This window comes from Hevea brasiliensis, chromosome 18 (assembly GCF_030052815.1).
Source record: "Hevea brasiliensis isolate MT/VB/25A 57/8 chromosome 18, ASM3005281v1, whole genome shotgun sequence".
Taxonomy (NCBI): Eukaryota; Viridiplantae; Streptophyta; class Magnoliopsida; order Malpighiales; family Euphorbiaceae; genus Hevea; species Hevea brasiliensis.
In genome coordinates this window covers 14,336,758-14,408,846 of record NC_079510.1, presented here as the reverse complement: position 1 = coordinate 14,408,846, position 72,089 = coordinate 14,336,758, and the positions used below count along the sequence as shown (strand labels likewise).

Below are 72,089 nucleotides of genomic sequence, written 5' to 3'. Positions count from 1 at the left end.
GACCATTAATACCTATTTTCATTATCACATGGTCAAAGTCCCATTTCTCCACCCCAAACCCTAACTCAACATTTCAAACCATGCATTAAGATTGCATTTCATCAATCCACTTACAAGATGCACATTAAGGGCAACCATAATAACCTTTTAACTTCATTAAACTCATCACAAACAAACCTTAACCATGGCTACTGAAAATTTAGGTTACATACAAATGGTACTCTATCAATTTCCTTATCATTTGCACTCATTCATAAGTATTAAACATGAATTTAAAGTGAAATTTAAGTTTAAGTCACTAACCTCTTAGGGAGTTGATCCAAAGCTTATAAGAACTCTTTCTTTTTAATTCTTTTTGCTCCCAAAAGCTTCACCAAGATGAAAGAGCAAGTTTTTGTGTTGACAATTAGGGTTTTTTGTGGAAGAAAACTAGGGAAAATCAAGCTTGAAAAAGCTTGTTCATGGTGGTTATGGGAGTATGGGTGACGGCAAGAAGGAAATGAAGAAGAGAGGTTCTAATTTCATTTCATTTTCCAGCCCATTTTAACTCTTTTAAATAAAGTTATGCCATGTGTCAACTTTGGATTGGGTGGGAGAACTTTAATGACATCATTATGATGTCATAGTCCATTTTCCTTCATTTTCTCTTCATTTGTTGTCTATTTAATTGCAATTAAATTTTTAACAACATTTATTCATATTTTATGTTATATAAATTATTTATTTAACTGGACAAGTTGGCTAAAAATCATCTCTGAAGACGAAATGACCAAAATCCCTCCGTTTGGCTTAACTGATAAAAATTGTCTGTACCGATTGAAAATTTTTTCTAAGTATTTTCTTGGCATTCTAATGCCATAAGAACCTCTATGACCCTTCTCTGGAGTCCCAAAAATTATTTTATAATTTTTGCCCCTAGTCTAGGGCTCTTAGTTGCGAGAACCGCAACTTCTCACTAGGTTACCCATCGCTAAGGCACTGGCTCATTTAACTTGGTGGTATTTTATTTCTAAAATTTTTTCTAAATTTTTTTTATTAATATTTGAGTTAATTTTGGTTCCTCACTTTAGTTTAAATACTTTTTCGGGCGTTCTAACTGTCCGAACTGACATTGGTCACCGGAACAGTAGACTGTACGGACTAGCTAAAGTGAGGAGGTTATAGATAGTGCAAAGGTTGGATAGATTGGCATGCTAAGAAGGGACGAGATTAGTAGTATTGCCCATGGCTTCTATGCCCGGATACCATTGGCAGGCATCGAGTGTCTGATATAGTTTTCCCTTATTCATGATTGCTTTGAATAATCATTGGTAGGCACCAAGTGTCCGATATAATTATTCCCATGGCTTTTATGTCCAATTATATTGTACACCTGGTAGGCACTAAAATGTCTGATGATATGACAGCCTGAGACACTAAGTGTCAATTGTCAGTAAAACTCGTGTATCTAGTCCAAACAATCCTGTTAAAGGTTATTTTGAGCACCGAAATAAATTAAGAAAGTTGAATATCGAAATAACGAAAATGAAAGATCCTATGAAAATGAATATTTTCAAAGATCGTGAAAATCTGAAAACATGAGAAAACGAGAGAGAAATATTGTGAAAGGTATCCAAAATTGTTACGTAGTTAAATAAATAAAATGACTATAAATTTTGATGTTATAAATTTTATATGCTTTTAAATGATTTATGAATATTTAAATGTATATTTTCCTTATTTCATAGAAGTATGAAAATTATTTTTGTTTGGATATGGTACTTTTATTATGTTAGTGCACCACTAAGCAAAAATGCTTAGTGCGAGGATTTCTCTTCGCGCAGGTTCAGGTGATAGGACCCAAGACTTTGGACAGAGATTTTAGACTAATCTACAGTAGTGGTCATTGTCACCTTCGCACATTATTCTAGTAGAGATCGTTGGCCCACAGTAGTACATTATCATGTGTATTGTAATTAAATTTTGAGATATATGATAAATGTATACATTTTGTAATGAATGTAACGAAGGAAATTTATGTATAGAAATGGATGTGAATAGATAAGGAAATATGAGTTGTGATTTTGAAATTGTTATAAATTTAAGACTTTCCAATATGGATAAATTTTAACAGGACAATTCTTTAATAGGTAAAATATTAATAATATGGGAAAACTCTTGTAGTTTTCATTTAAAATTTCCTTGATTAAATTATAACGGAATCCAATTGATCATCAATTGAATAAGATAAGATTAGGTGCTTTGGTACAGAATGTGGCATTCTTTTGTTCGGCTACATTGTAGATCGGGTAAAGGGGTGTTACATGCTATTGCTTCACCATAGCATTAGCTAATGAGCTTGATGCTATTGCTGCACCAGTTGTGCTTACATCTCCATTAATCTGTTTTCAGACCGTATCTGATTCTCTATCAGCTTTGGACCTTTCATACTTCATCGATCTTAACATTGATTTTACTAGCTCTCCTCTTAAGCCTATTGTATTGGCTGTTAGCGCAGCTAATAAGAGACTAGGACTTCTATTCTCCCTAGAGATTGGTGACCTTTATGAGGACCAACATGGTATGATCTTATCTTCTCTCACCACCTTGGCTGCTTTTGAGCCATTTGGCCAATTTGGTGACTTCTAAGCCCAACTCTCTGATTTGTTTCCTCAACACCTAGAAAGGAAGAAGGCATCTGAATTTTTGACTAAGGAAATTCAAGGCTTTATGTCTCAGAAGGCCATCCTTTCTTCATTGGTAAATCAGGTCAACTTGCACGTGTACTTGGCTTAGGAGAAGAAGGATGAGATCATAACATTAGATCAACGGCTGATTAAGCTAGAGGCTGAGATTGTCCAGGTAAAGGCTAGGAGGGCCTTATTGCTAGATTAGGTCCACGAAATGCAAGTTAACTATACTTAGAGCGTTAAGAAGGTAGATGTTGAAGGCAAGCTTCTAAACATGACACTTCCTCAGATGGAGCTCCAAATTTAGAGCCACCAAAGTTGCTTTGAGTTCTTATCTTCTTACTGTAATCGTTGGTCATCTATTAGAGCACCTGTCCTTACATTAATTTGGATTTGATTTGTGATTGTACTTTTTATGGTATGTAGTATGATATATTTTCATGACAGTTCTTTGACAGCTTTGATGAACATTTGAGCCATAGATTGACTCTTTTATTTATATTAGTAGCCGACAAGCCCACCTTTTACATAGTTGTTTGTTGTCTATTCTAATGCTTGTAGGAATCGTTAAGAAAGTCGTGGGGTTGGCTAGGTGGGGCTACAGATTTAGCCTCAGCTTTCTTCCTTTGATTACTACTACATGTACTTCTTCAGATACTTGCCATTGATTGCTTTTTTGTATGGCTCCCCTGTAAGGCTAGCCAGCCAATAAGCATTCCTCTAAGTCTAATGCACCTAGGAATATCCTTCACAGTTTGGTGACCACTTGCCGAACCTTCTATCCTTGGCACCAACAAGTAGTACTGTCTTCCAAACTAGATCTCCTTTTTAAAAACTCTGTCTTCGGATCTTTTTATTGTAAATCCTTACTACTTTCCTTTTTCGAGTGACCATATGGTTGAAGGCTTGCATCCGAACTTCATCTAAATCTTCCAACTCCATAGCTATTGTCTCTGTGTATTTACCTGGGGTCAAGTCATTTTGTCTTGAAAACCAAAGTGAAGGAACCACCATTTCCATTAGAAAGACGGCATCATTCCCATAGGTTAAGCAAAAGGGCTCAGCTTCATTGCATCTCTCTTGGAGGCAGAACAGTATTAGGTGCCACTCCTTTGCATTCTTATCGATCATCTTTTTCAGGATACCTATCAATTTCTAAACTAACACACACAAATAGTTCAAATAGGATTTATCGTTTACAAATAATTTTCAAGCATAAGTATTCTCAATCTATGTGGCTACTAAATTTAATTAAGTGATATTTATCAAGTGATTAAAATTAATTAATTATTGACAATTTAATTTATAAATAACCTTAAATTTCTATTTAAATAATTAATTTATTAATTTAGCAAATTATCCTAAAGATAATTAAACTAATAAAATTATACACGTGTGTATTTTATTCTCATAAACATATAAGGTCCAAATAATTACAACCTAAAATAATTTATTTTTAGCATGCCAATTTATTTTATAATTTACCAAATATTTAATTCAATTTATTTATATGCCAAATTTATTTTTTTTTACGAACAAAATTAGTTTTAATTTACTAAATATTTATTTAATTCAATTTTTACACAAAAGTAAGTTAAAAATGCAAACAAAATTAATTTTTATTATTTATCCTATAAAATCCTATTATTACTACATATTTCATATAAAATTGTTACTTTGAAAATTTAGGGACACTTACCTTAAAATAATTACAATTGTTATTGGGGTAAGCGATCTTTGAAGAAGAGTCTTCTTTTGTAGCATGGTATGTTTATCCTTGTTTTGCTCCCATTAAACTCTATATAAGCTCCACACAATTATTATTCCTTTTTGGTACGTACCTTAGGGCTATTTACCAATTTTATTTATAATATGAAATAAATTAATAATAATTTATATTAAATCTAACATGTATATCCTAATTAATTTAGACTTCTATTTGGCTAAAACTACTTAATGGCTAAGGGTCTTTTAATCCAATTTTAATACTTCATAATAGTATATCACATCATATACAATATTAAAATTAGATAAAAATACAATTTAAATTTTGAAAAAAAAAAAAATATATATATATATATATATATATATATATATATATATATATATATATATATAAAATAACACGAAATTTCCATATTGGGACAGATTTACAATATTTTGAGATTTAAATTTTTAATGTTATTAAAACATGTAATTACACAAAAATTCTAGAAGCATGCTAATTCATCATAGAAAATTACAAAACTAATAATTGATTAAAGAACCTTATCCGATAATTTATAAAAATCGGGTTCACTACTATATTACATTAGAGACGGATTGGCACTTTTTTTTTTTAAATCGATGAATGTCACAAACTACAAAAGGTATTGATATGAAACCAATAGGAAAAGTTAGCTAAGATTCTGAAATTATTTTTAGAATCAACAAATGCAGAAAAATATTAAAAATCGAGGAAGATATAGGCCCTAAGAGCCGACTATTTTGCTGATTGGATTCTACAGACACCTAACTTTGAATTGCCATAACTAACTCAAAAACAGAAGTTTTTTTTTTCATGATTCTTGAGCCTAAAATTATTAGAATTTCATGAAAAATACAAATATAGTTTTTAACAATTTTTTTTTAAAAAAATAAAAAAGCACAAAAATTAATAAAAAGTGAACTCAGAAAAAAAAAAAGTGCATAAAGTTGTTGATTTTCCTCAAATTCACCATATAAACATGTATGTTATGAGCATATGAGATAAATTAGAAGCATATAATTATGAAAATATAACATAAGATATTTTTTTTTAAATATTTATCACTAAATAATACTCACATTTAATCAAATCTTAAATACTTTCTTTAAGTAAGAATAAAGGAAGGAAAGAAAAGAGAGGAAGGAAGAGGAGGCGATGAGAGAGAGAGTCTCTACTTTTTTGTGGCCAGGTGAGTCCCCTCTTTTTTTTTTTTTTCCTCCTCTTTCTATAAGGTATTTATAGGGTTTAGGTCAAAAATTATCTAGGAAATTTATGTAATCTTAAAACAATAAAGTTTAAGCAGTCTTAAAGAGAAAAACTTTATATTTATTTTAATTTTCCTTTAATTTTGAAAATAAAATAACAAAAAAGAATGGCGGGCTTTTGTTTATTAAGTCGAAATTCCTCACTAGGCCTCCTTGGACCCATGAGCCCAATCAGGCTTAGTTAGTGTTTTTTTTTTTCTAAATAAATTCTCAAAATTAAATTTAAACAAAAAAATTTATTTAAATTTAATTAATCATTTATTGCTCTTCAAAATTATTTTCTCCAAGGAACATGTCATACATATAATTATCCATTTCTAATACATCTAAATATATCTCATAGTCATATAATTTTTTCATCATCGGGTTTCTCATGGTCTCAATGTACAGACGCACAAGGTCACACAAATAGGGGTCTATAATAATTATGCTAAAACAGTGGTAATGTCAACATATTAGGATCTTAAAATACCAAATGTATATATGCTTAAAAAACCAAAAAACCCTAAATAAAGTGCAATTTCCTCCATTAATGGGACCACCATTTCGGAGTACGATACCCATGGCAAAGAAGAAGACAAGAAAATGCATTTAAATTATGGAGTAAACAACCCATTGTCTATAATTATAATAAAGAAACACACATAATAAAAAGTCAAAAAGTTGTTGCAAGAAGCCCTTCCATTGAATTTTGTATCTCTTTTAATAACTCTTGATAGTATGATAGACGAGAGTGCTGCTTGATTGGCAAATCCCAAGTGAAATCGATCTCTAATTTCTTCACAAATTTGAGTTTTCCTTAGTTAGATAGAGGAGAGAATTAGGAGAAATGGGACAAAGATATGCTGCATTGTAATGGTTTTTTTCTTTTTTTTTTTTTTTAGTTGGCTAGAGTTTTAATATTTTAATTTTTTTTCTCTCTCCTACATGCCAATAATGTCTCTTCCAATTAGACTATTTTTCCCCTTCAACTTACCACTACACTTCGCAAATGTATCATACACACTAACGGACCATTAAAAAAATGGTATAATGTGAACCACATTTTAAAAGCTTAAGGGCTTAATATGTAGAACAAAATGTGTAAGGGATTAATATTAATATGAAGTAAAGTTTAGGGGGCTTAAATATGCATTTTGTCTTTTTTTTTTTTTTCAAAAGGCTTATTTTGATCCTTAAAGTATGTGTCAATAGTCATATAAGTCTTTAAAGTATTTTAAGGTCTAAACAAGCCCTGTAAATTTTAAAAAGGATCAAATGAGTCATTTAAATTTTAAAAATAGATTAAATAAGCCCTTTTATTGTTTTAGGGACAAATAAGTTCTTTAATTTTTAAAATTAGATAAAAAAAAGAGAATGAAATATAATTTCCCTCTAATATAAATCTAGCTAAGTTTGTGCATGAAAATCTTCTAGTGTATTGGGTCCTCATTAGCAATTGTATATATATGATTTGTAACATCCCAGTGGATATCTACTGCATCTTAGAGTAGATGGATAAGTTGTTCTCTGCCAAATGATTCAAAAAACTTTTCTATGGATTTATCATTTTCGTCACAGTTTCTGTAGAGAAGTTTTTTAAATTATTCGATAAATGACAACTTATCAATATACTCTAGGATGCGACAAATATTCAGCGAAATGTTACAAATCAAATATGCAGGATTTTTAATAAGGACCCCATGCACTATAAGATCTTTGTACATGACCTTGGACAGATTTATATTACAGGCAAATTATAGTTCAGTATTTTTTTATTCATTTTTAAGTTAAAGGGTTTATTTTTTCCCAGGGCCTTATTTGATATATTTTTAAAAATATTGAAAGATTTATTTTATTTTTGTTAAGTTGAAGAGCTCAATTAGATCCCAAAACATTGTAAGAACTTATATGACTATTTAAAATAACTTTAAAGGCCTAAATAGGCCCTTTGTCTTTTTCTTTTTTTTTTTAGGAGAGAGAGAATTTTGGGAAAAGGTCTTTAAGAAAGAAAAAAAATAAAAATAAAAATAAAAATTTCTTTCCTATTAAAATGACACAGCACCTAGATCCACATAGTAGCACCTATACCCAAATCAACATTTAGACCAGCTCTTACTACCTCAACACTCCACTCATGTAAACTGCCTCTTTCATCCCAACTAGCTGATAAACTCATTTCTCCTTACTGGCAGTACCCTCCCTCTCTCCATACTTAGACCTACTTCACAGCGCCCTCAATTCCTTGAAGATCCAATCTCATCTCCCATGAAGCCAGAGTGAAAAATCCTACTATACATGCAATCAACACCCAAAACTATTGGAACATCGCCTTACTCCTTGACAACATCACTATCCTTCCCTGTCTAGCTTTGACTAACTTGAAACCAACCCATTTGAAACAGGACTTACTTCAGCTGGATTCAATCTCGTCATTGACGCACTAAGGCCTTGCAACCAATCAGCCCCGCTTCAAGCACTTGGAATAGACACATTTGTCTCAAAACAATACTAACGAAGACCGCATTTCATTTTGGTTCACCTCCATCGAAACCAATAGCAACTCTTCTTCATAGAACTTTCACTCACCCGATGATATCCACATTTCAGTTGATTCCTTACTTCAATAGGTTAAAATCATGTTTGAACCATGATGTTACTTCCTAATGCCATTCTTCGATTTTTATTGCTAGTTATGCTCAAATGTGCAAAACTGGGGTAAGCTCTATTGCTAGAGTCATGGAAATGCAACAATATGATTTAAATGCACTTTTTAGGTCTCTTATTTTTTTTTTTTTTATGAATCTGTCTATTTGTTGTGTAGCATTTTGTTCTTTGAATTTCTTTTCTAAATAAATGAAAAATCTATCCCTTTTTCTACATGAATGAACTTTGGCTATTCATGTAACACTCTGAATTTTTAAATAATTATTTTATGTCTAAATTATAATATTTGAATGCACTAAATATTATGGAAATTAATTTGAATTTTTTGGGTTTTGAAATTGGGTTTTTATTTTAAAAGACAATTAATTTTATCGATTTTTAAAAATTAATTTAAAGACCACATGGCAAGTTTAAAAATATATTTGAACTCTACAAATTTTTTTGAGTTTTTTTGTAATTTTTTAGGAATTTTTAAGCCTTGTTTTAGGTCCCAGGCAGAGTAAAAATCAAAATTTGGGTAACCTGAATCGAACCGGCCAAATCAAACTGAACTAGATTGGATCAGTCAAATTGGACAGGTCTCCTTCATTTTTCTCTTCCTCCCTCCCATGCGATTCTTGTAACGTCCCGAGAATTTCGAACTCTGAATAGTATTATTTTCAGTCTGTGAATAGTATTATTCAAAGCCAGCTCAAGGACTAAAAATGAGATGAAAATTTAGTGGCCAGCTACTCCCTGGTACTTCCAGTATGACAGGCAGCCAGTTTAGTGCCCAATAGGGCTGTGGTCAGGGAGGATGCAATTTTGGAGGCAGATCTGGTGGAAAGAGTTAGTTTTAGGGTTCTGCATCTCATGGCAAAAGTCAAGCTCAAGTTTTCACTTTGACACACCAGGATGCTCAGGCTTCGAATACAGTGGTGGCAGGTATTCTTCCAGTCTATTTTTTTGAGTCTTGTGTTTTAATAGACCTAATTGCTACGCACTCGTTTGTTTCCCCTATGTTTGATCTGAGATTGGGTAGAAATTCTACTACTTTAGAGTGTCCCCTATCTGTGGCTATCCCTCTTAGTAATAATATCAAGGTGGCTATGGTTTTTCCAAACAGTCCAATAGTAGTTGACTAAAAGATCCTCCTGGCAAATTTAGTTCCTTTACTGATGATGGATTTTGATGTGATCTTAGGCATGAATTGGTTGTCAACTCATTATGCCACCTTGAATTGCAGAAATAAAAAGGCGTAGTTTCATATTGTAGGGTAGAAGAATTCAATTTTGATGGCAACAGAAGTATGGCTCTGTACAACCTAGTGTCAACCATTAGTGCCAAAAGGATGTTGAAGCGTGAATGTCAGGGTTATTTGGCACTAGTGAGGGATACATCTATTGAAGGTACTGATGTGGAAGATGTACCTGTTGTTAGGGAATTTATAAATGTATTTCCCGAGGAGCTTCCTAGATTACCACTAGATAGGGAGACAGAGTTCTGTATAGATATTGTGCCGAGGAGAAACCCCATTTCTATGCCACCCTACCGGATCGCACCGATAGAGCTAAAGGAACTGAAGGAGCAGCAACAAGAGCTTTTAGACAAGGGATTCATCTGGCCAAGTACTTCACCCTGGGGTGCTCCCGTTTTATTTGTAAGGAAGAAAGATGAATCATTAAGGCTATGTATTGATTATAGGCAGGTAAATAAAGTGATAATTAAGAACAAATATTCACTCCCTTGGATTGATGACTTATTTGATCAGCTGTAAGGGAAAGATACTTTTCAAAAATAGACCTACGATTGGGCTATTACCAACTGAGGATCAAAAGTGATGATGTGCCAAAAATAGCATTCAGAATGAGGTATGGTTATTATGAATTCCTACTAATGTCTTTTGGACTCACTAATGCACCAATGGCCTTTATGGATTTGATGAATAGGGTGTTTAGGCCATTCCTGGATCACTTTGTTATTGTTTTCATAGATGATATTCTGGTGTACTCGCCAATCGAGGAAGAACATACTTGGCACTTAAGGATGGTGTTGCAGACCTTGAGGGAGCATCAGTTGTATGCTAAGTTTTCAAAATGTGAGTTTTGGCTAGAGAGTATTTCATTCTTGGGACATGTGGTCTCTAGTGAAGGTACTCAGGTGAATTCTAAGAAAATTGAAGTAGTAACTAATTGGCTTAGGCCTACCACAGTCACCGAGATGTGGAGTTTTCTAGGCCTAGCGGGTTATTACAGGCGTTTTGTGCAGAATTTCTCTAGAATAGTAGCCCCTCTGATGTGATTGACATGAAAGAATGTCCCGTTATTCTAGTCCGATGAATGTGAGGAAAGCTTCCAAAAGCTTAAATACTATTTAACCACAGCTCCTGTGTTGACCTTGCCTTTGAGTGGAAAAGGATATACAGTGTACTGTGATGCTTCTAGAGTAGGGTTGGGGTGTGTCTTGATGCAGCATGGTAAAGTGGTGGCTTATGCTTCGAGATAGTTAAAGAAACACTTGCAGAACTACCCCACTCTTGACTTGGAAATGGCAATTGTAGTCTTCACACTAAAATCTGGAGGCATTATTTGTATGGTGAAGTGGGCGAGATATATATCAACTATAAAGGCTTAAAGTATATCTTTCAACAGAGGGATTTAAATTTAAGGCAGAGGAGATGAATGGAGCTTTTGAAAGACTATGATTGCACCATCCAGTATCATCCAGGTAAAGTGAATGTGGTGGTAGATGCTTTGAGCAGAAAGCTTTCTGACAGCCTGGCACATATATCAGCAGAGAGGAAACCGTTGATTTGGGAGTTGCATGAGTTGATGGATCAGGGTTTGATCTTGGATATAACAGATTCAGGTGCACTTTTAGCACATTGTAGAGTAAGACCAGATTTACAGTGTAGGATTAGGGTTTCTAAGCATAGAGATCCATAATTAATGCGGATTGTGGAAAGAGTACAGTAGGGAGAAGACTATGAATTTGGGTTTAATGGAAATGGTACCCTTATGCAAGGCTCCAGGGTATATGTGCTTGATGTAGACAACTTAAGAAATGAGATTATGTAGAAGGCACACTATACACCCTATAGTGTTCACCCAGGATCTACAACGATGTACCATGATGTGAAAGATAGGTACTGGTGGAATGATATAAAGAGAGACATAGCAAATTTTATGTCCAAGTGTTTAACTTGTCAAAAAGTAAAGTTTAAGTATCAGAGGCCATCAGGAAAGTTGTAGGAGATTTCCATCGCTAAGTGGAAGTGGGAAATGATCACCATGGACTTTATAACAGGATTGCCTCATACTACTCGTGGGTGTGACTCTGCAAAGGTGATTGTGGATCGTCTAACCAAGTCAACTCACTTTTTGTCTGTACGAACCACCTATTCTGTTGCTTAGTTTGCAAGGTTGTGCATCTATGAGATAATCAAATTGCATGGGGTTCCTGCTTCCATAATATCTTATAGGGGACCCTAGTTTACTTTTTAGTTCTAGAGGAAACTTCAGGAAGTACTTGACACTCAACTGAATTATAGTACAACTTTTCACCCACTGATAGATGGATAGTCTGAAAGAATAATTCAAACATTGGAGGATATGCTTCACATGTGTGTCCTAGATTTTAGAGGTCAAAGGGATTATCAACTGCCATTAGTGGAGTTTGCCTATAATAACAACTAACATTCTAGTATTGGGATGGTGCCCTATGAAGCATTATATAGCGGGAACTGTAGATATCTTCTGTATTGACAAAAGTTGGAGAGGCAAGAGTACCTGACTTAAACTGGGTGTAATATACTTCAGAGATGATTCCCTTGATTAGGGAACATTTAAAGACAGCTTTCAATAGGCAGAAGAGTTATACAGATCCTAGGCAGAAGGATGTGAAATTTGCAGTGGATGACTACGTATTCTTAAAGGACTCTCCTATAAAAGGGGTTATGAGATTTGAGAAGAAAGGTAAGTTAACGCCCCGTTACATAGGACCCTTTGAGATCATGGACAGAGTGTGAACAGTTGCCTACTGGTTAGAGTTGCCGCCAAATCTTTCTCACGTCCACCCAGTGTTCCATATTTTCATGCTTAGGAAGCATGTTCCTAATCCTTCTCATGTGCTGCAACCAGATACAATGGAGTTAAATGAGGATCTGACCTTCGAGGCATAGCCATTAGCTATAGTGGACTATCAGATGAGACAGCTTCAGTCAAAGCAAATCTCTATGGTTAACGTTCCGTGGAGGAGTGCATTTGGGAGTCAGAGCAGGATATATGCAGTAAGTATCCATATTTGTTTAATATGTAGTTTTGTATTATTATTCTGCCTTATGTAAAATTTGAGGACGAATTTTTTATAAGGGGGAAAGAATGTAACACCCCGAATTTTTAAATAATTATTTTATGTGTAAATTATAATATTTTAATGCATTAAATATTATGAAAATTAATTTGAATTTTCTGGGTTTTCAAAATTAGGTTTTTATTTTTCGAGACAATTAATTTTATTAATTTTTAAAAATTAATTTAAAGATCACATGGCAAGTTTAAAAATATATTTAGACTTCACAAATTTTTTTGAGTTTTCTACAATTTTTTCAAAATTTTTGGGCCTCATTTTGGGTCCCAAGGTATAGTAAAAATCAAATTTCGGGTACCCTGAATCAAATTAGCCGAATGGAATCAGACTGGATTGGACCGATTGAATCAGACCAATTCCTTCCTTTTTCTCTTCCTCCCTCCCTCGTGATTCTGCCCCTTACATTCTCTCTTCTTTTTCTCTCTCTCCTCCCTCCTCCACTACCTACCAGTCGTCCCTTGTGCACCTCCAGCATGCCACCCTCATCGGCGCTGCCCCCCAGTTGACTGAAAAAATGCCCAAAGCTTCCCTCCTTTCCTCGCTTGATGCTTCAACTTTCCAGCCTAATTTCGATCAATCCAGCCACCAATCAGATTGGGTCTAGTTTCCTTTGTGTCATACTCTTCGAGAGCTTTTCATAGATACCTATTTCACCGATTTTTATCAAGCAGTTTGTGTGAATCAAACCCGAAAAGTTTTAGTCCATTTCGACTTTTAGGCTAGCTTTCTCCCAAACCGTGAACCCCATGGAGATTCCGAGACCATCAATACACTCTACTCGACGAGAGCTTTGCAAGGACACTAATTTCAAATTTTTTTAACATCGAAATTTTGATGGCTCCCACAAACTTAGCAGTGATTTTTTGAGTCCTTAATGAGTCTATTTAATTAAATAAAAATTATATTCTAACTCCTAGTGTTGTGGGCTTTCCATAGATGTTCTCATTTTGCGAAAATTCTACTGGTGATCAGTATTGCATTTTCGGGCCGAATAGGTAGGCTATCGGACCACTTTGGAAGTGGGTCAATATTACAGTGCTTCCAACCATTTTCAGACACCCCGAACGCATTCCAAGTGTCAAAATTGGCATAGGTAAACCCAAAATCCGAATTGCCCTTTTTACCTAATGTCGGGTTTAAAATAAAAATTCATAAAATATTCGTGGGTAGCCAGAAAATTATAATTCCTTTTGCAATAGTATTACACATTATTAAGGACTGCGAGACATGTTTATAGAATTTTTGAAGTTGGTTTAGATGATTTTTGCAAAATGTTACTTTTAAGCCTTATAGCTGAAGTGTGTAGTTACTTGAGAATTATCTGATTTGACAAGCCAAGGAGGGGTCGTATGATGTTGTTGTGATGTGGGCTTAAGGCCTTTGGATTTAGAAGTGTTGTTTGAGTTACTTTGTAAGTTGGGTAGGTTCTAGGTAAAGGGAAAACTTTGCTGAATTTTTGACTTAAAATAGGATGTTCTTGACTCTTTAAATTCTTGTTTTGAGTTAATACTAATAAAATTCATGCATATAATTATTTAGGTGATCAGAGTCAACTTTCCTCCCTTGCCCAGCCGCCACAGTGATTTCTGGTTGATCTGTGAGTAGATATTGATTTTATTTATAATTTCAATATTATTATATATATTCAAGGTATGCCCATGCATTCACTTATAAATATATATATATATATATAGTTAATTACTAGGCACGCCTTGTATTTTCTTGATAAAATTGTTGTGCATGTTGCCTTGAGATAATTTGGAGCTGTGTGCGTGTGTCAGCATATGTGTATTGTGGATATGGATATGGGTAGGACGGGTAGTCACGGCTCGAGCTTAACTCACTGGGACCAAATCCTTATATATGGATAAGTCGGGATAAGTACGACTTTGAGTTGATCTTGCTGACCCCTGCACTTGGAGTATTAAGCAAAAGTCCAGCTTGAGTTGACCTAGCTGGTAGGTATTGGAATTAAGAAAGCTGTATAGGAAATCAGCTCCCATATGTATATATGTTGATGAGACACACAGATATGTGCTTGCTCTAAATTATCTTTTATGTGAATATTAGTTGAAATGTTTAATACTATGTAACTATGTTGCATTTCATATCCAGGTAATGCTTTAGTTCTAGATAATTATAGAAATTTTATTTAAAATTAATATCTTACTCTATGAGTCGAATGCTTGCCCCTGTTCAACTATTTTTTTCTCAAGTGACAGATGGTCTTTTTGTGAATAACTTGTTTTATTTCTCGCAGGTTTACTAGCAGCAGTTCATTTGTATTTTATTTTCCTTGATTCATATTCTAGAACTCCACATATACCAATAATGCATTAACCTTTTTTTGGGATTGTAATAACTTAATTATTTGGGTGTTGTAAACTTATTATGTGAATGTGCTTGGATGCATGAGATGAGTATTTCCTTGAATGAGAGAGCTGCGCTCCCATTGGATTATTTATCAGATTGAGGATCATGAGGGTAAGTTGAGCTCCCCAAATTATGTTATTTTGTTATTACGGGTCGGGTGAGTTAATACACTTTGTTGGATAGTTCAATTTATGGTCGAACTCTATCCGTTTATTTTCTTAAAATTGGACTATGCTTATTGGCTTTATGGTTGAGCTAAAAATAATTAGGCTTACTACCGGCTTTGGGAGCCTTATGCTGACCCAAGTGCTATTACCAGTCCGGCCCAGAATTTGGGTCGTGACAATTCTGGTTGTAGGTATATTGCGATGAGATTCAATGGTATTCATTTTGATGTTTTGGGATTCTGTTTCACTATAAATATGTTGTAGTAGTTGTATTGTTATGAATGTTTGAGCCTATATGTTCTCTTTGAAGATTTGAAGTTCATATTTTTCAGATGACAATAATCAAATTTATAATTTCTTGCTTTGCCCAGAAATTGCATTTTGGCTATTTCGCTTGTCTAGTTTAAAATGGCATGATGGTAGTGGTTTACATCCATTCGTTCGTTATTGAAAATTATCACTTATGCTGCCATATAATTTTGTATTATTAGAGAGTTTGACAGGTATTTGGGATATATATGACTTGATATTGTGATCATTAATTGGCAATCTTCATATTGTTATTGAAACAAGTGCTTGTGTTGTCAAAATGTAAGTAATTTTTCTTACATTGTTGTGTTCATCATGCTTTGTTTGTGATAAGGAGGCCATAATAACAACAAAATGAACATTTCTTTTGTCTGAAATAATAGGTTACGGTTTATCTTAAATTAGGCTGCTAATTTCCTATAGATTAAAATTGAAATCCCTATTAATTTAATTTTCTACCAAATTTAATTTAATTTGGGTTTAACTTAATTGATAGTTATTAATGATGAGACTCTAAGCAATTATATGGGACTACCCATTAATCAATTAGACTCTTTAGGCAATAATTGATGGTTTATTTTAAATTAGACTACTAATTTGAGATAGATTAAATTAAAATCCTTATTAGTTCAGTAATAAAATTTTAGATTCTTGTTGATTTATGCAGATTCAAAATAAATTTTGATATTCCAAATAAAATCCTTGTAGATTTACTTTTTTGGCCTTTGCTTTATGTGTTTTCCAAATTAAATTAGTACGAGTGTAGATTAATCATGAGTTATTGCTAATGACGATACTCTAAGGGGTTAAGGGAGCTTCCGATTAATCAATTGGACTCTCTAGAAAATAATTGATGGGCTATCTTAAATTAGGCTACTAATTTGAGACAGATAAATTTGAAATCCCTATTAATTTAGTTTGATAAAAAAAAAGTATTTATATCCTATTAGGGCCAATTATTTATTCTGTAAGTCAATAATTGATAAATAACTATGAATTAAGTTGATCCAGTAATTAAACTATAAATTTACTTATGTTTTACTCTATTGAATTGCTTATAAATTGAGACCTAGGATTAACATAATGAAACCTAAATTGGGTACTCTATTTGATATTAATGTGGGGAGAAGAAGATAAATGGAATATCTGCAGGTCATTGGGCCTCATTGAAATTAGAAAACGTCCAATTTACATAGGAGACTATGCCGAATTTTGGGCAAATTTTTGGCGAGTGAAATATATGTATTTTCAATTAAATTAATTGATTACATTTTAAAAAGCAAATTGAACTAATATAAAGTTGGGACTGTTAATTTTACAGATGATGGGATCTTAACGTGTTATGAGGGCTACCCATTAATAGGTTAAACTTTTTGGTATTAATCAACGGATAGATTTTGACAATTATCTCTGATCTTATCTAATTGTAACATTATAATCATTCAATTTAAAAATGTAACATAAAACCCTATCAACTTTTAAATTTTACACAGTAAAATTCCTCTAACCTCTAATTACCAGTTTTTCAGTTAGACGCTGACCTAGACAGTTCCAGCATGGAGCTTAGTCAGTATTTCTCTTTCATTTCTCAAGTCATATGTAAATTGAATCATTTTTCTCTCTATAAACAGAATAATTTTTCATGCGTAAAGAGAATAATTTTACACTTTCCATAAGAAATGAGGGAGAAATATTAACTAAGTGCCATGCAGGAGCTATACACATCAGTTTCTAAATAAAAAAATTAGTAATTGAAAGTCAGAGGGATTTTACTGTGCAAAATTTGAAAGTTCACGGGGTTTTATGTTACATTTTAAAATTGAAAGATTAGTATTACAACTATATAAGTTCAGGGATAGTGCTCTAAGAATGAGGGCTACCTATTAATAAGTTAAACATTTTAGGTATTAATTAACACTTTCTTTTGAATCAAGCTACTAATTGACAAGGAAATAAACCTAAATTCTTAATAATTCATGACTGTTTTTTCTTATATATTAATTGCATTAGTTGAATGTTTGTTATATATATTCATAACTACATTTTGCATTCCACTATAATTATCAAATTTAAAATAAAGAAGGTACCCTTCACACATAGGTCTTTCTTTTAAAATTTTAAAAAATTTATCATGGTTTTCTTCCATCAAGTTCACCCATTATTAAATTTGAAAGCCCTTTTTTTTAATATCCTAACCCATCCTTTGGTTATTTTCAGCAACTTTAAAACAAAATAGAAAATGAAATTGAAATGAAAAAAAGCTATTATAATATTTTACAAAATAAGAAAAAAAAACTTTAAATAAGCTATTATAATATTTATTATCACATATTTATTGTAAATATTTTTAGCAATAGGAAGTTATTTTATATAAATTTGTCCCTAATGCTTTTAGTAATGAAAAGCCATTTTATATAAATTAACAGTTAATAATTTTTAATGATAACTTATCAATTGCTAAATCTATAAATAATTTCAATTGCTAATATTACTATAATTAATATAAATTAAAATTTTTAAATTATTTTAATAATCATTCTACTTATACCAAAAATCATATTATAATTACATATTCTTAATTTTATAAGTATTATTAATTCATTAAAAATTATTTAGTTTATTCTGATAAAATTAATCAATAACCTTAAATACCGAATCTCACTTCCACTAATTTTTTTAATTAATCTAGATATTTATAAACTTATAATATTAAATTATAAAATTACTATTAAAAAATAAATATTTAATTAACATAATTATAAAATTATTATTAAAATTAACATAACTATAAAATTATTATTAAAATTGACTATTTAAATAAATAATTTTTTTTATATTAATAGATATGAAATTCCAACTATTTAATGACAAATATTTTATTTATTATAAATTTATAGCTATTTTTTAAATATTAGTAATAGATAAACTTTTATATTTAAACATTCTATTTTTATGTATTATGATTCAAGTTTAATTAATTTTGACATATAATATGATTTTTTTTCTTTTTTCATTATATTTTTATGTGTCTTTTTTTTTCCAATGGGCAAAAATTATTTATAAGTCTTTAAATTTTTTAAGTTTTTGTATGTCACAAATATCATTCTTATGAAAATAGTTACACATGAATGTCATTGCTAAAATTTTGTTATTATTGCAAATATCAAATGACATCATTGCAAATTCAATAATATATATACAGGCTGCAAATAGATTGCTAATATCAAATGACATCATTGTTAATACACTTACGCATAAATATCTTTTTTATTTTTAATTTATTATTAAATCTTAGTTAGATTATTGATTTTGATCATAAAGTTATAAGAAAACTAATTATATTTTTGCATATATTTATGTGAGAAGGTAGACTTCTCTCAAAATTAATTTCAAGTTTTCATGTTTTAAAATTTTAAAATAATAAAAACAAGAGGAAGATAAAAAAGGAAAATAAAAAAAAAATACCACTTGAGAGTATTATTTATATAATTATTATGAGATAATTAAAAATACATGATTAAATTTATGTTTATATTTTAATCCATATTGTGTTACAATATATATAATATAATCTATAATTTTAAAAAAAATTAAAATACTTATTAAATATAATAAAATAATATATTAAATAGGTTTCAAAATTATTTGCATTAAATAATATAATAATATAAAATTTCAATATATGCAATAAAAATAAAATTTTATAATGATTATGCACTAAATTATAAAATATATTTTGAAAATTATTATTTTTTTAAATTTTATACATAAATTTTTTTCATATTAATCTAACTATATAATGAAATTTCATTATCAACATTATTTTACATTATGAAAAAATATAGGCAAATCAAACTTATTTAAAAAAAAATGTAAAATAACATAATTTAAACGATTTTAATTCAATAAACTAATTTGCATTTATTATTAATTTATTTTAATTTTCAAACATCTTTGCCTATTTATATTTTTAAAACTTATTATTATATTTTTTTATTATATTACATTTAAGTTTATAATTAAATTAATATTATATGTTAATAAAATAATGCATATAAAAATATGATCCATTAAAAAATAATAATATTAAAATTAATATTTTAATTCAAATAATTAAATATAATATTTATAATAATATTATATACATATAATTAATAAAAATTATATATAAAAAATTAAATTACGAGTATGTATAACAATTACAATAACGTGTAATGCTTGAGCAAAACAATAATAAATTACAAATAAACAAAAAAAAAGCAGAGCCAAAATTCATTTTTATGTTGCTTCAGTTACTTTTGTATTTGATTTATTCTAAGTGAGACATTTATGTATTTTTACATTTTTGTATTTTCTTTACTTCAAATCAAATAAAATGAACCAATATCATAATTTAAACTTTATCTTAAAATTGTTGACAATAATTTATTGTTAACAATAATTTATTGTTAACAATAATTTATTGTTAACATATTATTAAATCTCTCTTGTTTATTTAGGGATGATTATAAGTGTGCAACACCATTCAGCACATATAAGAACCCTAAACTTTGCATCTCTCAATTAGAAGTGGTAAATATTTTTTTTTAAATTTTAAAATAAAAAGCTTTCTTTAATTTTTTTTTCTTAAAATTAAAATGGTAATTTCTCAATTTCAATTTCAATTAGAATTACCTACAAAAATTTTTTGCAACATTGTGCATCATCTTACATTTGGCACACGCTTTGTGCCTAAGTTTCAAGGCATTCAGCACACTAGCGGGCCTTAAGCTTTTAATAATTAAATATTACGGGCCTGTTTGGTTTAACTGTTGAATACAACTGATAGTTGGTAGCTGATAGTTGTTACTGTTAGCTGATAGCTGATAACTGATAGCTGTTACTATTAGCTAATAGCTGTTTTATGTTAAGTATTTGGTAAAATTATATTTAGCTGTTGCTGTTTATATGTGAAATGACTAATAAGGGTATATATCATATAATTTATTTTATTATTTAAATAAACATAAAATTATAAATTTATTACATTATATTATTTATTTTATTATTAAATTAAATATATAATTATTAAATTAATATATTATATTATTTAAATAAAAATATAATTATTAATCTATTATATTATATCATTTATTTTATTATTGAAATAAGAAAATAATTATTTTTTAAGATAATTAAATAATTTTAAAAATATAGATAAAATAATAAAATAATTATTATTGTTAATAGAAAAATTTATAATTAATTTTAAGTTTTTAGATATAAATAAATATTTTATATTTTATGTTATTAATAAAAAATATTTTAACAAAGTTGAAATACATTAATTAAAATATTAAAATTACAAATAAAAAAATAAAAATATTAATAATTTTAATTTTCAAGTTAAATAAAAAAAGATAAAACAGTCAAAATAAAAAATAAAACCGAATGAGCTATCAATTGATGAGAAACAGCTCTAAAAATAGAGCTGATACAAACTGCAGCTGATGGGTATCATATCAGTTGCCCATCAGCTATCAACTCTATTTTTTTAAGCTTATCAAACACTATAAATTATTTATTTAGGTATCTATCAACTATCAACTATCAGCTATCAGCTGTACTCAACAGGTAAATCAAACACTCCCCTACATCTCGTTGCTAAGCCGAAACCATCCCTAGTTATTATGACTAGCTGAAGCTCTACTTATCCGCTATTTAATAGCCCTTTCCTTGCATGTCCATTAATTGTATGTAATTTTTTTTTTAATTCATAATGGCTTTAATATCAATTATAACAGTTAAATTCAATTAACTCAAATAATTTTTAAATCTCAAATCACCGGATCCAAAATAATTAACATAAATTATTTTAATAATTGAGATAAAAATTATTATAAACCCTTTACTATCGGCACTTTTAAAACATTAAAACAGTAAAAACATTGTTATAACACATGCCTCTCTCTCATATTTCCTCTCACATGTTTTTCTTTTAAAATCTATCTTTTATAAATGCTAAATCAACTTTTCCCATAAATATGTAAAGTCGACAAAGCAACTGTATTATTCAAAATTTTTTCATTTATTATTTTTCAATGTGGCTGTCTGGCAGACAACTTTTGTTATCTATCCAAACCATGATCCACTTGCTCAATCGATCTGCATGCATTCCTTTTTTTTTTTTTTTTACGTATTTTTTGTATAATTATTATTTAATTTCTCAAAACTTTTTTTATTATTACATTAAATTATAAAAACAATTTTTAAAAATTCTCAAAAACTCAAAATTATTTAATTTACAAAAAATTTCAGATTTCTCTGGTATTACAAAAAGATTGTGAAATTTATAAATACATTCTATTAATTAAAAAAAATTGTAAGAAAACATTATTTTTTTAAAAAAAAAATGATCTGGAAAAAACATTTTCCAAAGAAAGAAAATTTTCAAAGGAAAAATTTTATAAATAAAAAAAATTATTTTCAATAAAAGCTTTTCTTATTTGTACCAAAAAATTTAAAAAAATAAAAAACTTTAACTATTTTTTTTTAAATATACATAATCGTAACATTTTTAATACCAAATTTTTTCTTTGGTAATTTATTGAAAAAATTTGTTCATCAAAAGAAATATTTTTCTAGAAAATAAATTTTTCCTAAAAATATTTTTCCTTGAAAACTTTTATAAAGAAATATTTCGTTTCAAAAAACCTTTGATAAATGCATTCTTGAAAAAAACTTAAGACTTATTTATTAGCTTTTTAATATTTAAGTAAAAGGTAATTTAATTAACGATGTAGCGTATTTTACATATTTAATTAAAAAAAAATACAAGTTTTAATTAAAAAACTTATTTATTAATAAATTTTTTATTATTAACTTTAATTAAAATTTAAATTCAAAATTTTATAAGTACGAAAACATTGATATTTATTAATGAATTTAAAATATAAAATCTGTTTCATTCAAATTAAAATGTAAAAAATATAATTATCATATTTTATTAGTTATTTATTTTTTCTGAATATTTTATTATTTACTTATTTAGTATAGGGCATAGTCCATTTATATTCTGGTTAGGAGATAATCAAAATAAGGTTTTATAAAGTGGAATCTATTTAGAGGTTTTATATAAAATCTTTTAAGCCAACAGTTGGAAAATAAAAAGTTTTTTTAACTTATTAAAAAAAATTTAAAACTTTTAAGGTATTTATAATTGTTATCAAAACTTTAAATTATATATATTATAACAAAATTTTAATTAATTGTCATAATTATAACTAAAATGAAGAAAATTAATGATAAATTATAATATAGGTCTTAAAGTTTTATTTATTAATAAAATAGTCAATTAATTTAAACTTTTATATTAAAATATTTTTGTTTATTATATTAAATACATTTACAATATAAAATAGGGTTGGCTGTAAAAAAAAAAAATTGTCAATTTTTATAATTAAATTCTAAAGTTTGCATAATTACTTATTAAAACTCTCACATTTATTGATGTTTCAAATTACCCCAATTGTCAATAAACTATTAATACATTTGAACAAATAAGAAATTAAAAGTTAAATTCTGTTATACTTTTTATCTCTTATCAACACTTCAACTCTATTCTGCAAATCATAAATTAATATATCATTTTAATCACATTATTCACTAAATTATTTCTATTTTTTAGTGATTTTATTATTAATTTTCTCCAAGTCTGTAACTTTCTCCTTTAGAGTTTTTCTTTGCTGAAACAAATGTGTCAGTAGCTTCTTCTTTGAGCTATTATAAGGTAGATTAAACAATTGGAAAAAAAAGGTTATTCTCTATATACATACTAGGTTTATCGATAGTCAGGTCAATTTGAAGCATTAATCAAATATGAGAATTTAATTAATAGTTATGCAAACTTTAGAGTTTAACTGTGAAAATTGACAAATTTATTTTTTTTTTTACAATTAACCCTATAAAATATATTTTATATTTATTTTTGTTGGATCTAAGGGTCTTAATCTATATTTTGATGATAATAAATAATTAATATTCTACTAATCTATCTTGAAAATATTTGTATTAAGATTGTAGGTCCCAAGTTCTAAATTGAGAAATTGTTTCAAATCAAGATTGAAAGAGAACAAGAAATTGAAGTAAAGATCAATGAGATATTAAAATATAAAATTTTTTTTCTTTTATTTTGTGAATCTCAATTAGTTGGTTATGAAGACTCAAGTTTAGTTTTTCTTTTCTAAATTTTCTTAGTGTCTCTATTTTTTACTATTTTTTGACCAATAAGGAGTAAAATAAAATTTTTACTTTTGAGAAATGCAAATATGTTTTTGAAAGTGTTTTCATTGAAAAGTTTATTAAATTAGCTTTCTAATGGTTTAAACGGATCGAAAATCCAAGTTCAAATTAAAAAGTTATGGATTTTTGAAACGTATTTGCCATTTTATCCAAAGAGCACTTCGACAGTCGAAGTTCAATTTTTAAAAGTAAGTTTTTGGCGCTCCAACTTTTCACAGCCGAAGTAAGGGACTTCAGCAGTTGAATCTGAATTTTTACAACTTAATAAAACAAGGATTTTGGTGGTTGAATTGCTATATTTACATTTAATGCACCACTAACGGTCATTTTCTTACCGAAATTATAAATAGAGATCATTTATAACTAAATGAAAGTTACAATAGCCATTTATTTAATAATTTATTGAGTTTTAAAGATTTTCTCTCTAGAACTCGAGCTACTATAATTAATTATTGAGAGCTTTGTGTTAAGTTGTAATTCTTTGATCAGAAAGTTTATTCAAGTTGTTGTGAGTATTTATTGTTACTTGAGCGTGATAGAGCATTAAATTGCTATTGTATGTAAAGGGATTTGTAAAAGAGTAAGGGTTCACTTTTGTGATATGTGTAAGGAATTTATTCTTCACCCTAAAAAAGAATTATAGTAGAGTTAACTCTTAACGAGAGCCTTGAGGAGAGGACATAGGCTTGAGATAACCTGTGTTCCATCTTCTTTTTCATTTCCTTATGCATTTCTCTCAAAATTTTCCTTGTAGCCTTTAAATTTTTTAATTAACACCTAATTTGTTCCCCCTCTTGAGTTGCTACAAGGGACAATAATTTTTTATTAAAATTTTATATTAGTAAATTTTTATTTTCTAATTATTAATTATGTAAAGTAATTATATAAATTTTTGTATGCATCAATTTATTCTCAAATATATTAACTTTTTTAAACTAATAAGTAATTTTAAAAAATAATTTTTATTTTTATTTATAAAATTATGATTGATTATATGATCTATACTTATTAAAAAAATTTTACAATATAATGTTTTATAATTATTTTATTATTATGTAATTTTGAATTATTTATTATATTAAAATATATTTTAATCAATAAAAATAATTTTTAATATAAAATTTTAATTAAAAATAAACATAAATATATTTATAATATAATATATTTTACAAAATAAATAAACAATATTTAAATATAAAATTTAAATTGATAAACTATTTTATTAATAAAATAAAATTTCAGTAAATTTACCGTCTAAGTTTCTCAAATTCAGCTATAATACAGCTTTGGCTATGGCTAAAACTCCTTCCCCCGCAGTCGCAAGTTCAATTGAACTGCTACGTTTTTGTGCTTCTCTTTACTGCTACAGAAAGAACACACTCACACACTCTGCAAAACGTTGGGAAGAATAATGAACGGAGATGAAGAATGGGACGAAGATTTCTTAGACCAACTACGCCAAGTTGAAGAAATTGCTCTTTCTTCTTCATGTTCTTCTGCTTTCAAGCCAAATCCTGACCCATTAATCCCTTCTCAATCAACTTACATCCCACCATTTCAACATCATCAGGATAGTTTCATTACTCACTCTCCTCCACGAGAGCTTTCTCAAAGACCGATTGATTTCGACAATCGTTTCTCCAATGGCTTTGCCTCAGTCTTTCCTCCCATTTCTCTTCCCCAAGACAGCGCCAAAGATCGAGAGATTGATCGATTAAAGGTTCGGGTTTTTCAGATTGTCAATGGAATTTTAGATTTTGATTTCGATTTTAGGGGTTTCATTCATTTCTTGATTTTGGGTTTTGTTGGATTGGTTAGAAAAATTCATGAGAGAGATGATTGCAAACAAAATATAAATGAGATGTTTTCTATTTTTTAGTATTTTGAGAAATGTTGCTTTGTATTGAGCATGAGATGGGATAATATTGAATATGCAAGTGTAAGCCTTGTGGCACTTTGGCTAAATTGCAAAACATTTACTTTCTCAATGGGTCTATAGAGTAAGGGTTGTTTCTTATTCTTTTTATGAATTGTATGTGATTTGGGGATAATACAGTTCTGATTGAAATGTAATTAATTGCAAATTGCAGAGAGAGTTGGGTCATGTGTCAAAGAAGCTGCTGGACCTGGTATGTGCGATTTATATATGTATTTCTGGTGTTGCACCTATTTGTTCTTGATTACAAAGATGTGCTTTTATTTTTTCCTGGTAGTTCAAGTGAGAATTTCAACAAATTTATTGTACCGCTAATGCAGGCTAACTCAACAAACTTATTGTTCTTTAAGCATCAGTTGGCTTATTTATTGACAACAGAATTGCAGAAGTGATTAGAAAGATTTTAAATATCTAACTTGTGCTTGGAAGCTTTGCTTTGGGTATACTTTAATATTTGTTTCAAACAAAGGATGGTGTGGCTGTGTATCCTGCTTAATGCACTCTGTTGTATCATACCTTCTGTTTGCTCTGAATTTCTTCTTGAAGGGTAGATTCCATGTGCGTAATCTTGCATCAATCATCAATTCTTTGGTTATTTCACTATTTCCTCTTGGTTTTGAATGTGAATACTAAACTCACTTTTGTTGCTTGTTTTCAGAGATACTATGTATTTACTTATGATCCTGTATTACCATTAGTTCCTTTGTTTATCTTAAGGAGTCATTTTAAAAGGGGTTTTATGTGATTAATTATTATACACTTTCAGGAACAAGAATGCTTTGAACTTAGGAATGAGAGAAACAAAAATGAGGAGCAGATTAAATTTGTATATTCACATGCTGCGGAAAAAGATATGGGCATCCACTGCTCAAAAAATACAAACTTGTGAGTTTTCCCCCTTTTTATTTGGACATTTTGTTTCATTCATTCATTGCACTGAAGAATGTTGATTTCCTTTGCCATTACCCCTCTCCGTTTTTGTTTGGTGTATGACAAAAGACTTGGCTTAAACTTGATTCCTCATTCAAAAGCTTTTCTAAGTAATATGTTATACTTTCCTTATCTCTCTCTCTCTCTCTCTCTCTCTCTCTCTCTCTCTCTCCTTTTTTTCTTTTCATTTGTTTTTGGAAATATGCCCTTGTTAAAGTTACTACATTTTAGAAAATTACACGTGCTAAGCAAATAGAGAGCAAGACATTTTCTCCTGCACCTTCTCGTGGTTCTCTAGGTTCATATTAAGTTAATTGATTATGTGTGGAAATGTTTCAACTTAGTGAGAAAAGATGTATTGTATTATTCCTTCTCCAATCACTTCTTCGGATGTTTCAGACAAAAAGTATTTATATGTGGTTGGTCATGTTCGATTGTGACACTATTATCTATTATAAACAACGGTTGTAATTCATTATGATTCTTACCCTGCACTGGCAAAGCATGATTCTCTTTTTTACTGACTTAGAGTAGCTAGATTCTCTTTTTTACTAACTTAGAGTAGCTATGATCTCTCTCTCTCTCTCTCTCTCTCTCTCTCTCTCTCTCTCTACATTTTCATATTGCTTACAATTTTCATATAAGATTATAATCAGCTACTGTGCCCAAGCAATAATTTACAAATTTGGGAATGGCATGAGAAATGGCAGGGAATGTGGAGTTCCTTCTCTCGACAATCATGTGGTTCCGCAACAATCTAGAAATGCAAAAGCTTTAGGGAACAAGCTGGGATATCAGATATGTTTAGGTAAGGTGCTTGAGTCAGATAAACTTCTATAATCAGTCTCTCCATTTGTTTTTGCAATTTTATTTCTCATTCTCTCTCTCTCTTTGTGTGTGCGCGTGTGTGTGTGTACATGATATCTTTGTTTTGGTTAGCAACTTCATCCTCAAAGGACATAGGAGTTCAGACAGACGAAACTGGCGAATCTAGCAATTTAGACTTGAAAGATGATCTACCTTCCAGTACTAATCTTTGCAACAAGCTGCTAGGGATATGGGGCTCCACAAATGAGCAGAAGTTAGGAAGAAATCTGATCTCCAAGTTGTTCATAGCATGTCCAGCAGATTTTCATTTTCTTTTTGGGCGCATGAACATTAATACGTCCTCCAAATCAGGTGACTCTGTGGTGGGTGAATGGTCTTCCGATGCAGCTTTGCAGTACCATATGCACTCTTTTCATGCTTCTGAAGCTGCAAAAATATCTTGTTTGTACTCTGTATTGACTAAGGTATGGTTGATCATTGATGAGACCAACTCTTTTAATGGAAACCAAGTTTATGTTTGAGTTGGAGCTAATGATAGAAGCTAGGTGTTGAAAATTTTGCTGTGCCTAGCATCCTAATATTTAGGGTTTTTTTTTTTTTTTTTTTTTTTTTGAGGCAAAAGTATAAGGAGGCTGGTGTTACTTTTTTGTGGGACTAGCCTGTAGGGTAGGGTGTAAAAGTGTGAGATATATATATATATATATATATATATATATATATATATATATATGTCTTCTGAAATTTGCTCGCTCTTTCCCATTTTTATATTCAATGAGATTGATTTTTGGAAATGGCTCGTACTTAGAAATTGAAAACTTGTATAAAATTGTAGTTATGTAGAGAAATTGAAAACTTGTATAAAGTTGTTGTCATGTAGCTGACTTCATTTTTGAAACTTGAAAGTTGGTTTAAAACTCAACTTTGGGTATAGGTAACTCTTTCTTCGTTGATGCTCATGCTTTTGAATTTGTAGGTCTCCTATCCTATCTTCTTCTTCTTCTTCTTCTTCTTCTGGCAGACACCATTCTTGTGACTTGAAAAACTTTGTTTATAGGCAACCCTTTGTTGGTTGATGATGATGCTTTAGAATTTGTAGGTTTCTTTTCTTCTTCTTCCTCCTGTTTGTGCAGAATTTCCTGTTTGTGAATCTTAAGTTAGTTTCGTGGAAGATCCTTACTTGTGTGACTTTTGTCTTCCTAGCCCTTCTGTTATAACTGATGATGTTAATTCTAATTGTGCACCTCTGCATCTTTTGCCAAGTTCTTATGACAATATCATATTTAAATAAAAAATATCACTAACATTTAACTACAACTTCAATTGTGCAACTGCAAAGGCTGTAGATAAAAACATTAAAACAGATGATGGATTGTTGATTAATATTGGAAGAAAAATTGTTAGAAATCTTTGCGTTGGAAGAACATTGCTTACTTATGTGGTTGTGTCAGTAATATTAGCGGATAAATTTTGACAACCGTCCCTGAACTTATCTAGTATAACATTATAGTCCTTCAACTTAAAAATGTAACATAAAACCCCTTCAACTTTCAAATTTTGCACAATAAAATTCCTCTAACCTCTAATTGTCGGTTTTTCAGTTAAACGCTGACCTGAACAGTTCTAGCGTTGAGCTTAATCAATATTTTTCTTTTCTCTCTTAAGTTATGTGCAAATTGAATTATTTTTCTCACTGTAAACAGAATGATTTTTCAGGTACAGAGAGAATAATTTTACAATTTGAATAAGAGAGGAGAGAAAAATGTTGACTAAGAGCCATGCATGAGTTGTTCACATCAGTTTTCAACTGAAAAATCAGTATTTGAAAGTTAGAAGGATTTTACTGTGCAAAATTTGAAAGTTTAGGGGGTTTTATGTTACGTTTTAAAGTTTAAGGACTGTAGTGTTACAACTATATAAGTTCAGGGATAGTTATTGAAAGTTACCCTAATATTAGCCTTTGGTAATTGAATGTTTGGCACCTGACACTAATGTTATTGAACGTAACAATGGATGCTGATATAATGTCTTCACCCTATAGTATAGGGCCTATAGGCAGAGGCTAACTCTCCTTTGTTTGAGGTCTACAATCATGTATTATTTCATTACATGCAGGCAAACCTAATTTTACCATGGATATCTTCTTTCTTTGCTGGTAATTTTTGAGCTGAATTGCATTGTGAGAATTTGATAAGTTTGCTTCTGTTTCTATTTTCTTCTGTATTGTAGGTCAGCAATGGACTGTTACATTTGGAGGCGTTGCTTCAGCCTTTGATTGATCTCTGTTATCTTGAAAATGTGAGTTGCAAAATCGTTTTCCTTTTCCTGTACTTAGCCTCTTGAAAATCCATTTATATCTTTTTCCCCTTCTATATTCTACAATAGATTCCCCTGTATGCCTAGGCCTTTCATTGCAATTAATATTGTGTTTTTTAGTTGTCTTGAAATAACTTTCACATATACCTTTATACATATGGCTAGAGAAAATCTGTTTTGGCAGAAGATATTTGAAAAAGTGATAAGAGATTTTACACATATATGCAGTACCAAACTATTGGTTGCATCTACAGTGGTGCATTGGTGACCTTCTAAAGCAAATTCACAGACACTTGCTGCTGTTTTCTTAATGCTTTGCCTTGGAATTATTGATCCGTTATTTTTCTTGGATATAGTGCTCACGCAGAAGCTGAAAGTTCCGTAATGTATGCATTAACTGCTTAAATTAACGGTGTCGATCAATACAAAACTTTTATGATTGTTTCATTAGGAGTTTGTTGCATAGTTCTTTTCTTTAACTTCACTGTAATATTGTTTTATTTGTGCTTTCCCTTAGAAACATTGGTCCATTATTTTCTTTGATATATTGCTGATATTGAAGGACATACACTGCTCAATTGAAGGTGTTGATGGATACTGTACTTTTATGATTGTTTCCCTAAGAGTTTGTTACATGCCTTGGTTGATTTCTTCATCTGAATTTTAATAATTATGAACTTTTATACTTGCACTTAGCCTCCACCTGGGAACTTTTCCATGTCCACATCAATGAATTTGCTCCTTCTTTGCACAGGTTGACATTCTTTGTAGTTCTCTAAGTATATTGCATGTGTTTCTGAAGCACCTGTTTAGTTCAGGAAGGAATTTGGAGAAGAGGTATCATCTACACTAGCTTATATTTTCTTCCTTTTTATTAATTGAACTTTGATCATTTATTTGGAGCAAAAGATTTGACACTGTATATGTGTGACAAGGCCATTCATTTGAGCAGATGCTATGGACTTGACCTATTGATGGGAGATTTTTTTTTTTTTTGGGTGGGGGGGTGGGATTGATAGTGTGCAAGAGAGAGAGAGAGAGAGAGATTTCAGTTTATACTTTTGATCATCTGTTGGTGATTGTTTTCAGTAGCGTTTTAGGTATTTTTGAAGTGGGTCTGTGATCATTGATTAACATTTAGTTGGTAACTGGTCATGGCAGTATTGAAAACTTCCAAATTGCATGATGGTACATGATAAGCGTGAAATTCTCATGCCATCCTTGATCCTTGACTACAGTAGTAATTTTTTTTTTGGTAAAGAAAAAGGCTACTAGCAATGCAGTGCTTTTGCGTAAAAAATCATGAATGATAACTTACTGAAATCTGTAACATTGCTTTGGAAAAAGGAGCTGGTACTCTGCTTTTTGGATATCATAATGTTTGGACTGATTCATGCCTTTAAAATGATGCTTCTAAATGTTCCTACTGTTCTTGTGCTTATGAACTTTGATTTGATCTTTCCAGTGCACTCTACTCAGGGACAGTTTTAAGGTCGAGGGAGCAAAACCTGGAAACAACTTCAAGGATCGAGTCCTGTTTAGTGAGAGTGAGAACGAGGCATCTTGTGCAAGCTATAGACTGTTTGGGACCATACCTTCTGATCCTCAAATTCTTTGCAAGAATGGAGTCTGGAATGTTGACAATGGGTTGCCACTTTCTTCTGTGGACTGGGTTTCTTTATTTTATTTGTTGCTTCAAATTGCTGTGAGCAAGACTGAAGAACGTGTGAGATTGGAGGCAGTCTCTATCATGAATGTAATTGTTCTGAGAACAAATGCTCATGCAGAAAGGGAAATGTGAGTTTCTTTGAAACCAATTTGTTGCATATTCTGACAGGATGTAATGTTCTTTTATATCCTAAACAAGGATTTGCTTGAACAGATTTGGCCAGCCACCAGTCTTTGAAAGCATTGCACAATTCTTAAAAAGGGAAGCCAGTTCACATGTGCAAAAGGATGCTCTTCATCTACTATACTTGCTACTAAATTGTGAGCCTGCATTGATTTTATTTTTTATATTTCTTTTTCTACCATTTTCTTTTTTCATAATCTTGCATGTAGCTACTTGTTTGTAATTTGCTTAATTACTGTCTAAGTTGACTTCCCCAATGGGTGATTCTGGGATAAAATAGTGTTACTAGCTTAGGTCTTATGACCTTAACCAGGAATAGCAGTTGCTAAAGTCTATAGTTAAAAGTTGGAGAACAGAGATTAGATGTTGCTTGTCTGTAATGTGACATGGTTTATGGATGTGGATGACTATATTCAAACACATGCACACACTGGCACCCTTTATTTTTATGTAAATGATTAAGGATATAGTAGGTTGGGTAGCTTTTACCATCTTTTTTGGCATTGGTTTTTTGTGCTCTAAATGTTTTGGGGCATCATGCAAATAGTTGATTGCTAGTGATTGATAGCTAAAAAAATTTAATCGTATAATAAAAGCACTTTTAACAATCCTTTTGATATGTTAAATGACTATTAAGTATGTAATTTATGTGAATATGGTGCATAATATCTCATCATCTCTATTCATGAATAAGTTACATAAAAAAAGTAAAATAGAAGACATTTGTTAATAAAATCATAGTTTTTACAAAATTTTTTATATAATCTGTTTTACAATACCTCCAAATAAGAATGCTATAAGTAACCCAAATAGTTATTAAAGGCTCAAGGCGCCAAGGGTCTTGGGACCTAGGAGTAAGGCGCAAAAATTAAAAAAATTCGTAAGAAGTAAATAAATGAGAATATTCCAACAAACTTCAAATAACATAAAACAAACATAATAAGCATTCAAGTAATAATAAGTTTGCAATCCAAAAAAAAAAAAAAAACTAAATCATAGTTTAAGACACTAATATATATATTGAAACTTGACTAATAGTTTAGTGTCTCAAACATGGTTTCAAATTGCGGTTGCGGTTGCGGTTGCGGTTGCTGTTTCGTGTAGCGGAAACAAGCTTGTAATAGCCGTAACGTAACGATAAAGGCCTAGTGCTACACAAAGTTCATAAAATGACTATATTGGCAGATACAAGTAAAACTAAGATGCACAATTATATAATAAGCACAAATATATCAAATAAAGACATTAGATCTATTATTTTTTAGGAATCATTAGCATTAAACAATTTATAACTAAAATAATTATGTAGATACTAGATATAGCAAAAAAATTACCCTTACTATTACCAAAATGAGTGTCTTGGAGGTTCCTGTTGGTCTTGACTTTGATTCTGACTTTTAGAGCTTTGATCACCAACTTGACTGTATTGATAATATTGTGATGGATTGAAGTTGAATTAGGAACCCATACCATATGGATCGCAAGATTCCCAATTAGTTGAAAGGAAAATTTTACTGTACAGCCATACGACCGGCTATGTTATATGGTAGTAAGTGTTGGGCACTGAAGGAGTCGTATGCGTCTAAGATAAGAGTTGCAGAGATGAGAATGTTAAGGTGGATGAGTGACTATACTAAATTAGATAAAGTTCGTAATGAGAATATTAGAGAAAAGGTAGGAGTGGTGCCAATTGAGGATGAGTTGAGAGAAGGGAGATTGAGGTGGTTTGGTCATGTGAAGCGTAGATATACTGAGGCTCCAGTTAGACAAGTAGAGCACATTAGGTTATAGGATAGAAAGAAAAAAAGGAATAGATCTAAATTGACTTGGAGGAGAGCAGTACAACATGACCTAGAAACATTACACATTTCTGAGGATTTAACCCAAAATCGTGTAGAGTGGAGAAAGCGAATCCAAATAGCCGACCCCAAATTTTTGGGATAAAGGCTTAGTTGAGTTGAGTAAATATATGTATAGGTAACTCGTTAAGTCATCAACTTATCAGCTACATGCAAATCATGGTTTAACTGAAAATTTCATCTTTTATCAATGATTTTTCAATATTCTATATAGCTTCTGGAATTTTTCTGAATAAACAAGTTTGCTCTTTCCATTGCCTCAAATATGAAATCCATTATTGGCTTTTCATCACCATCCACCAATCTTAAAACTTTGAGTAGAGGCTCTTGGATTTTCATTATTTGTTGGGTTTTCTCCCAAAAATTCCTTCCCTCATTACCTAAGCCAAGAACAATTTTTTTTTTTTTTTTGGTTCATAAGCAGGTTCATTGGTAGCCTGACCAAACTTGCTTGCTATCCATTGCTCAGATTCAAACATATTTCGTAACCTCGACCTACATCGAGCAAAATACTCCAATGAAATGAAATTTGTGGCAAATCTTGTGATGCCAGGGTGAATTATATCTCTATTGTCTGTGAATTTCTTTATATAATTTACCACCCAATTATGGTTGTAAATAAATTGTGATAACTTTGGCTTGATCAATAATTTTCTTAATGCTTTTTCTTTTCCCAAAATCTTCTAAAATAAGGTCAATACAATGTGCACTACAAGCTGTCCAATACAAGTTGGGAATTTCTCCATCAATTTTTTTCCACCAGCTTTGATGGCAGCCTCATTACCCTTCACTACTTGCACAACCTTCTCTAGACCGATTTCTTCAACTACCTCTTTCACAATTTTAAAATAATAATTTTCATCTTTGTGTTTTACGTTTGATGCTTCTATGGACTTGTGGAACACTGTGCCATGATTTGAATACGCTAGAAAATTGATTATGGTCATTTGAATTGGCCCACTCCATCCATCACACATGATGTTAACTCTCCTCTCTTTCCAAATTCCCTCAAATGAAGCAATACATTTTTTAGTTTTTTTTTTGTATTCATTTTTAAGATATACTTAAGAAATCTCATATAAACTTGGTGAAGATACATTAGGCTTGACTTCAGCAACTGTTCTAAGAAGTGGCCTAGTCCAAGGTGACTCCACAATATTGAAAGGTAATCTATTGTGTATCACGAAATTGCCAAAAGCTTTAAGAAGCTTTTCCTTTTGTGTCTTCAACCATTTTGTTTTTAATTTTGACTGCTTCAATTGCGCTCTACTCTTCTCCAACTCAATTTCAACAGCGGCTAATCAAGTAGCTATTGTTGATGCCTTTGCATATCTTGTGGCTTCTATGCCTTTTTCACGAACAGTAGCCCATTGGCCTAATGCTTGGCCGGGGAGCATCACGGCCACTATTGCCACCTTCATAATGAGCACCAGCTCTCCTTCGAAATGCATCTTGATCAAATTGCCATAGACTTTCTTGTCTCGCCATTTCTAACTCTATATCCTCTTCATCATCAACATCAGCATCATCTAACTCTACTTTGTTAATATTCATGATTTCTTCTCGTAATTCTCTCTCTCTTCTCTTTGTCTTTTTTGGAAACTTGAAATTCCTTTAACATAGTTGTCATGTCTTTCCTCACTTGTAATGAAACTTTTTGACAATCCACAACTTGACCTGGTATATTAGCCAAGTATAACTTCAATCTAGTTATTCCTTCAGTTATTTTTCTTCCACAAAAATTGTAAGTCATTTTTCCTCTTTTTTCCGTCAGGGTGGCGAACTTCCATCCAATGTCATCACTTGGTTTACCAGTAGTAGAACCTCCTTGAGGCATTTTCAAATTCTAGGTGTCAATCTCACTGTTCAGCAAATTAGATATAGTCCGTTTTGAATAAATTTAGTTTCATAAGTCACTTGTATCATATTAATAATATAAAGTACTAACTCACATCAAATTTGAACATATGAAAGAAATTAACTAATAAAGTAAAAATTATTTTTTAAAAATTTTTGAAACAGTTTTTTTTTCTTTACAACATATATTTTTTTTCCCTTTTTACACTTATCCATTAAATATTAGCTATAATGACTAAGATATGAATTTAACTTGAGTTTTAAACTCACTAATCACCATTAAGTTTATGAAAATTAATATAAACTTTAAAGATTAATATTTAAAAAAAAGTTCATATAGTTGTGAAAATTTTAAATTACAGCAGCATATATATATTTTCCCCCTTTTTTCCACTTACATATCCATAAACTTATACGTATATTTTTTTTACATTTACATATCCATTAGGACCATTACACTTACATATAGTTGTGAAAATTTTAAATTACAGCAGCAGGGTGATTGAGATTAGGAAAACTTTGGGGTTAGAAGTCAGACCTATCAAATTGAGGAAAAAAATATTAAGGCAACAGGGTAATTGACTATTTCAAATGACATGATTTGGTTTTTTAATACTTTTTCAGATTATTTGACGCTGTAGGATTTTAGGAATGTGACCTCTCTTGTATGTGACTGGAAGTTTTACTTGATCATTGACAGATTGTCTTGTGAACTAGAGCTGAAAAAGGCTATTGGGTTCACTTTGAATTTGAGCTTTCAAGCTGGGACTTTTCTCTCTCCTCACAGCTGATTATAAATATCAAACTACCTTTCTTGGATTAGCTTCTTTTTACCTTCCTATTTCTAGAATTTAATATTTGTATCGAAATTGGTTGTCTCATTCACAAATAAAAGTCTTGTGTTCTTGTTTTTAAGGTCCCAAACTATTGAGTTCTGTCTGTCCTAGTTGTAAAGAGGGGGATAATGCTGCAAATGAAGATAACAATGCTTCTGCTTGTGAAAATTTCAATGCGATCCTTGAGGGTTTGGTAGACTGTGTTACCTGCAATGGAAATGGTGTACAGGTATGCAGGATAGTTTACTTCTTGATTTAACAATTGGTTGATGCTGAACTTCTTAACTTACATTTTTGCTCCTTCAGTATTGACCTTTAATGCAACCTGCTTGATATTTGGCTTCTGCTTGTGAATTTTGACTTGTGCCTATTGTTACTAGAAGACTGTTGTAATATTATCTTAGCACATCCAACATTGCACCCTAATGAACAGCCTAAGTTGTGTACAAGATGTTGGAAATGCTGTCATAGGGCCTAAAAGAAAAACTCCAGATTTTGCTTAGATGATAGTAAAGGTCTACATTGTCTCTACATTGATTAGAGGGGAATGTAGGGTGGATATGTGGTATTGAAATTCAAGTATTTTCTATTAAGTTAACCTTCCATCAAAACCTTAAATCTTCTTCATGTTACTCTTTCTGGCACTATTCACAGTGCCAATTTGCACTGCAAAGTGAAAACATTCCATTTTGTTGTCTTTTTTTAGTTTATTTGTGATCCTTTTTCAATTCCCCACCTTTGTCAACCCTAATATTTTGTGTTAAAATTAAATCAAATGCAAGCCCCAAACTGTAATTTGCAAGCTACCTTTGGAGTCATTATTATTATTATTGTTATGGCTCTATCAAATTCATGAAGGTACAAAGGCAACATTGAAGCCATAGTAATCAAAGGTGCAATGTGCATGAAGGCACAAAAGGGGATCTAGAGGTGCAGGCACTCCTGAGCATGAGGCACAAAAGAAATAAAATTAAATAATTAATCCTATATAAGCCAAATCATAATAATAACATAAATCATTTAGGATTCTAGAGCCAATGTTTAGAAGTCTGAATAAAAACAAAACTAAAAGATGCTATAACTCTTAAATCATACTCCTAAATTCCTGCTAAATAGTAAAATAGCAATATTTCTTGAGAAATTACTCGTTATTAAGAGCAGCTCAGTCTTCATTGTGACAAAAGAAATATGTTGGATGTTGTCAATCCATAATGCAGCATGAAGCTTAAGAAAAAACACTCTCACACAAAATACATAGGTATTGAGAGAAAAACACTGCAGAATTTTATTAATTAAATCTCAAATCTGAAAATACATAGAATATGTGGGCTATTTGTAGAAATTTTAATATCCTACACCTAATAGAAAAATAAATCTACTTTCTAGGAAGTTTAGATAAACTAAAAAACCTTAGGAAACCTAAATAAAATATGAAATAACTAAAGTCCTAAATAGAATAGGAAGTAATAATGAAATCCTACATGAAATAGGAAGCCAAAATAAATCCAACTTAGAATTGGAAAATGAAACTCCAGCTGTACTAGCTTGTCCAAAATAGGAAGATCTGGATTGACTCTGGACTGGAAAAAAAAGCACATCATGGGCACTCTTCCGTCTGGACCGGTAGGAAACACCCTGCCGGCCTCTGTTATGCAGTGTGGAACACACCCTGGGTGTTTTCTGGATTTCTGGAACACGCCAGGGGTGTGTTCTTTGCTGTTTGAAACTCAAGCCCACGTCATACTACTCTTCCACTGGGAAAAAACTTGTCTGTGAGTTGCAACGAACCAAGATATCCCCCATATCATTCTCCCCCACTTGGAATAAATCCTTCCTCAAATTTTGAAGTGAGAGAATAAAATCTTCATTGGAGGATTACACCTAATAATCTCCTTGGCCAATATCGACAAAATGGAATTGAACAAGATTGAATTGAAGAACGAGACATCTTCCTTTGCATCATTAGAAAAGCCTGGACAGATAAAATCAAAGGAAACAATAAAGGGTAAAAAGTTAGAAAGATCTTCAATTTCCATTATCTCCTTGACTTGGTTTTCTCCAATTTCTAGTATTGTCTCCATGGAGTGTTTTCCCTCAACTTCCATCACAATCTCCATGGCATGATATTCTTCATTTCCCAGGACACATTCCTTAAGCTCTTCATCTTCAACCATAGCAAAAGGAAATTCAATCAAAGCTTTTAGTTCTGATTCTTCGACCTTAGTCTCTTCAACTTAAAGTTGATTTTCGAATTTAAGTTGCTCTTGCTTTCTTCCCTTTCCACTAATAGATGTTTGGGTTGGGTGTCCTTGTACTGAACTATAAATCTAGATTGGTCTTGAGTTATGGTTGGAAAAACCCTCTCATCATAGCCATACGCACCACTTTTCCGGTAGTCACTATTTCATTGATGCCTATTGTACCTAATCGGTTCCAAGTCATTCTCCTCCAAATCTTCTTTGTAAACATATTGTTCGTGTCCAAGATTGGTTGATATGCACCTCTTCTTCTATATATTTTGTTGCGTGGATGTCTATAGAACTTGTTTGGTTCATAATCATCTTCCTCCTCCAAGTCTTTCTTGTAGACATATTGCTTACGTGTAGAAAAAGGTTTGCTGATAGGGTCACCATGAGCCAAATTTACCCTTGGCTTTCTATCATCATACCTATCCTTGTTTGTATTGATTATCAAAGTATCAAGACGATCTACAAATTCTTTGAAGCGTCTCTTGGTACGCTTGAATTTGAGGTCCATCCGTTGCTCCAAACATCGCTTTCATCGTTGCAATGTTTCCTCCCTATGGTAAAGGCTTTAGCTTCCTGGTCACCGTCTCGAGAACCATTATAATTGACACCTCTATCAAGGTAAGCCATCTCGATTGGAGTGATTTCTGAGCTTTGATACCACCTGACATAACTTGAAACTTAAGAGAAAAACACTTAGACATGATACATAGGTATTGAGAGAAAAACTCTGCAGAAGTTTATTAATTAAATCTCAAATCTGAAAATACAAAGAATGTATGGCTATTTATAGAGATTTTAATATCCTAAATCGCATAGGAAAATATATCTACTTTTTAGGAAGTTTAGATAAACTTAAATACATTAGGAAATAACTGAAGTCCTAAATAGAATAGGAAGTAATAACTAAATCCTACATGAAATAGGAAACCAAAATAAATCCAACTTGGAATAGGAAAGTGAAACTCCAGCTGTATCTTGTCCAAATTATAGGAAGATCTGGACTGACTCTGGACTAGAAATAAAAAAACACATCCTGGGCACTCTCCCATCTGGACCAGTAGGAAACACACTGCCTGCCTCTTTTATGCACTGTGGAACACACCCTAGGTGTGTTCTAGACTGCTAGAACTCACAAGGGGTGTGTTCTTTGCTGTTGGGAAGTCCAAGCACCGAATCAATCTGACCTCTTTTCTTCCTTTAATTTCAAATTACTTATAGTCAAATAAAAAAATAACATCAATTCATACAACCCAGAGTAAATGGCAGTATTTTCTACTATGAAAATTAAGCAAAAAACAATGAAAACATCCAGAAAAGGGGGGAAAAAAAACAAAAGCAGCTAGACAAAATGGGCTCTAAACTGTATTTTGCAAGTTGTTACCCATCACCCACACACAAACTTGCACATGGTAGTAGTTGCAAAATGTAATCTGTTGGAATCTTTGATTGATGGATTTTTCAGGATATAGAACTTCGTAGGAGAGCTGTTATTATGCTAGCTTTTCTAGCTGCGTCAGTAAAATCTGGGTCTGAAATTCTGGTGAATCACAAGTTACCTGGAGAGAAGAACTTTCTTATGTTGATTTTACAAGTTCTGATGTCGGAAATGGATGTAGAATTATCAGTCTCTTCTGAGCCAGCGGAAAATATTAAAGCAAGGTAACTAGTAATCACAGATGTCATGCTACCCTTGGATTTTTTTTTTTTAATAGCTTCATGCATTTAATATTTCTTTACTTAAATGTAGTTGGTTCCTGAACTTGTTCTGGTTTTTCATGCTACCCTTGGATTTTTTTTTTAATAGCTTCATGCATTTAATATTTCTTTACTTAAATGTAGTTGGTTCCTGAACTTGTTCTGGTTTTTCAATTTCATTCTCAAAACTTACAAGCTGCACAATCATGTTGTCCGACTCACTCTTTTGTTCAATTTTCCTTTCTAACACTTTCTCTGAGTGTGAAGTTGTTCTTGGTTTGAGGTTTTCCAAATCTAGTCCTTGAAGTTTAATGAGATCACAAAACCCTAAATTTTGTTAATGGTGTCAATTAAGTCATATCTGCTAAATGATTCTTTGGGAAGCAGACATTTCTTCGTCCATTTTGGATGAATTCTAAATCCAAAGAAATGAATCATTTTGTCCATTGTATCTCAACTATTGGAGTACTAGACTTTTTGGTAATGGAAGTCAAATTCAAACTTTTCTGAAATAGGAACACTAAACATTGAGAAAAATTAGAAATTACTAAAAAATTGAAAGAAGTATGACCAACTGATCTAGATGTCAATCATATGTTGTGGATATTTGATTGGGGAAAATTTAGGTCCAGCCAACATATGATAACACTTTGTGCGAGAAAATTTATCAAGAGAAGAAATGTACTTTTTGCATTTGTCCTGTCTTTTAGATGAATATTATAATGGAAATTTTAGTATTCCATGGATATTTCTTGAGGTACAGTGGCTACTGTATATAGCCCCAAAAAGATTGAAATGAATTCGACTAAATTTTTTTCTTAATACAAAATATTACCTTACTTGGAGTGATTCTTGTGTTAGAATTTCAATTCAATCCTATAAAAAAAATTCAATTCAAATGATTTTGGAAGAAAGTTTATGTGTTTAGAAAAAATTTTAAAATGATAAAATGCTATGTTTGGATACTGACATTTGAAATAAGGGATTTGGATTTAATTTTAATATAAATTATTGATAAATTATGGATTTTAAATAACACCATTATACTTATTAAGAGCTTTTAAAGAGGATTTGAAGTGACACCATTTTATAAATCATTTCAAATCCACACTCAGATAATATGCTCTCCGCATTTATAAACCTAACATATATTCATGACTCTAAATCAATTGAACAAAACATATACTTTTATCAAATTCAAATTCCATATTTCAAATTCCGCCATCCAAACACAAGGAAAATGTATTTGAATTATATTGTTTGAAGCCATTGAAAAGTAAAATGATAATGCTTATCCTATTCTACCCTTATTTACAAAGAAGCAAATATATATTGGGGTTTTAATAGGAGAGTTCATTAAATGAATTGAATTTTTACAAAATATATTACTTATGGCAAGAACTAAACTTCTTAATTGAAAGCATTGAATTCTTAAAAATTTAAACTTTCCAAACATAAGAATTGGTCAACTTGAATTGAATTCTTTCATTTTTGGACTTTCCAAACACAAAATTCCCAACATATTTTATGTTAAAAAGTTTTGGTTATTTTGGTGATTTCTCCATTTTTTTTAGTTTTTAATTTTTTGAAATGCCTGTTAATGCAGCTTGCTATTTCTTTTTTTTTTTTTAAATGATTGAAAGTTTTAACTTTTATTTTTTATTATTGCAATGTTTCGACTGCAAGTTGGCTTGAGAGTGACAATTCATTTCAAACTTTCCTGGAAACTTTAGTTGATTCTTAGCCAGTGCATTACATTTCCAAAACATTTCAGTGTCTTCTTGTATTCCTTTTGCCATGGGCCAAACCCTTGATTTCTTCTTATGTGGTCGGTTTTTTTTTGTGTACGTAGGACTTTGCTGATGCGGGAGGTGCTGATATTACTTAATAGACTTGTGTCGAACCCAAGTTATTCAGCTATTGTCTTGAGAGTGATAACAGCTAGTAGAGATACAGCCAGTTTGATCATTGATATTGTAAGCAGATTGTCCCAAAAAGATCAGATACGGAGAGCAGGTGACGGTATCACATTGCAAATGAGAGAATCAGAAATTGTTGACTTAGCTAGAGCACTTAAGAAAAGGATTTTTACTTATTTGGAGATATGAAACCCTAAAATATCGTCATAGGAAGGTTAAAATGAACTCTAGATTTTGGTATGTGCATGGCATTAGCTGCATAAGAACAGCCATGAATGCACGGGATTTTGTACATAGATGTTTTGTGATGGTAACCGTTACTGTAACATTTCTCTCTGGATTAATCCAGAATTTTGATAGGCTTCGACAAAATTCACATTGTGTATGTGTTGCACGGAGCAAATTCTTGGTTATTCCCTGTTGAATAGTGCTAAGCAATTGCAGAACTGAATTCCTCTTTTATTCTCCTTTCTTCCTCTTTCTCAATCATCCTTTTTCTTCTTCTTTCTCTTGTATTTTCTTCCCATTTCCCTTTTCCTCTCATCTGCCAAATATAATACAGATTTCCAATCCTCTGTATTGGATTTTGCTCTAGGTACTCCCATTTTTGTTATGTCTTTGCTTTTTCTTCCTTAGAGGGGAATAAAAAGAAAAAAGGAGTCATTCATTCTAGCTTGATTGAAGTTAGTTGCGTATAGCAAATGTATTCTTCTACTGTATGTCATATTTGATGTTCAATGTCTTTAGTGTGTAGTCCTATTTATACAACACTAAAGATAATTTTCTTTATCATCAATAGTGAAGCTTAACATTAAACTACTAACTATTTACAATCATAGTAATTTACAAGATATTATTTACAAATTTTATTCACAGGTAATGAAACCAACATGCAAGGAAAATGCTATTTCCAGCGATTATAAAGCTCCTGGTTCCTTATGACGGGACTTTGTCTGGAAGGATCATTGAAACTTTCCAAAAAATAGACTTCCCATCCCCCATCTCTACGATACGTTGAATACACTTCTGGGATGTGAGCAACTCTCCAATAATCTCTCTCTTTTTCATCACAATGAAGTGTCTTGATCAATTCTTGAGGCATATGAAAGAATTCAAGCGCTTTGAGCTTTGTCAGATATTCGATTGCCAAGGGTACCTTTTGCAACAACTTATGGCGCTGAATACACAACTTCTCCACTCGGGGCATTGCTCGTGCCTCCACCTGTATGCGTTTTAGTTCATCAAATTTATTGATGCCTAAGAGCTTCAGCTTCTTGAATCCACCAGTCTTGAAACACAATGTATCTCCTTCTTACACTTGCATTAATTCAAGATGCACAAGATTTGGAAGAATCTGAAGAGATTCAAGTGGATCATCCATCAAGCGGCTCCATTTCAAATGCAGTCTAACCAGGCATGCAAGATTAGGAATCCAGTGCGGTAGTGTCTCAAAACGTCCTGCCAAGTAAAGCTGCTGAAGTAATTGTGGAGGAGAAAATAGGTGTTGAAGATCAAGTATCTCATCTTCTTCCACAGAAAGTAGAGATAATGCGCGGAGATTGCTAAGATTTTCAATAGATGAGCACAGAGTCTTCCCATCTTCCTTTCTCAACTTTACTACACCTAACCTTCTCAATTTGGTTAACTTCCTGAGCTCCTTCAATGTATTGCCGTTTCCTTGGTTTGCTTCTATAAAGCATAGCTTCTACAGTGACTGCAAATCACCTATTTTTTCCAGAGCCCTGAATCCATGCTTGGAGTGGAAATGTGCGTAAGACTCATAATCGTAATGATACACAAGAAGATGGCGAAGTTTTCGTAGCTTCAGGATCTCAACCTTGCATCTTTCAAGTTCAGATACTTTAGGTAATATAGGTTGATTAACTTGAATTGGAAACTTGTTTAGATTTGAACCTTGCAAATCTAAAACGTTAAGAAACCTAAAGCCGCTAGGAAATAAGCCACTTATGGGTGACTTCTCTACAACCCCAAACATGAATAATGAACGTAACTGAGAAACACACCTGTACAGTTGCACATTTTGTAATGTGTTGTGTATTGATAGACGCCGAAGTCTATCTGGACATGTTACATTCTGTTCTTTGGCTATAAATGCAAAAATTTTGCTCTCTTGACTTTGAGATGACAATCTCCCGTAGAAGGTCATGAGTTCGGCATGTTTTGATACGTCCATCACTAGTTGTTTCTGCTACTTGAAGCAGGCTTCTATTTAAGAGTTACATTGAGGTAGTCCTCTGCAACATCTTCTAATTCCTTTTCATATTTTGCTTCCAGAAATCCTTCTGCAACCCATAATCGAATGAGTCTCATATGCTTTATTGGATGATCCTCAGGAAAGATGCTTAAGTATAAGAAACAAGACTTGAGATAGTATGGCAGATCATTGAAACTGAGTGAAAGTACCTTCTTTAAATTCTTAAGTTTATTATTGCCCTCAATTTCAGCACCAAGGCTACGTCGAACTATTTCCCATTCATTTATCCTTCGCTTGTCTTTGGTAGCAAGAATTCCACTCACTGCCACAATTGCAAGGGGAAGTCCCTCGCATTTTCTTAGTATGTTTTTGCAAATATCCTCCAAATGGTGAGGATATGAATTCCTTTGGAATGTCTTTCTGCAGAAAAGAGTCCAAGACTCGTCTGGAGCCAATGGCTCCAAGTAATAAACCTTGCCTTCAGATTCTATACATGAGGTAAAGGCAAGATCAGCCTTACGCGCAGTGAGAATGACTCGGCTGCCACAATTGTTGGTGGGCAGGGCATATTTGATAGCATCCCACTCATTTAAATGCCATACATCATCCAAACCAATTAGGTACCTTCTGTTCTGAAGCAGCTCTTTAATTATTGTTTTCAGCTGATTGCTGTTCATACTGTCTGCTCCCCTCTGGGAACTGGTTTCCTATCTGCACTAAAGAGTTGCTGGACAATGTCTTTAAGGAGCTCTTCCATCTGGTAAGATCTAGACACTCTTATCCAGGCATGCATGCTGAATTGTTTCTTTACTTCTGCATCATCATAGACTTGCTTCGCCAAGGTGGTTTTCCCCAATCCTCCCATCCCTGCAATTGAAACTACTTCACGCCCTGAACCTCCATTCACCAGCCAACCAACCAGCTTCTTTGTGGGCTCATCAATGCCCACTAGATCGGTTTTGTCTAGAAGAAGGGCATCCCCTCTCTGGTCTTGCCATTCGTTGCCTGCACAGGTGGAGTTTGCACCTTGTTCTGCTACGCAGAACTTCTGATGGAGTCTCCGATGTCCAACAGAAATATTTTTGATTCTTGGTTTGATTTCTCTTATTTGTGATGCTATTCGACAATGAGCCTTCATGTTCTTAATGCAGCAGGATATCTTATGGAGAGAAAACCAAAGAATCCATTGCCATGATCATGTGATTGCGGAAGTTTGTACTCATCTAAAAAATCTTCGGTGTCATGAGCAACATCTCTGATTTGTTTAACCCACACTTTCACTTCCTCATCACTTTCTTCCAGTGAATCTGCAACCCTTAGGAAGGTCCTTATCCTTTCCAACTCTCCTCTCGCATACGTTATTTCTTCTCGACCCCCACTCAAAAGCTGCACCTCATTTTCGAAAAGGGGCACAAATTTTTCAAGCAGAAAGGTCACTCCGCCCTCTGCCATTATTATTTTGCAGAGCTGTCTGCTTCACAGGAAATACTCCTAAGTTGTTTGTGGATTTGTTTACAAGTTTATATATCTCTTTTAGTCATTCTCCATAATGTCATGGCTGATGTTTGCAGCAGGATATTCTGCTAATTTATACTATATAATAAATTACCTCCATGAAAATAATTTTTTACTGTCACTAAAATGTTAAAAATATTATTATATTTAATAAATGTAAACTTGGGTGGGCAGTTATTTACGGTTATTTAATGATGGGTGGGGAGTTATTTCTAATCCGAGGCTCTTTGGGTCAAGGTTCAGAGAGCCAAGTTAAAATTCACTGTTCATTTGATTCCTGACTCTCATTGACTCGTGCGTGGAGTCGGTTTGGGACCATGCTAGTGAAGGAGTTTATTGGTGTGTTGGGAGAGGGATTGATGTTCGCTTTTGGGTGGACCAGTGGGTCCTGGATCATGGCATTTTACTTGATGAAGTCATTGGTCCTGTTTCGGAGCATAAGCTTTTTGGTCATGTTTGTACTCTTGAACAAATTGGGGTTTCCCTATTGAATACTTAAACAATTTTTTTTTTTTTTTTTTTAATTTGTTGAAGACTTAAATTCACTAAAATTTTAGTAATTAGACACAAATTGGTATAATCAGCATAAAAAATATAATCACGCGCCAAGGATCAAGTAAACAACAAAAAAAATCCAACATGACAGAATTTAATGGCTGTTATATAACTGAAAAAATCTCCCTTCTCTTTTCTCCCCCTTCTTCTTCCTTAACTGATATTTCATCTCAAACCCGGAAGCAATCTTCATACCCAACTTTAGGTTAATTAAATTTTAAAATTTAGAATTTAAATTTTCAATCCATTTCAAGGATCACAACTACTTTATTAGTTATAATTTTATGGCTTTTACTTCTAAAAGAATTATTAATATTCATAAAAACATAATTTTTACCAAACTTAGAATTTATTTTTATATATAAATAGTTTTTTAATTATTTTATTTTCATTAAAAATAAAATTAAAATTAAAATATTTTACATTCTCAAATTATTTTCAAGTATAATAAACTAAAATATATTTTATTAAAAAATAAAAAAATTTAATAGAATTGCATTTGAATTTTCACTAATTTAATAAATAGAATAAAATTAAAATTAATTTTACAATCATGATAAAATTAAGTAAATGAAAATTTTAAAATTGAAAAAGTGCTTATAGTTTTATTTTAATTAATTAGTCCTACTTTCAAATAACTTTTTATTTTTGGTTTGAATAAAATATTGTAATTTAATTTTATTAAAATAAAAAAAATACTATTTAGATTTTATTTGGATAATTAATTATTTAAAATAACATAAATTTTGATTTTATACTAAAATATAATAAAATATCATAATATCAAATTTAATTGCTCATTCATTTCAATTTTTTTACCACTTAAATATGTTTTATTTTTTTTTATCTAATTAGTTAAATATATTAATATTTAAAGTTATAGTAAAAAATAAAATTAATATATAATATATAGTTATAACAATATATTTTTAAATTATATAATTTAAGCTTTCATATATATATATATATATATATATATATATATATATATATATATATATATATATATATATTTCAATTTATTAACTTTATTTATCTAAATAATATATGAATAGGGGTGTGCAAACGGCGAAACCGAACCGAACCGATAAAACTAAAAACTAAAAATCAAAAATTTTAAAAATCGAACCAAACCGATTAATAAGAGAAAACATAATCGAATCGAACCGATAAACAGAAATTTATAAAATTTCATATTTTTAACATTAAATCTAAATAATAAAACATAAAAACAAAAAAAAAAAAATTAGAAAACAAAACTAAAAATCTTAAGGTTTGGTTTGGTTTTCTTTGATTTCGGTTCGATTCGATTAATTTCGATTCTGTTTAGTTCGATTTTCTTTGATTTCCTATATATATATATTATAATTTCGGTTCGTTCGGTTTTTTTTTTTATTTTTTATGAAAATAACCGAACCGATTAACCAAAATTATCAAAATTATAAATTGAACCGAACTGATTGAATTTTAAAACCGAACTGATTGAACTGAATTGAATCAATTCGGTTCAATTTTTTGGTTTAAACCGAAAACTGCTCTCCCCTATATATGAATGTATGAAGGGAGAAGGGGAGGGAAGCATTAGCTTTACCCAAATTATCCTTCATTATTTATAGTATTTATAATTATATTTTTATTATTTAATTTAATTTTAGAGTTTATATAAATTTAAAATTCTTATGATTTAAAATTTAATTGACTATATAAAATATTTAAATTCTACTTAGCTAAAATTTTAATATAATATAATTTAAATTTTTTTAAATATATTTTACTTCTTAGCCATTTTTAGTGGAGAAAGCAATCCTTGAGGCAATTTAAGTTGATGCGACTATCAACATTGGAATTTAATGCTAGAAACATGACAAAAAATTCAATTTAACAATTTAACATGACAAGAAACAGTTTGTACTCTGTATTGCCTCCTCAAAACCGTAAAATTCAATATATCCTTCAACAAAAATAGACCAAATATAAATTGCATTTTCAAGAAATCGCCCAAAGTAACAAAATTATCAAGATTTGCACAAAAAGGATACATCTATCCAAATCTAGTGACAATAAATACATCAAAAGGAATCCTCACACCGTGTATCAAAGGCTATTACATATTAGCAGTTAATGAACAGAAGAAGTGCAAGAAATGCTATATGAGGAATGGCAGACAACTCTTCCTCCTCCCATCAATCCTAGCACCCTATAGTCCAGTTAAACCATACTAAAAGAAAATTGAATTTTTAGCACATTTGTTTGCGAAGTGCACTAAAATTTGGCACTAGTATTAGTGACCCAATATATTTCCCATTGCTTAAACTATATGCTTTTGAGAAGTGCAAAATATCCTGTCGCTAGTGAAGATGATTTACCATTGCTATTTAGCTAAAAAAACCTGCGCGTTTAACCCACCTCTTTTTGCCTTCATTTATTAAAAAAGAAAAAAAAAAGACTATAAGCATTTGGTCAGTTCCTAAAAAATAACTCATTGTCTCCATATTTGCTAAGCTGAGATCTTGAAGTTTATCATTTTTTACATCTTTGAGATCATGCGGGGGTCAAGGGATTGTGATTGTAGTCCATACTCCATGTGTGCTTTGGTTTTTTAGATTCTGTTTTATAAGCCTGCTTTTGGGTTGTTTTACAAGAATTAAATCTTTGCTTGTTGTTGGTAGTCTAATGTTGCTAGCAACTAATATAGTCAAATCATATAGGAATTTAGCATTACTATTCATTGCGTTTTGTTAAGTATTTTGTTACTTTCATGCTTATTTTCAAGTTTTTTTAGTTTTCTTTTAATTTCTGTGTTAAATTGATCAATTCCTTAGTTTTCGCCTTTATTAGGTAGGTCTCAATTGTTCGGGAAGATATGGATGCGATTGGAGAAGTGTCAGATGTGAAAATGCAGCGAAAAAGGTGCTAGAAGACAACACGGCCTGTGTCATAAGTCACACGATCCATGTAAGTATAGAAGGGAAAAACACGGCCCGTGCAACGAATTACATGGCCCGTGTTTCGTAAGGAATAAAATAACATGACCTATGTTATCTCTAGTGCCTCAGAAAAGCAAAAAATTAAAGCTCCAGAAGGTTGCACAGGACAGAGCTATGTAAATTAAAGCCATTAAACGACCCATGCTATTTTCAGTGGGAGAAACTCCAACCCAACTTTTTGTGATTTCCAGCAGTTCCTAGAGGCTTCCTAAGCCTATTTAGACTCTGAAATAAGGGTTTTTCAATAGATACAAATACAAGAAGTCAGGATTTCAAGAGGGATCAACCTTTTTATTTTCATGAGAGCGCATCACTTTTGAGAGAGGCGAGAGGAGAAACGGATCTTCAAGGTTTTCAGAGAAAGTTCCAATTAAAGTTCCAAAAGTCTAAGGCTGTGATTCTCCATTTAGGTTCTTTCGCTCTATTTCTTCTCATATCTTTTTTTTATTATTTTATAAACTTAATTGTAAAACTCACAATATGTGAGTTGTTTCTTTATTATAAGGTTAGAGATGTAGCACTTTTAATCTAGTTATGGATTTGGTTTGATTCTATTTTAATAAATTGGGTATTTTCTCCTTTGATTTAATCTCTTATGTTCTTGGCGCATGCTTTGTGTTGAGCTCCACTTAGTATTGATTTTAGATATTATTAAAGAACTGAAAGGTGAAGATTAATATCAGAATAAATAAGACATTAAACTTAGGATTCTTAATCTAGATATAGGCAAAGATTCTACGTGCATCTAACAATTAATCAAGGAACATAATGGTTTTTAATTAATTTCATTGGCACGAAAGTAGGGTTTAGGTTAATTAAAATACAACTTGAGTATTTTGAGAGAGGACTTAAGGTAGCTTAAGATTAATTTCTTTTAAAGTAATAATCTCCCATTTATTGAATGAATTGGATTGAATTTGTATTTGATTGAATTGTGAACCCCTAGCTCTGGAATGCTTTCATTAATTGATATTCAAGTTTAGTTAATTGCTTTGTATTTTATTTCATTTAATTAAAATTAATTACTACTTCTTTACAATTCAATCATCTAGATTATTTGATGTGCCTTGGTGAGGGAAGAAATAACTTAATCGAATTGAACAAAAAGAAAATTCGAATTAAGAGAAAGGAACAAGAAAACTAACATTAAACAAATAAGAAATAAGTAAAAATCAAATGAGAATACTCAAAACACAAGAATTGAATTCTGTTAGATTGTAACTCTTTTTGGAATTTTCTTGTTTAAATTGCAACAAAGTAAAAAAAAAGATAAAAGAAAAAAGTTTTGTAGTTTAGATGTTTATGAACTGAAACTAAAAACAAAATGAAAAAGATAAAAGGATAAGTAGAAGAGAAAAATTCTTTCATAAGTTCAGAATGTCACAAAGAACCCAAACTTCAAAGGTAAACACTACACAAGGAACCTTGTGATAAGTCAAGTAACTCGCCACAATCAAACTAGATTAATAAGACTTGAAATTGATAGCACTTTGCTAAGCTTTCTCTTCATTGTCTGAATTGTCTGAAATCTCTTAATTGTGTTTAATATTACATATTTGAGTCTACTTATAGGCAAAGATAAGAAACTAAAGAAGAAAATTATAAAGAAACTAATTAGGAATAAAGAAATATAGATCTGGAATGAATTATAATAGAAATAGGAAAAGGAAAGTCAAATATTCCTAATTAATAAAGTGCTAGCCAAAATCTTCTAAGATAGTAATAATCTCCTAAGATTGTATTCTGAGTTGATAAATTAAATTCGTCCATACTATTGCTGGCCATAATTTTTGAAGATCTTGGAGAATATTTGGTGGTCAAATATGCTAAATTGACTTCTATCCTATATAGGAACATAAAAGGCATCAAAAAACACTAAAATCTATTTAATATGGGCTTCTAAAAATGAAGAAATAATATGATATTATGGACCTACAAATTTTTTAAGAATAAAGGCCCACCACAAGGCAGCCCAATACATGCCTCATTAGTGTACTCCAATTAGGCCTAATTTTCTAACTTCAAATAGACTTAATTTTTTTGCTTTTGCTAAGGCCATGCAACCATAATAAAAGAGTTTTTGTTCTCTCCACCTTACATGCTTGTGATGAACATACTTCAAGATTCTAAAATTGATGAAAATTCTTGACCCCCTTGTAGGCACATCATAATTGTAATTGCTGTTTATTCAGTACATGGTCCTTGTGGGAACAAAACTCACTCATCACTTGATTACTTGTTAATGATCCACGCACTTGTGGGATTTTACATAATAAGTTTTTAGCGCTATTGTTAGGGATCAGTGCTTTGATATTGAACGATAGATAATTTAATTAGTTTAGACATTTTATTTTATTTTATTTTAACCCTTATATCTCACTTGACTTGTTTGATAACTTTTGAGGAGTTATCATTTAGTTTATGACTAGAAGTAAACTAAAGGAGGAATTGCTTGAATTAGATCTGGAAATAGACAGAATTCTAAAAGTTATTAAAAAGGGAAAGAAGCAACAAGAGGCTGAATCTTCAAATATGGCAGAGCAAGACACCAAGCCTCTGAGAAACTATGCCGCACCTAACATTGAAGAATTTTAACCAAGTGTGACATGACCTACAGTGGCTGTTAATGTTAGTAGTATGCCCTAGAGCATATCATTTAGTATATATCTTGTACATGTTTTTATTAATAAAGGACATTTTCACTTTTCCGTTTATATAATATATTTATATGTAATAGAAAAGGTCCATTGATATTTTGTTAGAAATTCTATTCTTAAGTTATTAAGAATATGAGTGACAGTATTTCTAGCACAAAGTATCATAAATAAGTTCACAATCAAGGATATTTCACAATAAAGACATGACTTATCCAGAAAGATTGTAATTATGTTTGTTCCCAAGTTATTTATATGAGATGTAAATAAGATGGAATGGCGAGTCTCATGCCATATAACAAATATGATAGGCACTTATACATGATAAGTAGGCTCAACCAGTAACATTTATGACAAGCACATGGAGTTTACTCTTGTCAATGTATTGTTATAAATCATATCAGTGCATATAATCTTTAAACCTGAGATAGCACAGTTATCTTGTATATAGGTGGTTTGAGTTTGATACTGCTTTCATACTTGTACAATGTATGAGTATATGGGCATGTGTTGGCTCCTACTAGTTATATATGGAGGTAGGTGTTGATTAAGATGGAATATGTTACCCTAAGTAAATAGGGATAAAATCCTATGTTCATTTAATTGTTCTTGATGTTTCAAGTTCCTGGCGAGGATAGATAGATTTAATCAGAAAAGAGTTTCTGATGAGAAAATCTTTTTAATCAAGAGCTAGAATTAAAAGAGAACATAATATTCATAGCAAATGGGGTTTGACATAAACCATGACTCCAGCTCAAATTGAGATTTTGTAGCAGAGAGATTCTAGTGCATGGTAAAATATGATTATAGGTTCATTTAAGGTAAACCTTATTACTAATTGGGTGGATATGGCATACTATGCTAGGTGTTAACCATAGTATATGAGCTGCCTAAAATGATTTAGAGAAATCATTTATGGTAAGAAAGAGTTTTGATGATATTAAGAGTTGATATCATATCTCATTGCCAATTAGTGATGAGCCTAGTGAGTCACACACATACACAAGTAATCACCAAGTTAAATATGATTTAATTAATTAATTAAAGAGTTTAATTGATTAATTAAAATTAATTAATTAAATAGGTTTCGTTTGCAATTAGATTACAAAGTCCCTAGCATGGCTTAAAACCAAATCTAGGTTATTGGATGTATAGTATAAGTTAAATATATATTTAAAAGTGTTTAAATATGAATTTAATTATTAGAATTAATTAATAGAGATTAATTAATTAATTTATATTTGATATAAATTGATTAGAAGAAGAGAAATAATTATTTTGGGTTGAGAACTCAAAATTAAGACACAGGGGTATTTTGGTCATTTCATAGGGTGACATGTGGTACCATGAGATGGTGACATATGACACTATAAATAAGCTTGCCATTTGTCTTTTAATCATATAAGATGATCAGAGTCAAGATTAAATCTAGGTTTGACACTTGGCACAATGTAATTGGGTCAATTAAACTAAGAGCCAATCAGAAGGTGACATGTGGCAAGGGTTTTAAGTTGTGACCTAGCTATATAATGTGTTATTATGAAAGAGTAAAATAACAAAGGCTGCTGCTCTTCTTTGGTGCCACCACCCAAAGGAGCCTCTCCCTCTATTCTTCTTCATCTCTCATCAATTCAAATAGAATTGCCAACATTCTCTTGAATTAAAATTGCTACAAATCGTTTCTAGTGTCTTGTATATATCTATAATCTCTCAAAAAGCAAAACCTAAATTTTTAATTGATTGGAAAGCCTTGAGAAGCTGTTCAAGGGGCTACCATTGGTGATCTTGGTGTAGACAAGCTAGAGGGACAACATCTGGTGTCCTAGGCGCATCCCAAAGGTTCCAAACACACTGCAATGCATCAAAAGTGTTAGTGCACTTGTTCTTGATCTAATCTAGGGTTCTAATGAATTAATCTGTTAATTCTAAAATCTCAAATGGCAAATGGAGATTAAAAAACATATTAAAAGAGTTTTAATATGCTGTTTATTATTGAAATCAAATAGATAAAAATGAATCTTGCATGATGCATGTGACCCTAGATGAAAAAATTTTTGAATTAAATGATCTAAACTTATGTTTTTCATGCTTCCGCTGGTATCAGAGCCACTATATTTGCCATTTAGATTGTTTAATATATGATTTAATTGTGTGATTTGATCATGAGATGATTGATTCATTGTTGGTTGCAAAGCAAAGGTGGCGACATGATGATGAACACCATGGTGCGCATGGTTTTGGCACCACTATGGTGCGCAAAGTAGATGGATATTGAATGTGCAATTGTTGTATGATCTAATGTCCATTTTATGTCTAATTAAATTGTTTAATTAGAATTATAATCACACAATTAAATTTGTTTGAATGTGATTCAAATCTGAATTTTTAAATTTGTTTGAATGTGATTCAAATATGAATTTTTAAATTTATTTGAATGAGATTCAAATCTGGATTTTTAAGTTGAATATGAGATATTCAATTTAATTTTAGTATATATGTTTTATTTAATTGTTAAATAGTGATATGCATGATGGATAATCATGGACAATAAAAGACCAATGTGATTGGATTTATTTCTTTTATATTTCTTTGGGTTGTAAATTAATTAATTTATTTTAATTTATTTTAGACATGTATTATAATGGTTGTAATATTTTTTTTGGGTTGTAATTTCATTTATTTAGTTCTTGTAAATTCGCCTTGGTATGCCAAGGATTACTATGTAATTGGATTGCAAGAAGATCAAGGAGGTCAAGAGCATTGGTGGGACCAGTGGGAGGAATTCAAGATCATGTGTTGATTATGTACTCCTTCAGCAACTCTTGTAATATGAATGAATGAAATGCACCTAGGAATGCCCTGATTCAATTCTTGGTGGCTCAGAATTGAATCCCTTAGAAAGTCCATGATCATACCATATTTATTATCCATGAATGCATGAGATGTATGGGAATGTATGCAAGCATATGATATATGCATGCTAATTGGATAATGTGCAAAGTGAGACCTTAATAGTAATTAGGACGACCACAAAATCTTGCAAACAAATGATTAAGTTGGAAATGGTATAATTAAAGTAATTATAACATGGGCCCTCCATTGAGGCAATTATTTTAAGAAATTTTAAATACTTACATATGATGCAATTAATTTAAGAGATTTTCTTAAGAATAATTGTTAAGCATGAGATGTTATAAATATGTAAATAGTTTGGTGGCCAATAATGGATGTGCCTAAGGACATTAAAATTATTTGCATGTTTACTGGCTCAATGGGATCAACTTAACTAATGCAAGATAAGTCAATAATGGATGTACCTGAGATTTTGAGCATTAGGGGTTAGGTAAAGGATTGAACCTCACATGAGATGTGATGGGCAAGGAGTTGCTCACTTATAGTTTATTGTAATTCCAATAATGGATGTGCCTGAGGATGATTAATAGGATTATAAGAATTTAATCACCCACTAGAAATCCATCCAACTAGGACTTCTGTTTTCTACTTTGGAAGTGTAGGATTCGCTAAGTTAGTAGGAGGACCAATTTGACTAAAAGACCATAATCATTTTGGTTAAATACATGATACATTTACTAATTAATCTGATTATTTTATGCAGTTAATTTTCTGATAATAATGAGCACACCACAACTACTACCATCCAATATCCTTGCAAGCATACTTGATCGCAATAGGTTGATAGGACCTAATCTCTTTGATTAGCTCAGAAATTTGAAACTTGTCCTGAACCTTGAACATATAGGATATGTTCTAGACTCAAATGTTCCTGGTCCCTTACCTCCAGAGGCCACTTAAGAGGAACATGAAACTTTGGACAAGTGGAAGGAGCATGATATGAGAGCCAAGTGTTACATGTTTGCTTCTATGAGTAATGAGTTACAAAAGCAACATGAGAACATGCAGAGTGCAAGTGAGGTCCTCCTTCACCTATAAGAGTTGTATGGTGAGCACAGCAGGAATGCTAGGTATGAGATATCTAGACAGCTATTCCGCATGAGGATGTCTGAGGGACAGAATGTTGGAGATCATGTCCATAAGATGATTCAGCTGATTGAGCAGCTGGAACATCTTGACTTTAACATGGATTTCCAACTACAAATAGATTTGATCCTTCAGTCCCTTCCTGAGTCATTTGGGAATTTTGTGACAAATTTTCATATGACTAAGTAGGAATACACCTTGGCTGGTCTAATTAACATGCTTATTATTACCCAAAAGAATATGTTGGGCAATAAAGGAAAAGAGGTAGCTTTGATTGTATCTTCTTTTGCTGGAAAGTCCAACAAAAAGAAGGGTAATAAGAAAAAGAAACCTCAAATTCCTGGTCCTTTCAAGAAGATAGCTAAACAGAAAGGGAAGACCAAGGCTGATGGAGGCAAAGGAAAATGTTTCCATTGTTGGAAGGATGGGCACAGTAATAGGAATTGCCCAGAGTATAGCAAGTAGTACCAGCTTGCAGTAACGAGATATTAGACTCCAAGTTGGCAATGGCTCAATTGTTGAAGCCTTAGCCATAGGATCTAAATCTTTATACATGTGTGGATATGTTTTGTATTTAAATAAGGTTTTGCATGTACCTGATGCCTTTTTAAGAACATCATTTCTATATCTAGTTTGACTAGAGATGGTTATGAATTTTAGTTCATAAATGATGTTTTATTTATTTTAGAAATAAATATGTTGGTTCGGGTTATATGCATGATGGAATTTATTATCTAGATAATAATGTTAAATACAAATCTAATGCAAGTAATCTAAAAGAATGCAATGCCATGATGAAAATCAAATCAAGTTCAAAATATATTTGGCATTTAAGGTTAGGTCATATTGCAGAAGATAGGATTGCAAAGCTGGAGAAAATGAGGATTTTATCCTCATTAGGTTTTGGACCTACTCTAACTTGTGAATCCTGCCTTCAAGGCAAAATGACTAGATCACCCTTTGTTGGATAAGGACTAAGAGCTAAAAATATTTTGGATCTAATACATAGTGATGTATGTGGTTTATTTAAGGAAATGGTTAGAGATGGTTTTCATTACTTTATTACCTTTACTGATGAAAAATCAAGGTTTGGGTATTTGTGTTTGATGAAATACAAATATGAATCCTTTGAAAAGTTCAAAGAATTTAAATCTCAAGTAGAAAATCAAATAGTAAAAAGTATTAAAGCTCTTCGATCAGATCGTAGAGGTGAATACTTGAGTACTGAATTTGATGAATACTTGAAAGAGCATGGCATTGTTTTCCAGATGACTCCTCCAGGAACACCACAGCTGAATGGTGTATCTGAAAGAAGAAATCGTACCCTATTGGATATGGTACGTAGTATGATGAGCTATGCTGATATGCCAATCTCCTTTTGGGGATTTGCATTAGAATCAGCTTTGCATGTTCTGAATAGGATTCCATCAAAATCGGTATCTTCCACACCTTATGAGATATGGCATGGAAGAAAACCAAGTCTTAAGCATGTTAAGATTTGGGGTTGTCCAGCTTATATCAAAAAGCTGAACACTAATAAATTGGAAACTAGATCAGAAAAGGGTTGATTTTTTGGATATTCAAAAGAGAGTTTTGAATATTATTTTTATTTGCCTACATCATAAAAGGTTGTGGTAAGTAGAGATGCCACATTTCTTGAACAACAGTTTGTTCAAGAAGGAGGCAAAGGAAGGCAAATAGAGTTAGAATTGGAGAATTCTGATCAACCAACAGATCAGATGGATATAGATCCATCTAGTCAACGGTATCTCACCCACCAATGAGATATGGTTTCCTTTATGAAGAAGAACAAGAGTTGTCTACTCATGAAGAAGTTGATCATGGAGATGATCCACTTACCTATGAAGAAGCTATATCAAATATAGACTCTTCAAAATGGATTGATGCTATGAAATCCAAGATTGATTCCATGTATAAGATCAAGTTGGGATCTTGTTGACCCACCTGAAGGTATTGTACCTATAGGGAACAAATGGGTTTTCAAGAAAAAAATTAGTTCTAATGGAAAGGTAGAGACCTATAAAGCAAAGCTAGCAGCGAAAGGGTTTCGCCAAAGGCAAGGAATCGACAATGAGGAGACTTTCTCTCCTGTTGCCATGCTTAAATCAATTAGGATTCTATTAGCAATAGCTGCATACTATGATTATGAGATTTGACAGATGTATGTCAAAATAACTTTTCTCAATGGATACATTGAAGAAAACATTTTCATGGAACAACTTAGGGGTTTTGAATCCCAAGATGGTTCCAAAGTATGCAAGCTAAAGCGATCCATTTATGGGTTGAAACAAGCTTCGATCAGCTGGAACATCTGTTTTGATGGAGCCATTAAGTCATTTGATTTTATAAAAAATGAGGATGAGCCATGTGCATATAAGAAGGTTAGTGATAGTGCTATCACATTCCTTGTCTTATATGTCACACCTTACCCCTCTGTAAGGCATAACATGATCCCGTAGAATACCTAATGAACTACCGAACTTCACCTACCGATAATTCATTAAGTACATTACAAGGGATTTTAAAACTATTTTCTTGCATTTTGGAAGTGGTGAGCATTTTGGTAGGAATTAAAATCATTTACTCAAAGCTTATAAACTAGTAAAATTTTTTTTCCATTTTAATTTTATCGCAAATTTTATAAAAATTTTGACAGAGTTTCGTTTGTATTTGGAGAAAACAGTTCTTCAAATACCTGAGAAAAACACTTCCAAAAATTTTTTACAACTCCCAACCACCAAATAATTTCAAGTTAATACATCTCAAAATTCTCAAAACAATTTATTTCATATCATTCCATCAATATTGTATGCATAGATTAACTTTACAGATATATAAAATCCAAAAATAATATTATTACGATTTATTATACAACTGCTCACTTTACATTGATACTTATGACATTATAGTATTTACATCAAAATAATTACAAGGGTATAAAACAATATCCGTACAAAAATGATCAAGAGTTCTTGTCAATCCATGACTCACTCACCGCTTTGCTCTTATTCATGATAAAGAAAATAAGCTATCGCTGAGTATAAAAATACTCAGTGGTGCACAATAAAAATTTGAAATACAATACATAAATCATTCATTGCCAAAACACAATTTAAATATTTCTCAATCACATTTCACAAATTATCAAAGCTCATAATAACACAATTTAGTCAAATAATTTAAGAATACAGTGTTGCCAATTCATACACAACTTAAGCCATGATACAAAATTTCTGATCAATGCCGCGTTGTACACCACGACAAAGCAATCTACAACTCCACTAATCGAAATCAATGAGGGAGGTGGCTAGATAGCTAATGAGTACTCATCCGATCTACAACCTCAACTGGTAAACCAGAGAGGGAGGAAAGATAACCGATCTCACCCCATAAATGGAGGAGGAATAATAAGATACTGTCATGCTAAGTGTGAATAAAAAATCCATTTCAAACATTTTATTCAAATAATTCATGAGAAATCCGATAAATTTCCAAAGTCATAATTTCATTCACAAGGTGGCAACACAATTCATGATTAACATCAATTTTTCATAAATTATACTAAATCAATTTTTCAATGACAAAATGCTCAATTAAGGTTTATTGTGCGCAAACCTGACTTGAGTCGCCTCTAGGCCTTGACTCAGTCTCTCAGAGCTTCCAAGTCTTTTTCAGCTGAAACACACAATTTCACAGTGTTTCAGTACCATAACTTAGCATAAATCCAAAAATAAATTTAACTTCACTTTTACCTAGCTCTAATGTGCTAAATTTGACATTCTCGAAATTTTTGTGTTTTGGGTTACTATTCACTACACTATTCAAGTCAAATTATTGACTTTCTAAGGCTTAATAGGTATGGGAATTCCAACTTCATCCACATACCACATTTTGGTCACTAAACTTGTTGGTTTTGATCATTTTCTCAACACTTAAGTCTTTTAGGCAAAATTGTCAATTTCCAATTTTTGGTGTCTAGGTTGCACTATTCCATTAGTCACTTTCTATTGGAATTTGGCAAAACTTCCTTCATAGAATATGTTCCCTATTGTCTTAAGTTTATTCTCCTTATTGAATCACTCCAATTGGAGTTTTGTAGCTCAAGTTATATCCAAATTACGGTAACTGTTCATGCTGCAGAATTTAGTTCTGCAGATTTATTGATCCAACTTCGTTCAGCAATTTGATCAAGTTAAGTCCATAATTTGGTCTAATTTTCTTCATATGAAATGTTCTACTATGTCTTAGGTTTCCATCGGTTCAAGAATCACCTAAATCGGAGTTTTCTAGAGAGAGTTATAGCCATTGAAACTTTACTGTTCATATGGTAAATCTGCAGTTCTGCAGGTTCAATGATTCAACTTTGCTCAGTAATTTAATTGGGTTAATGGCATAATTTGGGTTTGTGTTCTTCATAAAAGTTTTAGATCTATATCTCATCTAACCACTGGTAAAATTTCAGGTCATTTTGACCTGCCTAGCTTGAGTTATGACCAAATGAACAAACACTGTTCATTTGGTAAGTTTGTGCAGGGCAGCCTGCAATTTTTCAACTTTGGTCAATTTGTTCACTAGGTTTTAGTCACTTTTTGGGCATGCTTCCTAAATGAAAATTGTGTCATTTAGTGCCTATTTTCATCCCCAATTGGTCCCATATCCATTGGACTTGTAAAATTTCATTTTTGGTCCTTCAAAGTTGACTTGGTCATGCTGCAGCAGCATGACCACACTCCCTCCGAATTTGACTTTAATTCCAACACTTCTAACACACTTAATTAGGTAAAAAATGACCATTTCTCACTTCACATTAGGTTAACTACATCATATGGCTCATTCACAAATTTTTCTCCCCAAACCCTAGGTGCCAAGAACCCTAAATTTTCAACTTCTCAATTCTAAGCAATTCAAGGCAACCTCAACCTATACATCATATAAGCATCACTAATAAAGCTAGAAGGCATGTTTAATTAAATCAAAACACATCAATTCCATAAACTTCCATGGTTGCCAAAAATTCATTATTTCCATACAAGCATCAATTCTTCCATTTCATATGAAATTTCAACTCAACTTCACTTAATTAAACCAAAGAAAAAGATTAAATTAACTTACCTCTCTTGTGAGATTTCCAAGCTAACCCACTCTTCACTTTCTTCCTTCCTATTCTTCTTCAATCTTCCTTTCTAGGGTAACTTAGAAGCTTTTTAAGATTTAGGGTTGAAATTTGTGGGGGAAGAACTAAATTTTTCAAGCTTTAAAAGCTTGTTAATGGAGGAAAGTGAGGGTGAGGGAGAGAGAGAGGTGAGTGACGGGTTGAGAGATAAGTTTTCTCTTTTTTTTTTTTTTTTTTTTTTTTTCTTTTCTTTATGCTTCTTTTATGTCTTATGAAAGACCAAAAATCTAATTAATTAAATTCACAAATTCTTGTTTTTATGGCATCATGCATGATGTCATGCATGATGTCATCACCTTTTTACTTTTTTATTTTCTTTTTTTTTTCTATTTATTTTTCTATTAGTTCTTTAATTTAATTCTAGATTCCGAAATTTTCTTTTCTCCGATTTTATTTGACAGTTAGGTCAGGAGTCAACTCTCGGGGTCAATTGAACAAATTGCCTCTCGCCGGTTAAAACCCGATTTGCAAATAATTCAATATTTCTTCTGGCTTCCTGACCTAATTATTTGACTGGCTTAACAGTTCTTTTTCATGATTTTCTCTTTTCCACTGTGTTCGTAATGGTCCTAAGGACCGCAGCGACATATTTTACGGTTTGAAATTTGAGTTTAAAATGGCTTCGAAGTCATTCCCGAGATGGTCACCCATCGCTGTGACTCTCGGCTCGTTTAACCTCTTATGTTCTGTTTTTCTTATTTATACTTAACTAATTGGCAATTACTAATTATTTGTATTTATGACTTCTTTAGTTGTCTTAAGTGTGGTTCTAATCCCCTTAATTGTCCAGACCGACACCGGTCACCAAAATAGTGAAATATACCAGGCTATACAAGTAGGGGTGTTACAATTCTCCCCCCTTTAAATAAATTTCGTCTCGAAATTTTACCTGGTATTAATCTCTGAACAGCTGTGGGTGCTATCTCCTCATGTCCTCCTCTCATTCCCAAGTAGCCACCTAGCCCGAATGATGGCTCCACAACACTTTTACCAACGGTATCTGCTTGTTCCGTAGCTGCTTCACCTTATAAGCCAGAATCACTATGGGTTCTTCCTCATATGTGAGGTCTGGATTCACTTCAATTTCTTCCACTGGTGGTACATGAGATGGGTCTGATCGATACCTCCTCAACATAGACACATGGAAGACATTATGTATCTTCTCCAACTCTGGAGGTAGTGCCAATCGATATGCTAAAGGACCCACTCTTTCCAGAACCTCATATGGCCCAATGAAACGAGGACTCAGTTTCCCCTTTCTGCCGAATCTCATAATTCTCTTCCAAGGAGAAACCTTGAGGAAAACTTTCTCACCCACTGCATACTCAATATCCCTTCTCTTTAGATCAATGTAGGACTTCTAACGATCAGATGCAGTCTTAAGTCGATCTCTGATCACTCTGATTTTCTCTTTAGTTTGCTGAACAATTTCGGGTCTAATCATCTTTCTTTCACCCACGTCATCCCAACACAACGGGGTTCTGCATTTTCTGCCATACAAAGCTTCATATGGAGGCATCCCAATGCTTGATTGGTAGCTGTTGTTATAAGAAAACTCAATCAAAGGCAAGTGTGTATCCCAACTACCCTCAAACTCAATCACACAAGCCCGTAGCATGTCCTCCAAGATCTGAATTACCCTCTCGGTGGCCATCGCCATGCATGGGTGGAATGCAGTATTGAAGTTCAATCTAGTTCCTAGGGCTCTCTGAAGACTACCCCATAATCTAGAAGTGAACCGAGGATCTCTGTCTGATACAATGGATACTGGCACTCCATGCAGTCTCACAATCTCATTGATGTACAACCTGGCCAATCTGTCTAAACTGTAGTCCATTCGGACTAGCAGAAAATGAGCAAACTTGGTCAGTCTGTCAACAATGACCCATACTGCATCATGACTCTTCTGTGTGCTCGGAAGTCCCATCACAAAATCCATTGTTATTCTCTCCCATTTCCATTCTGGCACTGGTAGTGGATGTAATAACCCAGTTGGTACTTGGTGTTTTGCCTTCACTTGCTGACAAGTTAGGCATTTGGAAACAAATTCTGCCACATCTCTTTTTATACCCATCCACCAGTAATGCTCCTTTAGCCCTCTATACATTTTTGTACCACCAGGGTGCATGGCAAAAGGAGACTCATGTGCTTCCTTCAAAATGATCTGTCTCAAATCAACATCATTAGGAACACATACTCTGCCCTGGTGTAGCAATAGATCATCATCTCTGATTGAGAATTTTGGTTTCTTGCCCTGCCGGACTTCTTCTAATAACTTCTGATACCTTTCATCATTCTGAGCAGCCATTCTAATCTGATCAATCAACACTGGCTGTACATGCCATGCAACTGTTGTCTGCCCATCATCATTAATCTCTAAGCTGGCATGCAATGATCTTAACTCATGCACCAAAGACAAAGGAGTAACCCGTAGACTTGCCATAGTCTTGCGACTTAAGGCATCAACCACAACATTAGCTTTCCTTGGCTGATAGTCTATCAGATAATCATAGTCTTTTATCAACTCTAACCATCTCCTCTGTCTCAAAATCAACTCTTTCTGAGTGCCCAAATACTTTAAACTCTTATGATCTGTGTAGATGTAACACTTTTCCCCATACAAATAGTGTCTCCAGATCTTAAGAGCAAACACAATAGCTACAAGCTCCAATTCATGTGTCGGATAATTCCTCTCATGCAGTTTTAGCTGGCATGATGCATAGGCAATGACATTCTGATCTTGCATCAACACACAACCTAACCCATTGTGAGAAGCATCGTCAGAATCGTATATTCTTTACCCGGTGTAGGTAAAGTCAGGACTGGAGCCTCAGTCAAACATCTCTTCAATTCATCAAAACTCTGTTGGCATTTATCCGTCCACTGAAATTTCACATCTTTCCTAAGCAGCTTGGTCAATGGAGATGCTAACATGGAGAATCTCTTCACAAATCGACGGTAGTATCTAGCTAAACCCAGAAAACTGCGAATCTCTATGATATTTCTGGGTGGCTTCCAATTAAGGACAGCTTCAATCTTACTTGGATCTACCTTGATGCCCTCTTCTGATACTACATGCCCCAAAAAGGATATCTCCCTCAGCCAAAATTCACACTTCGATAATTTGGCATATAGCTGTTTCTCCCTCAAAGTCTGTAGTACAATCCACATATGTCTATCGTGCTCTTCTGCATTCCTCGAATAGGCCAATATATCATCAATAAATACCACAATAAACTGGTCGAGGTATGATCTGAAGATAGTGTTCATCAGATCCATAAAAGCAGCCGGAGCATTAGTTAACCCGAATGGCATGACCAAGAACTCATAATGGCCATAGCGGGTTCTGAAGGCAGTTTTAGAAATACTTTGCTCTTGTACTTTCAGCTGATAATAACCTGATCTCAAGTCAATTTTGGAGAACACAACTGCACCCCTCAACTGATCAAACAAGTCATCAATGCGAGGCAAGGGGTATCTGTTCTTTATTGTCACCTTATTCAACTGCCGACAGTCAATGCATAACCGGAGAGTGCCATCCTTCTTCTTTACAAATAACACTGGCGCTTCCTAAGGTGACACACTAGGGCGGATAAAGCCCTTGTCAAGCAGCTCTTGCAACTGCACTTTCAATTCTTTTAGTTCTGCTGGTGCCATTCTATATGGCGTTATGGAGATTGGATCAACACCAGGCATAACATCAATCTCAAACTGCACCTCTCTTTCTGGAGGTAATCCTGGCAATTCATCATGAAACACATCCGGAAAGTCACATACCGTAGGGATGTCCCTTAGTACTGGACTCCCCACTTGGGTGTCTATCACATGTGCCAAATATGCTTCACACCTCTTTCTGATCATCCTTCTGGCCAGTGCAGCTGAAATGATGTTTGAAGGTAATAACTGTCTCTCCCCATGTATTACTACATCACCATACTGAGGGAGACTAAAAGTGACTGTTTTCTGTCTACAGTCAATCATCGCATGGTGCCTGGCTAACCAATCCATGCCCAAGATAATGTCATAATTTCTGAAGGGCATTTCAATCAAATCAGACAGAAAAGTGTGTCCTTGGATCACCAAAGGACAGTCCCTATATAGTCTATTTACCCTGACCTCCTGGCTTAATGGACTAGTTACTAGCACATCATAGTCCATTGGTACACACTGAATAGCAGTAGAACACATCACACTAGCACTAACATACGAATGTGTGGAGCCAGGATCAAATAACACATGTACATCTTGGTCAAGGATGGAGAAAATACCAGCTACTACGTCTGATGTTTCAGCCTCCTCCCTCTGACGCATGGTATACACTCATTGGTGTGCCATCGGATACCGGCTGGTTAACGGTGCTTTGATTTTCGTGATTACGCATTACCTACCTCTACCTCTACCTCTACCTCTACCAGCTGGCTGTGATCCTCTAGGTGCAGAGACTTGGGCTGATCCTTCAGATGTAGTAGAAGGTCCAGACCGGTACGGACTAGTACAATCCTTAGCGAAATGTCCGCTCCCTCCATAGTTAAAACATGCACCAGTGGCCTTGAAACAAACTCCACCGTGTGTTCTACCACAAGTTTCACACTGCCATACCGATAGAGCTCATCGGGGAGCCTGCTGGGTCTGCTGACCAGACCGGGGTGGTCTTTGGCCAGAGAATCTGCCTCTGCCAGATCTGCGAGAGCTGGATCCCCCAAACTGTTTCCTCTTCCCAGAACAACTCTCAGATGTTTGTCTAGTAGTCTTTTCAGTTTTCTCTTTCTCTTGTGTACCCTTCTTCACTGCCCCTTCTGATTCTATCCTTTCCAATTCCAGGGCCTGTGAGATCAACTCAGCGAAATTCTGATGTCGGAAACCCACAACTTGCATGTCACACCCTACCCCTCTGTAAGGCATAACATGATCCCGTAGTATACCTAATGAATTACCAACTTCGCCTACTGATAACCCATTAAATACACTACAAGGGATTTTAAAACTTTTCTTACTTCTTTTACAGTGGTGAGCACTATTTACAGGTGTTAAAAACTTTTTTGAACTGAAGTGGAACAGCTAACACATTTGAATTATTAGTAATTTCTGTAAAAATTTTGGCGGAGTGCCATCAGTATTTCGAATAAAACAGTTCTTCCAAAAACCTGTAAAAAGCACTTCAAATATATTTCTCAATCTCAACTCAAACATTTAATCAACAAAAATCCACAATAATTTTTCAGTATTTTTAAAGGCTGAGATAAAAGAAATATAATACAAATTTTACAAGTCAAAATAACTCATAATTTACTTTACAACTTCAATGTACAATTTTAATTTACAACTGCTCAAAATCAAGAACAATATATACATACAGTGAACATACATTATAGTACAAAATGCAAAATGTGGTATACTCAATATACCCGATGATCTCTCAGTGTAATACTAGCAGCCTAGTCTGCTGTCCTGTCAGTCTGTCTACCTGCGACAGCAATGAAAAGCTATCGCTGAGTAAAATTTACTCAGTGGTGTACAATAACAATTTGAAATGCGATATATAAATCTTTTATTGACAGTTCACAAATCAAATGATTCACAATTCCATTTCACAATTTACAAAATTCATCTAACACAAATTCGATCAAATAACTGAATAATACAGTTTTGCCAATCAATAACACAATTTGATCAAATAACTGAATAATACCGTTTTGCAAATCAATAACACAATTCGATCAAATAACTGAATAATACAATGTTGCCAATCGATAACACAATTTAGGCCATGACACAATTTTTCCACACATGCCGTGTTGTACACCACGACAAGACACACTCACCTCAATAATCGAAATCAATGAGGGAGGAAGCTAGCTGAATAATGAGTACTCATCCACACTCACCTCAGACTGGGAAGTCAAAGAGGGAGGAATATATCACACTCACCCCATAAATGGAGGAGGAACATAGTAACAGTGTCATGCCAAGTGTGAATCAAAACAATTTCAAATCACAATATTTCATACAAACCATAAATCACATTTTATCTCAAAATTTCTATTTGCAAAGTTGGCAACACAATGATTTCCAAATAATATTCCCAAAACCAAAGCAATAAAAAATTATTCATAATTCATTTCTTCAAATAAATTTGCTAGTAAAAGCAGTGAATATAAAAGTATTGTGCATGGACACAATTTAAAACAATAACATACAAATAATTATAGTTTACTTTAATTGAAAATTTCAAAAGAAATAACTATTGTGCACAAACACAATTTAAAACAATACAAATAATCATAATTTATTCCAATTGAAAAAATTCAAAAGAATTAATTATTGTGCACAAACCTTTGATATATGCCTCTTGGCTCTGACTTAGTGTTTCCTTCCCTTTCCCTGAGTCGTTGCTAACTGAGAAACACAATTTGAAGTGTTTCAGTACTCAATTAAACTCTCTCTAACGATAATATTTGATAAATAATTCACTGAGTGCTATTATTTGCTTAATCAACCTAATATGTCGACCCTCGGTGCATTCTAGGTAAATTAGGTTTTAATGTTACTAACATGTCACATTCGATAGTCTTTTAGGGTTGGTACATGTTACCAAGTTCATTTAGTGTATCTTGCATTTTCTTGCAATTTCTTTGGATTAGGGATACTAGTTTGACCTAGCTGGACGACCTAGTTCCCTCGGTTTTCGGGTTTCAGTCAAAACTAAAAACTTGTAGATCTATGTCTTATTGCACGCGGGGCAAAATTTCAGGTCATTCTGAGTTATGTAGACCAAGTTATGGTCATTTTACTATTGCTGGTCAAATTGCATCAAAATTGGTCACTTTAGGTCATTTTAGGTCATTTTAGGTTCGGTCAGTTTTTGGACCCGAACTTGTGCAAGCTGTTTGACTTGCTTATGGTCATTTCTGGGCTTTGGTGTCTTCATAAGACTTGTAGATATGGGTCTTAACTATTCATGGTCAAAATTTCAGGTCAATTGGACCTGTTTTGAGTGAGTTATGGCCTAAACACTAACTGCTACCCAAATGGTCAGTTTTCAGGCCTTATTTGCACTTAATCCGGATTTGGTCATTTTTCAAGTTACCTTACAAGCAGAATTTTGGCAAGCTTCCTTCATGAAAGTTGGCACATTTTGTGCCTAGTTTCACCTCCAATTGGTCTCATACCAATTGGAGCCACACTTAAAGTTCTAGGCCTAAAACACAAACTGCCTTATTGCATTTCTTTCATACACATCAAGGATCACTCCTAACACTTACCAAACTCAATATTCAAGTCAATTCTGGTTGCATCATGACCTAAACATAATTCACAACACATTATAGGTCATTTTGGCAGCTTACAATTACATTCAACATACACCATAAAGTGCAGAATTTTTCAACTCAATTTACAACAATTCAATCACCTAACCATAACACTTTTTTCATGTCCAACTTCACACCATCATATATACACTCAAACTGCCCTAACATCCAATACAATTCAACATTAATATACCATAAACCAAGCATGAATTCCAGCATTCTTCAAGAGTTAAAAACCTGCCGCAATGGTACCTTTACATTCCATTAATTTCCAAACTTCAAATTTCAATTCACATTTACATATGCTAAGTATACATCACCCAAACAATTTCCTACACAATATACATTTAATCAATCATTTAATTCACCATTTACAAGCAAGAATAAACTGCCTTCAAAGTGTTTCCATGGCTGCCAAAATTAGTACATAATAATAACTCACCAAAACCTCAAAATTTCTTCATCATTTAAGTACCCATAACATTCTTACTAAGTTTAATGAAGCAATAACCCAAAAACACAAACTTACCTATTGTTGGGCCTTGTTAAATCTGCACTAACTCCCTTGATTTTTGGTATCTACTTCTTCCTTGTGAGGTGGGGATCAAAATTACTTAAGACAAGTAAGGAAAATTCAACTTGAAAATGGGTGGAGTGTGGCATGCAAATGGGGTGGCCATGGGAGGATTTTGGAGTTCTTCAATTCGACAAAGTTGAATTTGAGAGGAAGAAGAAGACATTAGTGGAGTAATCTGCCCATTTAGTGAATTTTTAATTCCCATAGTGCTCCACTCATGCTAGGATAATCATTTAATAAGGTTTAAGTGCTAATTACTCCATTTACACTCTATTTTTGCTATTTACATTAGGTACCACTAAATTAATTTTTCATTATATTTTCCAAGTGTAATATCATGTGTTTTTAATGGACATTTAGGTCAAAAGACAACTCCGGATGTCAAATGACCACAATGCCCCTGTTCGGGTTGCATTCCCAATTTTTTGATAACACCGGGTTTTATCCGTTTTTCGATTTCTCACTTTTCCTTGTACTAATTAATTAATTTTTTCTTAATATTTCTTATGGTATTTATACTTCAATAGGGGTCTATTTAAGTCATAAAAATATTTTCCAGGGTTCCCCGCGGTCCAGGGTTAGTCAACGGTCCATGCCGTGACTTCCTGGTGCGGTCACCCATCGCTAGGGTTCTCGGCTCGCTTAACTTGGTTACATTTCTTTGCTATTATTTTCCCTTTGTTTTTCTTGTATTTTCTTTTCTTGTATTTCATTATTTTATGTCTCCTCACTCATATCGAAGTGTAGTTCTAGGCATCCTAGCTATCCGGACAACACTGGTCACCGGAATAGTAGAACGCACTACCGAACTTAGGGGTGTTACATTGCATTCTCAGATTCGGCCTTAACCCGGACTCAAACCTCTTACATCTATCTCTGGGGGTGGAGACTAAGTTTCCAGCGTAGTGGCTCAGTCGAGAGAAGTCTCTCTCATATTCTGCTATAGTTCTATCCCTTATTTCAAACTCAGGAATTCTTGTAACTTCATATCCACATATGCATCGGGGACCCACTTCTGTCGAAACTCCCTTAAAAAGTCTGACCAAGTAAGGACTGGAGGTTCTACCAGGCTGTGGGGAATGGTCTTCCACCATTCATATGCATCCCCTTACAACAAGGAAACAGAATACTCGAACTTTAGCTCTTGTGCACACTGCAGCTTCCTAAAAACCCGTTCCATTCGCTCTAACCACTGTTCTGCCTCCAGTGGATCCACAGTGCCTTTAAACTCAGTGGCCCCAAATTTCATCAATTTTTCATATTGTCGAGCTGAGGGCTATGGTTGTGCTACAGGTACTTGCATCTGAGCTTGGGGTGGCACATTTCCTGCCATTTGCTGGAAAAACGCAGCCATCTGCTGCACAAACTGAGCAGGGAACTGCGGTGCTGGAGTAGGGAGCTGGAGTAGCTGACCCACTCACGTTCTGGAGTGCTGGGGCTTCCCCTTGAACCTCAGCCTCAACAGATTGTTCTACGGAATGATCTCCTTCTTCCATTCCGTTTTCCCAAATTTTCTACTTCCTGAGATCAAACACAAGGAGGTTGACCTTCATTTGTGCATATTCATGATGTAAATATGTCATATGTATCAATTAAAGACACTTGAGCAGTTGTACTTATCAAGGAAATATTCGTACACACAGTCAAAATTTATTGAAAAACCATGCTCTGATACCACTAAAATATGTCACACCTTACCCCTCTGTAAGGCATAACATGATCCCGTAGAATATCTAATAAACTACCGAACTTCACCTACCGATAATTCATTAAGTACACTACAAGGGATTTTAAAACTATTTTCTTGCATTTTGGAAGTGGTGAGCATTTTGGTAGGAATTAAAATCATTTATTCAAAGCTTATAAACTAGTAAAAATTTTTTTCCATTTTAATTTTACCGCAAATTTTATAAAAATTTTGACAGAGTTTCATTTGTATTTGGAGAAAATAGTTCTTCAAATACCTTAGAAAAACACTTCCAAAAATTTTTCACAACTCCCAACCACCAAATAATTTCAAGTCAATACATCTCAAAATTCTCAAAACAAATTATTTCATATCATTCCATCAATATTGTATGCACAGATTAACTTTACAGATATATAAAATCCAAAAATAATATTATTATGATTTATTATACAACTGCTCACTTTACATTGATACTTATGACATTATAGTATTTACATCAAAATAATTACAAGGGTATAAAACAATACCCGTACAAAAATGATCAAGAGTTCTTGTCAATCCCGCAGCTCACTCAGCTGCTTTCTCTTTGCTCTTATCTGCGACAGCAAAATAAGCTATCGCTGAGTATAAAAATACTCAGTGGTGCACAATAAAAATTTGAAATACAATACATAAATCATTCATTGCCAAAACACAATTTAAATATTTCTCAATCACATTTCACAAATTATCAAAGCTCATAATAACGCAATTTAGTCAAATAATTTAAGAACACAGTGTTGCCAATTCATACACAACTTAAGCCATGATACAAAATTTCTGATCAATGCCGCATTGTACACCACGACAAAGCAATCTACAACCCCACTAATCGAAATCAATGAGGGAGGTGGCTAGCCAGCTAATGAGTACTCATCCGATCTACAACCTCAACTGGTATACCAGAGAGGGAGGAAAGATAACCGATCTCACCCCATAAATGGAGGAGGAATAATAAGATACTGTCATGCTAAGTGTAAATAAAAAATCCATTTCAAACATTTTATTCAAATAATTCATGAGAAATCCGATAAATTTCCAAAGTCATAATTTCATTCACAAGGTGGTAACACAATTCATGATTAACATCAATTTTTCACAAATTATACTAAATCAATTTTTCAATGACAAAATGCTCAATTAAGGTTTATTGTGCACAAACCTGACGTGAGTCGCCTCTAGGCCTTGACTCAGTCTCTCAGAGCTTCCAAGTCTTTTTCAGCTAAAACACACAGTTTCACAGTGTTTCAGTACCATAACTTAGCATAAATCCAAAA

General features: G+C 32.5%; 1 protein-coding gene and 1 pseudogene across 2 annotated transcripts; one reads left to right on the top strand and one right to left on the bottom strand.

Moving 5' to 3' along the window:
* The first annotated feature begins 25,065 nt into the window (after window positions 1-25,065).
* On the top strand, window positions 25,066-42,539 carry LOC110666730 (protein SENSITIVE TO UV 2). Of its 2 annotated transcripts, XM_058140659.1 has the most exons (12): window positions 25,066-25,523; window positions 25,894-25,932; window positions 26,506-26,624; window positions 27,380-27,477; window positions 27,609-27,961; window positions 29,724-29,792; window positions 30,565-30,647; window positions 31,290-31,607; window positions 31,693-31,799; window positions 36,295-36,443; window positions 39,926-40,122; window positions 42,011-42,539. In XM_058140659.1, exons 1-12 carry the CDS (start codon window positions 25,215-25,217, stop codon window positions 42,264-42,266), a joined length of 2,097 nt encoding a protein of 698 aa, XP_057996642.1. In that variant the 5' UTR covers window positions 25,066-25,214; the 3' UTR covers window positions 42,267-42,539. The 2 variants fall into 2 exon arrangements, with proteins under 2 accessions (XP_057996642.1, XP_057996643.1); XM_058140660.1 differs by lacking the exon at window positions 30,565-30,647 and having other exon boundaries at window positions 31,276-31,607.
* Window positions 42,540-42,686: 147 nt separating this feature from the next.
* Window positions 42,687-45,791, bottom strand: LOC110666743 (disease resistance protein RPM1-like; annotated as a pseudogene).
* Between the last annotated feature and the right edge of the window lie 26,298 nt (window positions 45,792-72,089).

What these genes read in the sequence shown, in the direction of transcription:
- LOC110666730 (XM_058140659.1), top strand. Translation starts at nt 25,215, where the DNA reads ATGAACGGAGATGAAGAATGGGACGAAGATTTCTTAGACCAACTACGC. An exon ending in GAGAGATTGATCGATTAAAG is followed by an intron (nt 25,524 to 25,893) that starts GTTCGGGTTTTT and finishes TGCAAATTGCAG; the next exon opens with AGAGAGTTGGGTCATGTGTC. An exon ending in TGCTCAAAAAATACAAACTT is followed by an intron (nt 26,625 to 27,379) that starts GTGAGTTTTCCC and finishes GAGAAATGGCAG; the next exon opens with GGAATGTGGAGTTCCTTCTC.